Source organism: Oncorhynchus mykiss, chromosome 7 (assembly GCF_057628025.1).
Source record: "Oncorhynchus mykiss isolate SJ-2025 chromosome 7, ASM5762802v1, whole genome shotgun sequence".
In the NCBI taxonomy this organism is placed as follows: domain Eukaryota; kingdom Metazoa; phylum Chordata; class Actinopteri; order Salmoniformes; family Salmonidae; genus Oncorhynchus; species Oncorhynchus mykiss.
The window spans coordinates 57,904,403-57,970,321 of NC_143028.1; the positions used below are offsets into that span (position 1 = coordinate 57,904,403).

The 65,919-nt window shown below is 38.6% G+C and overlaps 5 protein-coding genes, 1 long non-coding RNA gene and 1 pseudogene across 7 annotated transcripts in view; 6 read left to right on the forward strand and 1 right to left on the reverse strand.

Annotated features, from left to right (window-relative positions):
• The window catches only part of LOC110528199 (homeobox protein Hox-C12a-like), a 4,287-nt gene extending 3,908 nt beyond the window's left edge, over positions 1-379 (forward strand). The window contains exon 2 of the mRNA XM_021610059.3: positions 1-379. This exon is cut by the window's left edge and continues 2,312 nt beyond it. The gene's annotated coding sequence lies outside the window, so the exon portion shown is untranslated.
• Positions 380-11,942: 11,563 nt separating this feature from the next.
• Positions 11,943-15,128, forward strand: LOC110528202 (homeobox protein Hox-C11a-like). The gene is made up of 2 exons (XM_021610060.3): positions 11,943-12,744; positions 14,052-15,128. The coding sequence occupies exons 1-2, from the start codon at positions 12,039-12,041 to the stop codon at positions 14,282-14,284; spliced, it is 939 nt and encodes a 312-aa protein (XP_021465735.3). The 5' UTR covers positions 11,943-12,038; the 3' UTR covers positions 14,285-15,128.
• Positions 15,129-16,603: 1,475 nt separating this feature from the next.
• Positions 16,604-36,244, reverse strand: LOC149982613 (uncharacterized). Its single transcript, XR_016497345.1, has 2 exons — positions 36,062-36,244; positions 16,604-17,606 (listed from the first exon to the last, which is right to left on the reverse strand). It is a non-coding gene; the product is annotated as an uncharacterized LOC149982613 (long non-coding RNA).
• On the forward strand, positions 24,544-28,814 carry LOC110528201 (homeobox protein Hox-C10-like; annotated as a pseudogene). Its single transcript, XR_016497344.1, has 2 exons — positions 24,544-25,298; positions 28,019-28,814. The product of XR_016497344.1 is annotated as a homeobox protein Hox-C10-like (transcript).
• An 859-nt stretch (positions 36,245-37,103) lies between the features above and the next one.
• On the forward strand, positions 37,104-44,844 carry LOC110528203 (homeobox protein Hox-C9a). The gene is made up of 2 exons (XM_021610061.3): positions 37,104-39,431; positions 40,683-44,844. The coding sequence occupies exons 1-2, from the start codon at positions 38,897-38,899 to the stop codon at positions 40,925-40,927; spliced, it is 780 nt and encodes a 259-aa protein (XP_021465736.2). The 5' UTR covers positions 37,104-38,896; the 3' UTR covers positions 40,928-44,844.
• Positions 44,845-45,465: 621 nt separating this feature from the next.
• LOC110528204 (homeobox protein Hox-C8a) lies at positions 45,466-48,443 on the forward strand. The gene is given in 3 exon segments (XM_021610063.3): positions 45,466-45,798; positions 45,800-46,067; positions 46,702-48,443. Coding segments are annotated over 3 exon segments (801 nt in total). The 5' UTR covers positions 45,466-45,615; the 3' UTR covers positions 47,052-48,443.
• Positions 48,444-62,207: 13,764 nt separating this feature from the next.
• On the forward strand, positions 62,208-64,648 carry LOC110528206 (homeobox protein Hox-C6). Its single transcript, XM_021610065.3, has 2 exons — positions 62,208-62,826; positions 63,338-64,648. Exons 1-2 carry the CDS (start codon positions 62,334-62,336, stop codon positions 63,634-63,636), a joined length of 792 nt encoding a protein of 263 aa, XP_021465740.3. The 5' UTR covers positions 62,208-62,333; the 3' UTR covers positions 63,637-64,648.
• Positions 64,649-65,919: the final 1,271 nt, after the last annotated feature.

Genomic DNA, 65,919 nt, shown 5'->3' on the forward strand with positions numbered 1-65,919 from the left:
ACAGTATAGATGTCCTGAATTGTTTGTGCTGCGCTCTCTCTCTCTCTCTCTCTCTCTCTGTCTCTCTCTCTCTCTCTATCTCATCTCATCTCATCTCATCTCAGTATTATTCAATATGTTACCCGTTTGTTGTCTCCACGTAACCAACTCACTTGCGAGTAGGCATATGCTATATTGTAAAAATTAGAATGTAGATAACTGCATTTTAGAATGTCCCATGTGATAAGATTTTGTTTTGTCTGTGTTGTTATGTAACATCATATCCAGTGTATAGAATACATTGGCGATTGTGTGCCCTGCCCTATACCAATATGAATTACATGAATGTTTCAATGTATGTGTAAGATTTATTATGTCTATTAAAATATGTTAACTTTTATATTATTATCATATTGTTAAGGTAATTATCCAGATTTTTCTGAGTTACAGTTCATATAAGGAAATCAGTCAGTTGAAATAAATGAGTTGCGCATAACCTATTGATTTCACATGAATGCGAAAACAGATATGCATCTATTGGTCATAGATACCTTTAAAAAAATGGGCCTCACAATGGGTCTCAGGATCTCGTCGCGGTATTTCTGTTAATTCAAATTGCCATAGATTAACTGCAATTTTGCTCGTTGTCCGTAGCTCATGCCTGTCCATACCGTAATTCACAAGGTTGACGTCACCAAATTCTGAAATTCACTTACCTTCTATGCATTGATGATTACAGCTTGTTGTCTTCTACATATTTTATATTATCCTTATAGTCATTATCATATTGAAAGTTATAAGTAGGCTGTAGGCTATGTTATAAAAAGTGGTCAATATGACGCCATACACGGTCTGCGGTTGTGAGGCCAGTTGGACATGCTGCCAAATGCTTTAAAATGACATGGTAAAGAAATTAATGTTACATTATCTGTCAAAAGCTCTGGTGGACATTCCTGCAGTCAGCATGCCAATTGCAGCTCCCTCAAACCTTGAGACGTCTGTGGCATTGTGTTGTGTGACAAAACTGCACACATTTTAGAGTGGCCTTTTATTGTCCACAGCACCTGTGTAATGATTATGCTGTTTAATCAACTTCTTGATATGCCACACCTGTCAGGTGGATGGATTATCTTGACAAATGATAAATGCTCACGAACAGCGATGTAAACAGATTTGTGCACAAAAGTTGAGAGAAATAATTTTTTGTGCTTATGGATGTCTGGGATCTTTTATTTCAGCTCATGAAACACGGGACAAGCACTTTACAAGTTGCGTTTATATTTTTGTTCTGTGTAATTGGAGTTATGATTAACATCAATATTGCTACAAGTGGAGGGGTTATAGACGTGTCTGTGTGCATGTAGGCTAAACATGAAGCACATGTAGAGTACACGCCATTCTGTGCATCCTAACAACCAACATAATACTGCAAACGCATTCACCTTACCCGAGGCGCACTAACAGAGGTAGCCTAACGCCTTTTTGATTCTCAGCCACTCATTTCAAGCAAATCATTTTATAAGGTATGTGGTACGAGAGCTGATAGCAATGCATCCAGTTATGTTTCCTTTTATAAACAAGCTGGACGTAGCAAGCTATGCTTTTACAAGGCTGCGAAGAGGATGCAATACAATAATATATTTGCTGTGTAACACTTTTCCTGCTGCTTGCACATCCGCATAACAGTATGGTTAAGCAATATAGGCCGATTATCGGAAATTGCAACATGACGATATTTTTTTTGGAACGCATCAGTCTTTGTTTTGCTTTGCTCTTGAAATTTGTCATTTATCTTCAACCATACACGTTGCTAAATAGATGTAGTTTTATGAGAGGAACTTTAAATTGTGAAAACGTTTGTTTCTCAGCGCAGGTTTAGCACCATTGACCGGGCCTTGTTACAGCTCCAGAGACCAAAAACATCAATAGCAACTACCACCTTGTATTCAGAATAAAAAAGCTTATTCCATCATATTCATGCTTTTGCATAACTGGATTTGTCGCACTGAACTTGAGTTAACTTAATGCTTTATTTATAGAAATGCTTTCAGATTCCCACATTTACACGTAGGCCTGCCTCTGATCACGCATAGCCTACCTCTATTCAACTTGACATTGGGTTTAGCGAAAACATAGTATAGTGTTAATTTCGACCACTTTTAAATTTAAAGGCCATCCATAGGCTCTCTAGCCTAAATTAATTTTACAAATAATTTAAGCATTATCCAAATGTCTTGTCTTGACCTGCGTTAAAAAAAAAAAAACATGTATTTAAAAGCCTTTTTGAGATTTAGCTAATTATTTGGATTTTAGCCTATCGTAATCGGTTCTTAAATCTAACCTAGATATTGTATGTCTGCGAAAAAGAAACGAGAAGTGAATTAGGCTGCACTTAAAGGTAAAATTCACTAGTTTTGGCCATGCATGTTTAGTGGGGGGGGACAAGAGTCACAAATGTTAGGCATTACTCTTTATACAGAGCTATGTGTCTGCACTGATTATACTCCTGTTCTTGCTGTCAAACAACAAGTCGTGTGAAATTTAGATTTAGTCTCAGGGTTACATTTGATCAGGTTGGCTAGTCACAATGTCTTATTCTAATTATTAATGCAGTTAAAGTATATCTTCCCATATGCACGGAGACGCTGAATGCGTTTTTCACCTAAACCTTTTGGTCAAATGTGTCTGTATAGACTTAACCTCCCTTTGCATCTGGTACGTCCAAGTGGAGCTGCTGAATGTATCATGTATATTGAAAATACAGATGCAAGTGTATGACATATATCAAATTGGATAACCAACAGCTAGTTTTGACTTTGAGACGGTCTGCAGGCTCTTTTATGGCGGCTTGTCTGTGAAGCTCAAAGGTCAGAGCTGTCTACGTTGACGCAGACCTTGAATGTGAGACCAAGGCCTCCCTCTGCGGTGAGAGACCGGCTGGGAGATTCTGTCTCTGCGCTCCATAGAGTTGTGTCACGTCACGGACCTAAATCGGACCTAAATCGCAATTTGGCCTCAAGAACGTTGTCTGCATTTTAGTTTTAGAGTTGAGTGTACTGTTTTAATAATTATATATATTTACAGAAGATAGGATAGAAAAGGCCAAGATAGCCTTCTTCCGATATTAATTATGCCACGAATGAGAACTTAATAAATGTTTTCCATATTTTCGGATGGTTTTACCAGATTTGTATGACATTTTACGTGACCATTTATGACATTGTTTTTCCTTACTTTAGTATATTGAGAGTAAAATGTATATTTCAAGGAGATTTTTTCTATTTTCCATGTAAATGTCATAATTGATTGATTAGGTGAAGCGTAGGCCTAACATAAATATTAAATTGACCTCGGTCCAGGGATAAACAAAGAGAAAAGTTATAGGCTAGTTACAAAAAGTGAATATCCCTGTTTTACGCGTGAGGTTTGTGTGTAAAACCAAAATACATAATTTTTGCCGTTTTCTGTTATGCCTTTTGAACTGTGCTGTAAGCGAAAACAATTATAGGTTTCCCAAAAAGTGTTATTGTGTTCATACAGCATCTTGATCGAAAAACTACGGGATGTAACATTTGAGCGCTTCAGTATTAGCCTATAGTCAGATCACTAGTTTTTAGACGAGTTATTAAGGCCTACATGTCTGGAACTTCAGGATGAAAAAGCAATTAACGTGAAGAAATTGTGTTTATTTTTTTGCTGGTACGTTTCCTAACGGATAACGACTATTTAATAGGCTATCAATGCGCAAACATGTTTAGTTTCTAATGAAACACAATAGTTTTATCAAACCAAGTAGAGAAAAATAGCCTGCTCCTGGATTTTTTAACAAACACGAGGACTGATTATAGGTCCATGTGCCTTTATTTTGCTGACAATAATGTATATTTATATCCACTAACCTGTGGGTCTAGATTAATCACTGGAAAATGCTTCTGGATACATTGTATTCTTAAAGAGGAAGTTTCCTTCATTCTTGCCCCTTCTTCCACCATTTGCTTTTCACTTCCAAAGCCAATTGCCAAGTTCAGTCACCATTGTTTGTTTGTTTGTTTGCGCGTGCGTGCGTGTGTGCGTGTGCGCGTAAGGGGGAAATAAAGAGAGAAGAGAGAAGAAAGAGAGAGAAGAAAGAGAGGCCTACACAATTTAGCCTGGCGTATTCACTGTCTTTTATTGTCATAGCACTATTTAACGAGTTTCAAACCTTAGTTGTAGCCAACTAAAGTAAAGATTTGTCCCACTAAATTCGGTAAATCGGTGTCAAGGTCATATTTTGAGCATGTGCTGCTTATTTACAGACACCGTATCACAATTCTCTATCAAGCAACCGATAGATCTTCAAATATGGCTTTGTGAACAATATATCAGTGATATCTGAACAACGAATCTAACGTAATATTGAATTACACTTCATATCCAAACCTCAGACGAAGGTGTTGTTATCCCACCTTCTTCAGTGACAACATTAATTGAGGTTTTGTTTCAAAATCTATATGGGCGATGCCATTTTTTAAATTGTTTGAACACAAGTAAAACAAACAAACTAATCTAAAACTATTTTAGTTGTATCCGTTTGTATAAACTATTAAATTGCAGTTGGGCAATTTGTTCAACTCGGCAGATGTTGGTGTCTGTTATTAAGACTCTTCCAATGGAAGGAATTTAAATGTTCACATTTTCCGAGATGGCCTATGCCTTATTCTTCTTCATTTAAAAAAAGTGTATTTTCACATATATAATGTAAACAACAACTGAATTGGAATAGGCATGTGAATTTATACGCCCCAATATAATATGGGAGCAGGGTAAAACAAAAAGGTGGCCTATGCCAAATTAAGATTAGACCCTACATTCTTTACAAATGGTTTTAAAAAATGTATTCTGCTTAGATTCTAAGTAAGTTTGATGCACGCCCTTTGTCTTTTATTTTTGCGATACTGCTGTGCGTCTCCTCCTCATAGAATTTCGACCTTTACGCACGCTACGCATTTTGACTTTATACACACTTATCAGATAGGTTTAAGTTTTACGCACACATTTAGTCTATTCTTATATTCAAAGTAGGCCTGTTATTAAATTGCCTAATTAATCGCCATAATGTCTTGATAACTAAAACGCATCACCTGCGTGTTTTTTAGAGTCATTGTCATCACTATACTGTATTTGGAATCTTGTTGGGCTGTTCAGTATGCATGTGCTAGGCCTTTCGACATAATCCTTCGTCATATTTGCCTTTGGGCTATAGGCCTACCTACTGTATGAAGACCTACATGCTTACTGAAAAATGCCATGCGCAAAACTATTTCAGAGGTGGATATCAAAGAAACATTTGTTTCCACATGAGTGCATCATACAAATGGCAGTGTTTTGATGTTCAAGGTTTCCACACGTCTGCCCCAGAGGACGGTGCGGCACATCGTCCCAGTGTTTCCTGCCGTCTATGTGGGCGGGAACCCACATACAAATTGAAGGTCAAGTTAGTAAGCTCCTTATATGGGTCTCCACTGTCCATCGCAAATGTTTTGGGAAAAGGGCAAGAAAGACCGGTTAAAAAAAGAGGGGGAAAACTGTTCTTTAAAGTCGTAGCTATATGGTGGTTGTATTTTATTTTAAAGTTCTCGTTGAGTATAAAGAAAGACTTACAACTTAGGTGGATAGAGAGAGACAGGAGAGGAAAGGTTCCAGGGCTCGTTTTGAAAGAATAAATTGTTTCTCAACAAGAATAGAAGATGTAATATATCCAAAGTGATCGGGATGCCAACTTCAAAAGCGGCAGTCTCCGCTAGATCTGAAGGCAGTAGTGTCTTGAGTTGGAAAGGAAATTAAACATCATAAAGAGAGAGGCTCAATTAGGGGCCCAATGCTTAAGCGCTACCGAATCCTGTAGGAAACAAAGACGGATATTCGGTAAGAAAATACAGATTCTATTTCCTCTCTCATAAATCTACTTTACCTTTCAGATACTTAAGAAAAACGTTTTACCGCGTTTTTTTTTGTTTGGTCTTAGATAGTCAAATGCCAAATGTCTCAAGTCAGCGAAAGTTCATCGTGTATTTTGGACATGTTGTGATTTTTAACCCAGGCTATTACTAAGCAATGTTATCCCATTTATTAATACTATAGAATCGGAAAAAGACTACCTTTTGGTTTGCGCTAGCATAGTAGCACGCATAATCTGAGCAACGCTATTTTCCCTTTTTTATGAATAAATTCACACATTTGTGGTTACTTACGTTCATGTTTATTTTCACAAAGGTAGCACGGGATTTTATACGTTTTGTCAGAACATTATCAAAGTCAATGATGCATTACAATGTAGGCTTCCTTGTTGATTCGTGCATTGGTACGAACTGATATTGTCATTCTATCAGTTGATTTTAGAGTATGTCTATGCAAAATGGAGACATTGGCTGGTCCTGGGATATCGACCACATGACTTGTTATCCAAACTCCATACAAATATATGAAGGATAATTCTCAATTCATGAAGTTTATGACGCCTCTCGTCAAATAGCCAATGGGACGAACAAATAGACACGATTTGGGTTCAATTCCATTGAAACTCGGGCAGTTCAGTAAATTAATACAAATTAAATTAGCGTTTTTGATGGAAACTATCATTCAAAATATAATAAATAGTACGGTAGGCTAAGTATGTTGGCCATGCGGGAATCAAATATAGGCCTACCCAATCATGATCTTGCAGGAATCATGTTCAAACCAACTGGGTCGTCATAACCCTAAAATTGGACAATTCCCAGTTGAATCTCAGCTAATTAACGGAATTGACTGATGAGGCCTTGGTGCAGCCATCGCTTGCATGCCCATAGTGGGTTTGAGAGCTCCACGGGACAGGGCACATGTAGTCTGAACGATAAAGACATGTGGGCCTCATTGGCTTATTATTGTTTGTCGTAGTGACAATATAGTGGTGGTATATAGTACTTTTATAGCTATTTAGGTTATAGGTTGTTGTTTTGAGGGGGTATGCTTTCCACTGGATGTCCGTTTAATATTCCATTTGATCAATATTTGTTTGTTGTTGGCTCAATGCTTAATTACCATGTGACAGACACTACTGCATGTCGGTGTATTTTGGTTTGAACCAAGACAAGTGTGTTTTGTTAGTTCGTTTTTAATAATCTATTTGGATTTCAACGTTGATGAGACCTAATCACCTTGACTAGTTTTGTCTGAAGTATTACTGTTTTTGACAAGTTGATTATTATCATTAGGCCAACTGCAAAAACGTTGCATTTGTTCCTGCACATGGAGGTACAAACGAAATCTAGACACTTGGATGAATGTTGAGTCCTTTCCAAATACGGTGACGTAGGCTAATGGTTATTTGGGCTATATTAGGATTGAAAATATTGCCACAATTCGGCGTATTCATGCTCCAACGTATGTTATTTGAATAATGGATCAGATATATTGCTAATCTATACAATGCAGATATTGCAAATGTATATACAGTATACAAAAAAAATCGGCTTTATGATTGGCTTTAATCGTCAACTTTTGATAGGCCTATCATGGCTAACTCGAACATTGCTTATCGCTTATGGACCCACTTTATAAGTATTTTATGTTTTTGTTGTTGTTTTTTTAAAGAAATAAGCTGTGCCTACTCAAATGTTTTCATGAATTTGTATGTAGCTTATTTAAGACACAGGAAACGCAATTAACCACAGCTTTGGTAATAGTAGGCTATATTAACTTGTTGCTGCTTTTGGGATCGTAATAAAATTTGTATTTGGTAATGACTGACTGACTATACGTCAGATGCCCATTTCCATATTTAAAAAACAGTGTAAAAGTCGCACACTAGGGAAGACAGGCAACCGACCTTAAGTTTAATTATAACGTTTTCAGTGTTTGTTGATACTAGTTTTTCCTGACAGCATCTAGACACATTGCTGTGCACAAGGTTTTCTCATTATTTTTGCCCATTTCCTATTTGTCCTAAGAGGCTTGTCCACGCCAGTCGTGCAGATTCAACCGACAAATGACAGACAATTCTCACAAATACATCTGCAAATTGCAGCCTATTCTGTTTTTTCTTCTTCGTATGATGCAAAAATGCAGTCATTGAAATAACACTAAATTCTAAATCATACGCCCACAAATTACTCTGCCACAAGGTGGAGAAAATTGTCCACTAAAATCAATCCACATCCCGTAATTGTTATATTAGACCCTATTGGAAGTGACAGACGTGCTGTGAATAAACAATGAATGAAGAAAAAAATCGTTATTATATATTTTCGCGGTTTTGGTGTTTATTGCGCACACAAGCATATAATAAATATATTTCGTTCGAGGAGCGATATTCTTTCAACGCTGACTCTCCCTGGGTTAGACCATACCTCAGCTAACCCTCCAAAATATTTTTTCATAGTACATTTTGGTTTGTTATATCCATGAGTGGGCTACCCTCTACATAAATTATCCCACCAATAACGAGACAGAAAAATCCACACATTTAACGTTGGGTACTTTATCGTACAGTATTTTATTCATTGTTTATCATTGTTTTAGGCTATATATTGTAGCCTATGTTTATAGTCTATCATCTATATGGCTAATTTCCATAATCAATAGGCTATCACATGATAAATCCTCTCTTCTTCAATTATGGTTCGCCAAACAACTTGCACAACCAAGGCCTACTGTTGTGTGCTTCGGCCTACTGCACAGTTAACTTATGGTATCTTCACGTAAGGGCCTATGTGTTAAAAACCTGTTTCCCATTTTCAGTCACTGTGGCTCGTTGCTTTTGCCAGGACCTCAGTGTAACCATGGCCTTTTTTTGTTGATGCTTGAATCTCTTCACAGCTCATACAACCGAATTTAATAGGTTGGCTTACATCCAATTAAAATTATCTGGGCCATGAGGGGACAATAATGTTATTTCACACGCTTGCCACATCGAGCGCTTGTTTCAGCTCGAATTTATGTAGGTATATACATTTGATGAAGCTAACTTGACCACTGTCTTGAGAGAAAATATAGCCTATCCTCTTCTCCCTTTTGTCTCTATGTTCATGATTTCTCTTTGGATTAAAAATGCTCAAGGTCTATAGTTGTTGGTTTACAATAATGGGTGGTGTTGCCTTACGTGGATTTCGCGGACAGACACTTTGTCAAGTCTTCTCCACAACAGTGTTATTTTCAAGCAGCCAATGGCAAATATTTACAAAAAAGATCGAGTTCAAGTCTCATGACGCTAGAGACAATTGACGCTTTTAGGGATATTAGGATACCCTCATCGAGATTATATTTGTTACACACAATATTAAACGGTTGAAGAGAGACAGACAGTTTTAGGAGAAATATCTTAATTCAAGTCGAAGGAATATCTCGATTTGTTTTATATCAGTGTACTACTGCGAACAGGCTTGAGCTAACCTAGCTTTCCAAGTGCACGCAGGCCTTCATGAAAGCAATGTAGCCACTCATATTCAGATGCTATAGGCTACATGCTAATCTGTATTGAGAAATAATCTGTAGAAAGAATTTGTATTGTGCCTAAAAGAAACAGTATAGCCAGTATGTTCAAATGAACACTGTATTGTGCACTTGGCATCCCTGCAGTTTGGAAGAGAGCACTTAATGGCCATACACGGCCGACTGTCCCAGGAAGAGAATACCATTTTTATGGCAGGCTATTTTTTTATTAGTTCTACTGCTCTCCGGGTGCAGTTTATGCATACCGAGATTCAATCTTATCTTTTGCTGAATGTGACAAGAGATGTACAGATTTATTTCAAAGCACACGCTATTGCTAACATTATATTGTGCACACATCGCACCTCTCTTTTCTTGAATTTCAACAGCTTTAGAATGCATGCATGTAGCCTATGAAATATTTAACACAGTAAGTAAACACAATGATGTATAGTCTTCTTGTAAGTGTCTGTTTCGGGTATGCTACATTTTGTGATTGTGGTCGAGATGTAAGGAATTAAAATGGCACAAATCTTTGTAAACTTCGCTCCTTTCAACAAAAGCCTACTAGCCAAATAGGTGAAGAAAAGTCAATTTAGTGCAGCTCTTCCGCCTTTTATGGTGGTTGCTTGCAGGATTTTGGTGGTCAAATTCAAGTGCTGTGTCTGGACAGCTGTCGGATTTCTTTGTACTTGATTGCAGGCTTCTTGCGCCTCGACCTCAGGTCCTGAACATGTTCCTGCTTTTTTTTTACTTTTATTTAACTAGGCAAGTCAGTTAAGAACGAATTCTTATCTTCAATGACGGCCTAGGAACTGTGGGTTATCTGCCTTGTTTAGGGGTAGAATGACAGGTTTTTACCTTGTCAACTCGGGGATTCGATCTTAAAAACTTTTGTTTACTAGTCCAACGCTCTAACCACTAGGCTACTTGCTGCCTGCCGCATGAAACTCAAACGATGCGGTATTTATTTGTCCGCACAGCATAACGCTGAAGCTTTAGCACTTTCTGTAAGAAGTCTGGCATTATATATTGAACACTATTATATATTAACATTATTTATTGAGCGCTTTTCCTAATTTCTAGTTCAATGAAACTCTTTGGTCTTTGTTAGTGATGGAAAACTTATGTTTTCGAATATGCATAATGGCTTGTCATCCCGGGTTCTGGTTGATGCAAAAATGCATGGAAGAAATCTAATGTGCTATAGAGAGCTTGCATTCCTTTTATGCCTTCTCCCTTTTTAGCCTATTCCCAACGTGCAAAGTGCAAACGTAGGGACATCCGAACACGTGTAGGGAAATGTTATGGTAAAGCCATATTTATATTTGGATTTATCTGAAATATAAATTAAATAATAAATTAAAATGAGTAAAATGTCACAGACCGAGCATTTATCCCATAAATAGATGGCCAATATACAAATACAATGATATTAAGTGGTTTGTATAATTTGTCGAACGTATATAAATCTCGACGTGTAGGCACATAAGCTAAAATCTACATATGTAAAGCCGGGTTAATGTCTAAACATATTCATACAGGGAAAAGCATGGGTGCGTGCGCGCGCACACACACACACACACGCACACACACACACACACAAACACAGGTTATAAACTCAAGAACTATGTTTTTGTTCTCTGACTTCCTTGTTTCCATCACGTCGTCAAACACTGGCCTAACAAAAAAATATATTCAGAATTTCGATGCAAATGTACATTCATGTTTCTTTCCGTGATCTTGGTTATGGGGGTAGAGCCGCGTTAAAATTGGGTTCTTAACGAGATCTTTAATAAACCAGTTATCACAACAGGTTTACTTGGAATTCATAACATATAAACTAAACCATCCGACTAGATGATAATAAACATTTGATCTACATTTTATTTGCTGAAATATCAGGCTATATGGAAATTGGGCCTTCATGCAAATTCATTCACAAAAGACGACTGTAAGAAATTCTAAGTGTTATCATCATTTATTTGTAATAATTCAAGAGTTTGTAGAATATGTTCAATATTCACTTCAAGTTTTTTTGATAGGATAGAGGATTAATAGAGGTCTTTCATTGGTAGGAAAATAAATTGGGGAAAGGGGTAATCTCAATCACTGCACGCTCACGTGGTCGAAATTCACTAAGGGCAGCAAAATAACCATTATAGCTGACATTTGCATGGCCTCATAATAATAATAACCATAATAATAGTAATAATAATAACATTAATAATCATTATTATTATAATCAAAAACCCGTACCTGTAAGTTATTTACTATGCATTGCATTGCGCGAGTACTATACGGTACAAGAGTTTGTATTATGATTATATCATCCAGAGACTAAAGCAAAACATTTTAAGATACCTGATATTGATTTTTATAATACTCATGCGGTGTTGGAAAACCAATCGTTTGAACCTTCTATATTTTACCTAAGTGAACCACTCCTACACATGTAAGTGTTCCAAATTGATATATGACAATATCTACTTTCAATCACGTGTCTTGGGGCGACTTAGACGGATAGCACGTCATCTCGCCTTCCCAAATGTTCTCCTTCTGCAGTTCGAATCCAAAACATCTATCTATAGTGCAAGAGAACGGGGAGAAAGATGTTTAACTCGGTTAATCTGGGAAACTTCTGCTCACAGACGCGAAAAGACAGGACTTCCGAGTTCGGAGACAGAGCGAGCTGTGCGTCCAACCTTTACCTCCCCAGCTGCACATATTACGTCCCCGAATTTTCTGCTGTCTCTTCGTTCCTGCCACAGGCCCCATCTCGGCAAATCACCTACCCGTACTCCACGAACCTCTCCCAAGTGCAACCGGTTCGGGACGTTTCTTACGGTTTGGACCCCTCAACTAAGTGGCACCATAGAGGGAACTATGCGTCCTGCTACTCTGGGGAGGAACTGGTACATAGAGACTGCCTTCCGCCATCGTCCACCATGACAGACATGCTGATGAAAAACGAAAGTGTATACAGTCATCACCATCATCACCACAACCACCCAAGCTCCAACCACCTATCCACGGGCTTTTATTCGGGTGTGGGGAAAAACCACGTTCTACCGCAGGGCTTTGATCGCTTTTTCGAAAGCACACACAATGGGACCGAAAACAGCTCGACAGAGAACTGTGCCCAGAACGGCGAATCCAGTAAGCTGGATTCGGCGTCTCAGCCGCCTGCCGCCCTCCTCCATAGCGCCACAGGCCCTGAGAAAGACCCAGAGGATGAAGAGGAAAACGTTAATTCTGGTTCTTGTGCTTCTTCATCGGGCAAGAAAGACGACAGCGCCAACAAAACAAGCCACTTGAGTAGGTACCGAAGCTGTAAAAAAAGGTTAAAGGACTAGCCCGGTATTTTTGTCGGTCAGATTTTATGTGGAGTTTTATAAGCATTCAACGGATTTTATTATAACCTACAAAGCTCTTTCTTCCAACAAGAAAACATTTTACGATGGGAAAGCGCTTTGAAAAAAACGATACGTTACACACAGGCAGCAGGCAGCAGCTCTCCCAGTCTGTGAAATGTTAATAGCCCGCTATTGTGACAAACGGTAACTTTGGTCATGAACTTGCGCTGGGCGATGTTTCACCAAGTTGTCGAGGGTAAAAAGCAATTGAGCAGAACACTGCTTTTGGGTGTCCTTTGATTTCCCCCCCCTTCTCAGCAGCCTCCTGTAAAATGCAGAAATGCTACTGTGTTGCTACTCTGGACAGGTTGCTTTACGCATTAACAGCAGCTAGCATATTTGTTCGATCGAGATTGCATGTAAAAAATAATAGCCAAATAATAGTTGTGATAATCATATTGTTTTGTTTCTTTGGGACCTATGCTCTTCTCAAAACGGGCATATGTATTGGTAACCGTGCAAGTAGGCTAGCCCAGTATTTTAGTTTTTAGGGTAATCAATTATTTAAAACTTCCAAGCGTTGAGATCTTACTCTAGGCTATTCTGTAAATCACCAACAAACTCGTTCGGTTTTGTTATAGTCCATGTAGAATATGATAAACCAATAAGCAAATAGCCTAGATATAATTCACTCATATTAATTTGAGACTAATAAACAGTGGCTCCCAGTCCGTAGGCCCAAGCGCCCCCATAGAGGCATGGAAGAATTTGTTTCTAGCCTATAATTATATCCCACCTATTTGATTGGCAGTAATGCTATCTAGGTATCCAGTGTTCATTCGCTATAGATGATCGCATTATGATATGAAAGGAAGGTTAATTTTTTCCATGATAGCCATATATTCCCATTTATTATGGCAGTGTTGAGTGGGGAATGTAAGGCAGGTAGTGAGGTGATGAAGTGCAATGTCTTTGTCGTTTCGTGAATAGCGTTACAAAACTCGTCAAGAGATTTTATAGAGATGGTTGATTATCGTTGTATGTTACAAGAGGATGGCACTGGGGGCCATGGATTTAAGGATACAGAGAAAGAAATGAATGTGCAGGCTTGAGGGTAGGCTACGTGTTTAGGACACTTGCATTTTATCAAACTTAACATACCTACGTTCTGAATCCCCATACGTTTCAGCGTGTATCGTAATGCTTGTTTTATTTGAAAAAACACTCGACCTTACATTCTCCTGATGATTTGTTTTATATTGCTCTAAGGTACACCACGCACCAGGAAGAAGAGGTGTCCTTACACGAAGTTCCAGATTCGGGAACTGGAAAGAGAGTTCTTCTTTAATGTTTATATCAACAAGGAGAAACGGTTGCAGCTCTCCAGAATGCTAAACCTCACTGACCGTCAAGTCAAAATCTGGTTCCAGAACCGCCGAATGAAAGAAAAGAAATTAAGCCGAGATCGGCTGCAGTATTTTTCTGGAAATCCCTTATTGTGAACTAAACTCTAAACTGGTAGCTTTGGTGAGAAATAATCATCAATATTATAATCTCTAAAACTGAATTGCCTTTGGAGGACAAGGCCGGACTCGACTGGCCAAAAACAAGTGTTAGGTCATTCATGGAAACGCTGAGACTGGAAAGAAAATAAGTTATCAATATGTTTTACGTTTCCTTGTTTTGTTGAACCAATAACATGAACCAGCATAAAACAAGACATTAGAGAAATGTATCTCTGACAATAGCAGAGCAATGAAGGTAAACTATTCCATTTTTTTCCAATGAAAGATTTATATTTACCGTTTGTCACATTCGGCCAAACATTTGAAACATTGTAATGGCAAGTACAACATCAGTATTTATTTTTGTTTGATTATATCCTATTTCGATTCACTTGTGAAATTCTGTCTTCCCAGTGACATTTCTCTCTTTATCTCTGTATTACATCATTATCCTTTCTTTGTGAAAATGATTTTGCTACAAACTGAACCGACTTGAGGACAGCCGCACAGACACTTCTTCATAGATATGCAGATATATAAACATTTTTGCAGCAACCAAGAACTTCGACACGAATCATCGGTCCCAAATGAATCTCCTTTGACTATATGACTGTGTATATATTTCATTTGTTTATAAAATGTTATCACTTAACCTAATTATTATATTTTCAAGAATTCTGAAAATAACTTAGCTCTAGGGCTACAAGCTCTTTGACTAGCGAGCTTTTTGTTGATTGCTTTCCATTTACATGTAATGCAGTATTAAGATATGACATTGCATAAGCCTATATGCATCAAGTGAAAGAATGTAACATAAAAATAAACGAATATATGTATATTATTATTTTTACTGGGTCTAGGTCTGTATTTCAACGATCAACTACCAAGAACGTAATATTATACTTTGTGCATTCATGCAGAATGCTTGGTCTTTTGCAGAATCAGTTGGGCTAGTCCTCAATGCTTGTAGAAGATCATTGCAAGTTACGTTCTACTTGACTTCTTAAGTAGGCCCTTAATAGCACAGTATACAAATAAAACGCTGTGAAACCCTATACATGTCCCTGACAAGTCGTTGAGATTTCATGTTAAGATTCATGGAAAATAAGTATAGGCTCTTTCTCAGAACTCAACTAGGTAGGCTAATTGATACAAATCAAAAATCATTGTCTACACACAAATCAATAGGCTAAAACTAGGTAAAATGTCAGATTAAAATATTAGGAGTGCTTGTAACATTGTTAAACTATTTGTCATGAACATGAGGGTGCTACATTTGTCTTAATTGCCCACTTCTCTTATTTTCACGGAAAACTCTGTAAATAATTAGAGGTGCTATAATGTTGAATTTGTTTTCGTCCATGTATGACCTATAGGCTATATGTAAAGTAAACACAGTTGCGTGTGCGTGCATGTGTGCGCGTGTTAGTGATGTTGTTGAGTGAATGTGTCAATGAGCTGGCCTGGTCTAGACACTGTCATAAAGACAGGGGCACTAAATAGCTACTTTTCTCTTAATTACACCGTCTGCCCAGTGGAGAGATTCCTTCCATCGTAAATAGAGAGGTCGAGTAGGCTGGCTATAGGTGGCCGTTTACGTAAAAACATATAAACATCCTATTTGAAACATGTCTGATTTAGATAACATCCCGAGCGCACTATCTTCACGTCATCCACTAGGCCTATATCTTTATCCATTTGCGCTTGGGACAACAAAACGAGGACAACTTGGATATCCGTTTCCGGAGAGAAAAAAACTCAAGTTTATCGACCATTTGGTATAGGCCTTTACCTCACCACTGATGTCCTGCGGCTGTGACATGTTTTTTACTCTGTGGCTGCCGACGCATTTACGCATAGACTATATCTAATGTTATTCACACCGATGCGCAACAATTTACAGATATGGAGGACTTTGAACGTTTAGGTGTATTTTGATGTATTGCGAGAAAGCAAGAGATATTGTCTTTGAACTTTCGTGAAGTCAAGGCCATCACCTTTAACCCTACGCAATAAAGTTGAATCCGAGACTGGCTTTGCTCTCGAAAATGCGGGTACCAACTGGTGAGCCAGCCAATGAGGGTTGCAAACGAAAGAGTGTCGGGGGGAATGGGGGATGGGGTTTGAAGGGGGATGTTTAGAGAACCTACCATTGACCTCTTGAAAACTGACCACATAATGGGCTAATGTTTTTTTTTTCAACCTGTTATGAATGTGTTAGATTTTTGAAAAACAATTTGGCATGTTTTGTTTGCTATTATGTAATATCTGTTTAATTTTAGGTATTTGTGAACCCAAAATAAGCAAAACAGTTAGTCTGTATTGGATACGCTTTATATGCATGATCATACTGTTATAATTCATTTGCTGTAAGCTAATTGAAATGGAAAAGCAGCCCCAATTTGACATCTGGAGTGCAGCAATTTGACATCCTCAAGCAATTGAATAGTGTAACATGTATTTTGTTAAAACCAGATTGAGGTCTAAGTGTATAACACTGTCCAACACTCCAAATAACCTAAACGTTTTGCATTTTCCATATCATGTGGCCTCATATGGGCTACTTCAAAAGTCTCATACATACAGGATGAAATAATAGTTAGATATAGGCCTACATATACTGAGTGTACAAAATATTAGGAATAGCCTCTATTTCCATGACATAGACTGACCATGTGATTCCAGGTGAAAGTTATGATCCCTTATTGTTGTCACTTGTTAAATCCACTAGAATCAGTGTAGATGAAGGGAAGAATGATTTTTAAGCCTTGAGACAATTGAGACATCAAATCAATCAAATGTATTTATAAAGCCTTTCTTACGTCAGCTGATGTCACAAAGTGCTGTACATAAACCCAGCCTAAAACCCCAAACAGCATGCAATGCAGGTGTAGAAGCACCGTGGCTAGGAAAAACTCCCTAGAAAGGCCAGAACCTAGGAAGAAACCTAGAGACGAACCAGGCTATGAGGGGTAGCCAGTCCTCTTCTGGTTGTGCCAGGTGGAGATTATAACAGAACATGGCCAAGATGTTCAAATGTTCATAGATGACCAGCTGGGTCAAATAATAAGAATCACAGTGGTTGTAGAGGGCGCAATGGGTCAGCACCTTAGGAATAAATGTCAGTTGGCTTTTCATAGTCGATCATTCAGAGTATCTCTACCACTCCTGCAGTCTCTAGAGAGTTGAAAACAACAGGTCTGGGACAGGTAGCACATCCGATGAACAAGTCAGGGTTCCATAGCCGCAGGCAGAACAGTTGAAACTGGAGCAGCAGCAAGACCAGGTGGATTGGGGACATGGTCCTAGGGCTCAGGTCCTACAAAACAGAAAGAAAGAAAGAAAGAAAGAAAGAAAGAAAGAAAGAAAGAAAGAAAGAACGAAAGAAAGAAAGAAAGAAAGAAGAAAAGAAAGAAAGAAAAAAGAGAGAGAGAGAATTAGAGAGCATACTTAAATTCACACAGGAACCCTGATAAGACAGGATAAATTCTCCAGATATAACAGACTGACACTAGCCCCCCAACACATAAACTATTGCAGCATAAACTATTGCAGACATGGATTGTGTATGTGTGCCATTCAGAGGGTGAATGGTTAAGACAACAAATTTAAGTGTCTTTGAGTCGGGTATGGTAGTATGTGTCAGGCGCATTGGCTTGAGTGTATCAATAATTGGAACAGGTGGGTTGTTGACGCTCAACAGTGTTCGGTGTGTATCAAGAATGGTCCCCACAAAGGACAGACATCCAGCCAACTTGACACAACTGTGGGAAGCATTGGAGTCAACATGGGGCAGCACCTCTGTGTAATGCTTTCCACACCTTGTAGAGTCTATGCCCTGACAAATTGAGGCTGTTCTGAGGGCTAACGTGTGTGCAACTCAATATTAGGTAGGTACTCCTAATGTTTTCTACACTCAGTGTATTTCAAATATGCCTTTTCCATTTAGTTCCAAATACAAAATGGATTGGCTGATGACCAAACATATAATTTTGGCTTATAGCTCAAGTAACCCCCCCCTCAAACTAATTTAGCATAATATGCCTACCGGGTGATAAAATACATATGGCTGAGGGAAGAGGAGTAGGTTCTGGATCAATGATGGCGATCAAGACTCTCACACTACTGCTCTCACACCCCGCTGAGGGACCTTGGGCCTGAACTGGAGTTTTTCACAACTCAGGGTCCCTCTCACGGCATCAGATTGCCTGCTCTTCTTGGCTCTCGCCTCTCCCTCATTTTACTCTTGTGTGCATGTGCCTATGAGACCAGCGGCCTCTGGAGTGTGTCTGGTGGTGTCCAACGTCACTCAAAGGTGTGTCAGATCTCTGTTTACAATATTGACATAATCAATACATGCTCTCCTAATGGACCTCTTGACATTATTAATCGGGTAGGAGTTGTGGCTGTGGTAGAATCAAATAAATCCAGACCCCCACACAAATCCAGGGCCCCACAAAAAACTGCGTTTTATTTGGTGTTACGTCAATTTTGTTATGACCACGAGGCGACGCTTCCGCACCAGATAGACAATTGTTGAACAAGGCCCTAATGGTACGATTGAGAAGAGAACCACAGGGAGGAGAAAGAAGAATAGCTACTTTGATTATAGCCTACATTGCTTGTAAGCTACAGGCACAACTGCGATACCAGCGTGCTCTTTTGAAGGCTTTGTTAGTATGGGTCTTAAAAAATAATATTTAGCCTATAAGCTAGCTAGGCTTATGGTATGAAGGCATGCAATTGGACGAGAGGATGCAGTGATGAACATCTTTAGGAAATCAAGGTCAGGTTTCCAAAAAGCAATTGTTTGTGCGTAAAGGTCTTTCTGGTGTATGGTGTGCATAATGGTGGGTGGGTGACAGAGAGATAGACTGTGTGTGTGAGTGCGCATTATTTCAGAGAACGAGATTTCGCTTAACCCAGCAAGACGATGACAAGCCTATGTGCAGTTTGGTAAATTGTTTAAGATTTTTTACGACTTTTTTTAACGATTTTTTACGATGTTCAAATGTAATATTATGCTGACTTATCTTGTGGGCCTATCTATATCACACACGATTTATAATTTGATTTAAGGCAGAGAACCTGCGTCGAGCGTAAATGTTCCATTCGTATTTTGCAATTGAAGCCAAATTGCAAAATAGCTCGACGTTGTTTCAAATGTAATATTATTTTACTGTTACGGCATGAAGGCGGACTCCATTTTAGTGTGTGTTGTGGAGGATTAGCTGCGTGTTACACCATCAAGGATTTAGGTTTTTATTTTACTAGGCAAGTCAGTTAAGAACAAATTCTTATTTTCAATGAAGGCCTAGTGGGTTAACTGCCTGTTCAGGGGTAGAACGGCAGATTTGTACCTTGTCAGCTCGGTGGTTTGAATTTGCAACCTTCCGGTTACTAGTCCAACGCTCTAACCACTAGGCTACCCTGCCGCCCGTTTTCGGGAATGATTTTGACTCTTATATTGTTACGTTATGCTTCGAGAAAAGTAATTCACATTCCCTTCAAGAAAAGTACCGTGAAGCATGAAATAGTAATATGTAGCCTAAAACACATATATAATTAGCCCGTATAGTAGTCTAATCATATTAAGCTAAAATGAATTACTAATATAGGAATGTGAATGTGAAAAATAAGAACATGGATATAAATAATAATAGTCCGTTTAATGTTGGCAACGGGTGTTTAACCATTAAAACGTTTCCATTGATGCAACTTCTTATCAGTAAGATTGCAATTTTCAGAAAATGTGCATGCTATTTTTCAATTCAGACTGGTATTTTATGTGCTCGTGTTTATATTCTAACTTGTAAACTTTCTATGCAGGTCTAGACCAGGGCCCGTTCAGCGTACCCGCGCAGGTAAGCTATCTGTGTGCATGGGTGTGCATATGTTAAGGTCGTTCACCCTGGGGTATTGGAATGTCACAGGATTTGAGCACGAGTGTGTGTTTTGTGTAATAAGATTCTATATTTTAAGGCTTTGGGGTGTAGTGAGTCGGCAGTAAGGTGACCACACCTGGCTCATACCTTCTTCTTTAAGCAATGTTTTTTCAGATGTGTTGAATTCCATCGCGATACCCAATAAAACCAATAGATTTAGAAATATTTTAAGGCTACTTTATTAATCGAAAACCCTTTATAGAAAGCCCAGATGTTCATATTTTTTGCCTTCTGAAAACATCTGACTGATCCGATGTTTTTCTACGGATCTTATTTATGAAATATACACTTATATTATGTTATAGTGCTATTAATATGTTATACAAATTATGAAATCATGGTAATCATGGTACGTTTCATATACAAATTAAGATAGTTGCACATTCTGTCCTCCAAATAATAAAATGGGTATAAAACACTAACATTTCAGCACACTGTGCCTACTTCAAGGCTTTTTGGAATTATAACGCTGATTTTACTGAAAGCTGACGGGTCTATTCATTTATTTAATTATACAAGAGCCAACAAGCAATCACAATGCCTTGGATCAGTTCTGTCTAAACACACCCTTATAAAAAATATTTGTTTTGTTCCTAATGATATAGGCCTACTAACAATATCTTGTTGATATTCACAAATGTGTGGAAGACGGGTAGACCAGGTGCTACGGACAACACTCAGTCACATAACTTATCTTGCTCCTCACCGTCAGCCCATCCTCTTTAAACACGTCATTGATATCAAGTAGGCCTATGCTCCAGAAATGGGCTACATACCCTTTTTTGTGATCTTAAGAACCAACCTCTGAATGTAATCCAGTTCCTGCCATGTATTAAACTCACATAGCCTCTAAGCCAACTCACCACACTGAACGAGGCGGGGTCTCTTAACAATCCTTTTTAAGATTGTAAATGAAGCCTCTGTGCCCTATAGGCAGGCCAGCTATAGGCCTAGCTGTTTTGTTTTATTTCATACAAACATAAGGACGCGATATTATCAATTGTAACATGGACAGCCACATCACCATTTTGTATTGCTTTGAAATCAAGCTCATTCTCAAAGGGCTGAATTCTTATTTTAGAAATGGCCAAGTACGGGATGTTTCGCACAAATCATGTAAGCTATTGATATAAATGGGCGATTTAAGATGCGTGCAGATATAGCCTAGCCCTACCGTTATAGGATTCGGCCAGCATAGCCTACATTCACTTTCTATCCCCCTGATCCGTGTTTACATCGTTAGGCTACACCATAACATGCTGTGAAAAGGCTGGATCATTGTCAGTGACCTCCCCGTCGGCGCCATTGAGGGCAAAAGTCGCAGCAAAACAAACCAGTTTTTCAATAATTCTTAGATGGTAGGCTATAGTTCACTAATTTGTGGATTACATTTATTTTGAATTGCAAGGCTCTCTGTCAGATTATGACAGCGACACGTTAACTGAGAAGTTAGATCAAATATAGGCTTATATGCATATCTGTTATTCCAGTAAAGGAGAATGTAATGTTATGTTGTATTTTCTAAATCACCATGGATTATGTAGGCTAGGTCAACAGGAAGATAACTTAACTAAGTAAAATATGATCGATTCGGATGCACATCTAGTATAGTTCACCATATATAATAATGCATGCCACTAGCAAACTACATTTTGTTTCTGTAAGTGATCTTTGCGGGAATTAAACCCACGATCATAGCATTTCTAGCAGTGTGTTCTGTAGGCTACTTACTGAGTCACACAACACAATTAACACTTACATGATTGAATCCAATGATTAAGGATCAGCGAAGAAAACTCAACATTCAATTGTCACTATATTATTATTTTCTCTTCTGTAGGTTTTCTCATGCTATGGGGAAACAGATGACTCTCTATGAAATTGCCTCTCAAACAATTTGTTTTACCAATATATTGGCATAGAAGCCTCAAACAAGTAATGGCAGTAAGTTTTACAAGAAAATAGATGGAAATAGATGAACCATGATAAAATGGGTGTATTTAAAGCAACAAGGCCCGATGGGGTGTGGTATATGGCCAATATACCATGGCAAAGGGCTGTTCTTATGCAGGATGCAACGCAGAGTGCCTGGACACAGCCCGTAGATGTGGTATATTGTCCATATCCCACAAACCCCCGAGGTGCCTTATTGCTATTATAAACTGATTACCAACTTAATTAGAGCTGTAAAAATAAATGTGTTGGCATACCTGTGGTATACGGTCTGATATACCACGTCTGTCAGCCAATCAGCATTCAGGGCTCGAACCACCCAGTTTATAATTAAACTGTATAATGAACATTACGTTGGTAGCCAGTTTCTAATAGCAATAGGGAACCTTGGGGGGGTTGTTGCCAATTTACCACGGCATCCAGGCACTCCGCATTGCGTTGTGCGTAAGAACAGCCCTTAAACTTAGTATATTGGCCATATACCACACCCCCTCGAGCCTTATTGCTTAATTACATCATGGCATTGATGAAAAATCTTTCTGATTGGCTTGAAGAGCATTCTAGAGAGCTCTTTATTTCCTTGTAAAGCACGGTATATCAGTTAAATGGTTATAGTTCATTCTTACATGTTCTATTCAGCTGCTTTTGAAAGCTAAAGTCGAATTGAAAACATTTTCTGGTATTGAATTCGATTTTCATAATAGCAAGCTAGGGCGGATAGTAAACTTGCTAGCTGCTTCAGTGGATGTTGACCACATTTCTACCTGTAAACAGTGCTTGAAGTGGGCAGGCGCTCACTGAAGCTGAGTACAGGCACCTCGAGGTGTCTACTGCTTGAGCTCCTGTTTCTCTTATAGAATCTTAGCTCAAAAGTATTGTGGAGCTCCCGCCCCTTAATATAAACAGTACCGGTACCCAAAATGAGTACTGGAACCTATTTCAGTCCAAGTCAAGCACTGCTTGAAAATGAACACATTTCTAGTGGCAAATGTGTTAAATTATAGCCATTATAGCCAAATTATAGCATCTGGAAAATGTTGAAACTCCGTGGAAGGTGAGTTTAATTCCCGTAGCGCATCGTGGAACACACCTTCCACGTCGTTCATTATTTTCCAGAGAACGCAGTTGATTTTCCTTTACATAATTAAATAATATCATTATGCAAATGTTTGCATCACTATTATAGCCACTATTGTAGCCTATAGCCTATATGTGGTTCAACTATATTGATCTATGATTAATGCAAGAAAATGGACAGTAAAATGATTTTTTTTTAAACATAAACAATTAAATGGTTTAAATAATTGTAATTAAAAAAAAGGAAAACAAAAGGGGTAGTAGCCTTTTGCTTACTTTTGAATTACTTGTCAGACAACGACTGTCTAAGTGTATAAAAACAAATGTAAAGGTTTGCACACAAAAAAAAGGACAGGCTTTTGATAACAGGTATAGTATAGTAATGAGTAATGAGAGAAATTCTCTAAAACACATTCATTACCTTTTGGCTATCGATAATAGTGTTTATAAACCTGACATCCCTGATACACTTTCTCATTCCACTCCTTTCTTTCTCACTCTGGCACAGCCTATAAACAAAGCTACTGCGTTCGTCAATTGTATTGTTCTTTCTCTTTTATTATACCCTACTATTATATGCCATTTATAGAACTCTATGAAAGAGACCTTAAGTTCTGCCATGTCCAGTTTTAACGAACTATAAGAAATATAAACAACAGATAATGTTTCGTTATTAGCTTTAGAAAACATAGTCATAATAAGATCAAATCATACAACTACTGGGCAGTTGATGTTTCAAGAATCATTGTCAAAACGTTTGTTTTTGCTCTTGATGCATTTAAATGAAATAAATAGCATGAAATAACAATAATCTTATTTGTTGGAGTGCATACCCTCTACACAAGAATCAAAGACAGCACTTATCATGATGTAATGTCAGCCTACATGTTGTGCAATTTACATAACATATCTTCTTTAGGTTTATCCTCTTCTTTTTTGCCAGCTCCTTGCTCACTTTTGTTTTCTAGAACACATATTTCAATAGAACACTATTTTAATTAGTCTCTACTACTGTATGTTCAGGAACTTGCGTCTGTACCCTATCTGTATCTGTCCTGCTAGATGGCGCCCTTACTCTGTCATAGAGCTAAAAACTCAACAACTTGACCCTGGTGTCGTCATGGCAGTCTGGTGCATCAAGGCCACTTTCAAACACCTATTGGTCTGAAAGTCACGTGGCATGGTACGTCCATAATTATGTTGATGAAGTTTTTTGATGCTCCACGTCCCCGACTCGAATATGTCAGCTTCCTACCCGACTATAATCCTTTACGAGGGCTCTGAACAGTGGTATCAACATAAGAAAGATAACAATACAATGGAATTTCCAAATAGAATCCCAGCTTCTAAATTCCATGTGGAATTGTTGGTAGGAGGATTCTCTGTGTGCAGAGATAAGGGCTATTTTGGCAGTTCCGGGATGTAGGTTCTTAGAGGTTTCGACCGAGTATGACTGTTCGACGGTGAGAAATGATGGAATCGCGTCTTCGTCTCTTTCCAAAGGACCAGGTGCGCCATCTCTGACAAAGATGGCTCTCACCACTTACCATCACCAACATTACCTAACGCAGCTAAATTGGCTGAAGATAAAAATGCATCCCAGGTAACACAGCCTGTTATCCGACCACTGTTTCCATGTTCTTTCCCATCACAAAGTGTGACGGAGGACTCAATGTGCTTCCTATATAGCGGGGATCCAAACTGACGCACGGAGACTGTTTGTCCTTGTTCCTACAAGAGGATGGCTGACAGACGCCATCACAGTCAAATGCACGAACATTCTCGTCCGGAATCGCCTACAGCCAGTCAACCGTACCCGAGAAAGGAGAATGTGCATGGCTTCGGCCTATATAGTATCTTCTCTGTGGTCGAAACTGGGACAGAGAATCCAGAATCATTTAACTACACCTGCGAAACCAATCAGGAGGCGTATCTGGCAGACAGTAAACTTGAGGAAAATTACAGCTCAACGAAACAACTGTCTGAGAAAGAGATTGTCCTCAAAACGGACGGAAGCACAGACAATGAGGTTAAAGGTAACACACACACGGATTATATCACATAAATAAGCATTATCATTCCACGCTGATGAAGTAGACATTTCCCCTGAAGTGAGTAGCCTACGCCATACACTTCCCTCCCTATGTAACAGTACAAATTTAGACCGTCCCCTCGCCCATACCCGGGCGCGAACTAGGGACCTTCTGCACACATCAACAGTCACCCTCGAAGCATCGTTACCCATCGCTCCACAAAAGCCGCGGCCCTTGCAGAGCAAGGGGAACTACTACTTCAAGGTCTCAGAGCAAGTGACGTCACTGATTGAAACGCTATTTAGCGCCCACGCTAACTAAGCTAGCCGTTTCACATCCGTTACACCTACGCCATCTTTATAATTATAGAATCTCCGTTCCTTATCTCTTTCCTAAACATCTCCAAATTACATTCACACAATACCGGTTAACGCACAGGCCTGCTTGTAGGCTACTTTTCGTTGTTTATTTCACTGGACTACGAGGGTGATCTGGAAAGGTAGACTGCGTATGCTCTTGACATAGCCCATATTTGCCAGTGCCAATTTTCTCGGAGGAACATAATCCGTCAACCATTGAACTACATTTTTGATTTTGAGAAATGAAATTGCACACTGCACAGCCTCAGATACTTTGCAGTTGAGATGGAGCTCATTCATTCTTATTTTGAGAAGGTTTAACAAATGAGATTTGTTATGTCTAATTGGTGGTCATGATAATAATAATAATCCGATTGGATAGACCTACTATAGTCCCGATGTCTCGCTTGAATTTTTTATAATAAAGTAATAGGCTACTAGTAAAATGGGAGGCCTATCCAAATGAATACATAGTAATTATATAGTTACGGCAATTAATAAAATAAAGCATCATTCACGTTGTTATGTGCTTCTAATGTAGCCTGGTTTATATCTCATTGGATTTAAACAGATGATGCTAGTTTCCGAGACACAGATTCCTAGACTAAAAAGCATGTTAAATGGAGACTCACTGTTTAAGCTGTATTTAATCTGTACCCGGGAAACCGAGCCGAGAAGACATAGCCTACAGACAAACTGCGCAGACAAAAAAAAAAAAAGAAAAAAAAGAAGGCTTTTGCTTATAAAAGTTTCCTGGAAGGTGAAGGGTAACGGAATGGGTGTTTGTATGATTGCTTATGTTTTTGCAGCTTGTTCGCTTTCGAAACAAAATGTTGTCGGTAAATACTTTTTCGAAGTATAAAACAACAAATCTAAAACACATACAACCTCAAGTTATGACGTTTTCCTTAGTAAGTTCAGGAAAGACAAATAGTTATAAAAACAATTGTAGGACCAACTGGTGAACTTTAGGCTGATGGGGATTCGTTTATTATTATTATTAGGACTATTATTATTATTATCATTATTTATGTATTCTTCTTAGGCCTGGTATTGAGCATATGTGAACACGGCATTTGCATCCGAAATTCACGCCAATGCTTACACAATTAATGCTTTAATTATTTAACTCTTTATTTATTTAAACCCGGCAGATATGAGGCTTCTATTTCCATGTAATTAAAAACAACGTATGATTTAGGGCGAAATATTAAAAGTTGCTTCAGTCCCTAATTTCTCTCTTCCTTAAATCTGACAAATTCGTTACAATAGGCCCTACTAATAACTTGCTATTAAAATATAAGACTTTTATCCCACATTCTAAAACAGTAATTCATCAGTAAATCACTGAAAAATGATCAAAACACTGCGCCGTTGAATACTAGCCTTTATGATTTCCGGATTGTTTCCCCATGTGAACAGTGTGATTAGCTGTATTATTCGTGCCCGCTGCACCATGTAGGCCTAATCAAGACAGAAACTCCTCCGGACTCCTTTATGGATAGACTCGACTATACACCCCGGACATCGTCCGTGGTATCCATCCCTCTTACCAAGACCTGTATTGCGGCATTAACTAATATCTACATTTAATGTATATCTTATGCTATTTATGAGGGGATTGAAAGATCATAATGTAATTCTTATCGCCAAAAAATACACAAGTTACTCATATGAATTAACAATGCATTTTTATTAGCCTATTTGCCTGATGAGATCAACTCACATTTTTCGTAGACTCTGTGTTTCTATATAGTTAATTGTTTCAATTGGCCTTGATTGAGCGTAGGCTTCTCCAGATACGCAAATAATGCAGCATTAGTTAAGCTATATTCTCTAAGAAGAGGTAATTTATCATCTCACTAAAGACTATGGTTAGGCTATACCTCCGTGCATTAAGGCATCATAGACAACGACATGTTATGACCTTTATATAACCTTGAAAGAAAACAATTGGAGTTAAAATTATATATTAGCATCGATTAGCAACTCCATTAAGCTATGGGCCTACAGTGCAAAGTGAAATTCTACTATAGGCCTACAGTGCAAAGTGCAATTCTACTATAGGTCTACAGTGCTGATTTCCTGCTATTCTACACATTTTGCAGAGGCTGAGAGAACATTTTGAAAATGTAAAGCTAGTTTCCTGTTATTCTACACATTTGCCATGAGACTGTGAGAACATTTTGCACTTTTACAGCTAATTTCCTATAATTTGGGGGGCTACCTCCAGGGGGCCCCAACCCTAAAAGCTGCGAAGGTGTGTTACATATGCCAGTGATTATTATGTTCTATCACAAATTAGGATACGTTTAGGCTATAAACGAATAATTATGTTAATTCAACTAATTCCTTTTTTTACAGGGGACACCAGATTGGAGAATTGCATTGGAAACTGGATCATAGCTAAAAGTGGACGGAAAAAGCGTTGTCCTTACACCAAACATCAGACTCTGGAACTGGAAAAATAGTTATTGTTCAACATGTATCTGACGCGAGAGCGCCGCCTGGAGATGAACAAGAGTATTGACTTATCTGACAGACGCATGAAAGTCAAGAAATTCCGCAGGGAGATTCGAGTGAGAGCGCTAACCTCTGCTTATGACTACACCTTATTTGAAGAGAAACTTCACAAAAACTACACTTAGGCTACACATTAGCTAGCAGACTAAACTCCACTCCATTGTTAATGAAGTTTGCTACACATAGGCAAACAAGGTCCAGCTTTGCACACGCTACAAGCATGCAGGAGAAATCATCTAGAGCAGGTTATAAATTGAGTTCATGCATGGTTTTGTCAAACGTTTCAGTTTTTAGGACTTGACAGTGAAATGCTATGAACCTCTCCAGATGCACATTGTTTTAAAACGCTGGACATGAATTATTTAGAAAAATGTCTTAAAGTGACAGTAGTGCGTTTGAATTGTTTTCCATACACTTTTGATGAATTTTGATGTATTTACTTGGTCTCTGACTTTCTTTCGTTTATGTTGTTTTGTTTTTTGTTGTTTTTTGTTCATCTGAACTTGATGTCCTGTGCATTACAGCATCATAAAGTCAATGCTCTTCCAAATAATTATCGCAAACAGTATGTCTGGACGTTTTGTAAAGATATAAAATAAGCCTATACAAAAATAAATAAAATGTGTATGGAGCATAATTTCCCCTTGCTGTCCTTCTCCTTCGTTTCCTTTGAGAAAGAGAGGTGAGAGAGAAGGGGCGCAATAGTGGGAGTTTTAATGTGAGTGGAAAGACCGACCATATAGTGGTGATTTAAATAGCCAGGTGACCACAATAATTCAAGGTCATAAAATAGTAACGTCATGATGGTCGGAGTACAGCGCTAGAGGTGGTTTTTATGATCTGCAAGTATAATGTGCACCGCAGCAGTAAAGATGCGTTTAAAGGTGAGAAGAAGGAGGTCTATACCCACGGAGCCGGGGTAAAATGGGGTTGGTTAAACGGGCGCACGCCACTTCTTTCACCAGATGAGGGAAATGTGACCTTCTCCAACGGATGATGGAGCAAATGATGGAGCAAAAAGAGACCGGGTGATAACTTTAATGGAATGGATATGATGGAACAGAGTCAGAAACTACACGACTGCAGGAGCATGGCAACGGATCCCCGCATGCAACCTGCGTTGAAGGTAGGACTAGCCGCTGGCATTTCCCTTCTTTGCTTTGGACTAGATCTCTGTTCATTTGTCATATTTGCATCAGGCAGCATATTCATTTCCATAACACCGAAGGTATCTCGTGTTTTTCTGTTGCTGTATTTTAACCTCATGCAGACATTCCAGATCCGACCAGTGATGGTTGTGGGGGTTTTCTATGTTGATGAGTGGCTCGAGATTTGCAAGTGGATTTTGGATTACGATGTGTGCTGTGACAGTTTTGTTCAATTTACCTCTGCCTTGGATGGACAACGATGTTTTGTCATAGAATGAACAGACGACTGTGAACCTGAATGTGTTCATGGAGCATGCTATCCTATCAACAAAACATAGAATATTACAAAGAATCTTACAAAATGTGATCACTCCTTGCTGGACATGCATTCAAGTCGTGGACATCATAATATTAGGCCTATCTTTCTATTTTCAAATATGACTAAAATGCGAAACGATATCAAGCATATCAAAGGAGTCATTAGTCCAGTATCCTATTGTCGAAGTTTAACTGGTAGGCTCTAATTTATGATAATGGAAACGCAGCATAGCCTAGGATTGTTAGTCCTTGTCTACATATGCAGCATTTTTGTTATTATTTTATTTTCTATAGATTTTTTCCCCCATCGGTATATAGAAAAACATTTGACTATGAGATACGTTTGATATTGTCTCTAATCCTCAATGGATTGACCTTTCACGTTCAGCTGTTGCGTGGTTTAGGTAGTTTCATGTTGTTGGGATTGACTTCCTGGCTCGGCAACAAGAAACTGCCTTGATTACGTCAGTTAGCCTTCATCAAGGGCGTCCATTTCTGCAAGATTACACACTCGGCTCAGGAGTCGCCGCAAATGGCATCAATATCCACGACGAGCCCATTTTTCTTAGCTCTTTGGCTTTATGTGGTGGACACTAAAAGGTCTATTGCTGCAGTGGGAGAATTTGGGTTGTAAACATCACGGGGTAAAAAATCCTTTTCAACTTTGTGTTGTTGCGCAGAGACTTTAGAGGTCTAACCTTGTAAACGGGATTATTGACCGGAGGTATTTTAGGGATTTACTCAGCATTCCAAGAGAGTCTCCAGGTGCCATGGGACATCTGCCAAGTAGTAAAAATCCCAGTCTCATCTCTGGACTCATGCTTTTGTTGTAATATACATATTTTATTATATTACTTGTATGATCACTGAAATATAATCAAAGAACATCGAAATGACCATTTGAGATTATAATGGTTTGTTTTAGGCCTATATTGTTCGTCATTATGGTGGCTCGCTTTCTCTTTTGCACTTTATCTCGGCTCAAATATAGCCTACACAAAATGTTGAAATTTTACATGGATTGCAATATAAACCATTTTGAAACATTACATTCAGTCGACATCACAAAACAGTATACCGAGTTTAGCTACCTATCTTCGTTGAATATGCCAGTAAATTGAGGAGAAGCTAGAAAACAATATGACTCATTGGAATATTATTAGGCCTTAACTTAATCCGCCGTGTATGGTGGCCATCTCCGATGTCAAATATTTTTTAGCAAATGTATAGTCTACAAATTTTAACCCTCGTAAGAGAATGTATAGGCCTAGGCAATACTGCTGTCGTAATATGAATGCCTTTACGACCAGAGCTTTTATCAATCGTTTCCAGTCAGTAAGGCCTTTAAGTGGTCTTTAAATGTGTTTACGAGTTCGCAATGTTACTCCAGTCCACTCCACGAAATTAACGTCTGTAATAAACAGCATTCTTCCAATCCGACTACTCTTAATTTTTAATCCCAAGGTATGTTATGCCCTCTATTGCTAGCAACATTTTATTTAACTAGGCAAGTCAGTTAAGAACAAATTCTTATATTACAATGACGGCCTTCCCCGGTCAAACCATCCCCTAACCCAGACGACGCTAGGTAACTGTGCGCCACCCTATGGGACTCCCGATCACGGCCAGTTGTGATTCAGCTGGGATCAAACCAGGGTCTGTAGTGACGCCTCTGGCACTGAGATACAGTTTCTTCGACGAAATAAGTCAGTTAATACAATGATGGCCTACCCCGGCCAAACCCTAACGACTTTGGGCCAATTGTGCCCCGCCCTATGGGACTCCCAATAACGGTCGGTTGTAATACAGCCTGGAATCGAACCAGGGTCTGTAGTGACGCCTGGGATGCAGTGCCTTAGACCGCAGCACCACTCGGGAGCCACTTTTTCTTATTTTTACGTCCATTCTCACACACGTAAATCACTTTCAAGATTAATTTTAAAACCACCTGCTTGCACACACTGAGCTGTCAGTCTCTTAGCTAATTTGTATTCATGTTCTTAATGTTATTATTAATGGAATATATGTTTTTTATTGGCAATAACAAGAGTATTGATGATGTTATAAACATAAACAGCATTTTTTCAATTCTCTTACACCGATAAAGGTTTTGTGGGCGGAAACTTCTATATTTTTTTAGTTTAAAAAAACCCATTAACTTTTAATTATCTAATGAACGATAGTCCCGCCTATCTTTGCAAATAGGCAGGAACCTAGGAAGAAACCTAGAGAGGAACCAGGATCTGAGGGGTGGCCAGTCTTGCTGTGCCGGGTGGAGATTATAACAGTACATGGCCATTTAAGACCAGTATGTTTTTTTATGTTTTCAGTAACGTTTTCAAATGGCTAATGTTTTTTTTATTCATTAGGACCATTATTCAGTGATCAGTCAGTGTAGCCTATACTTTACAGCTTAGCTGAAATACAAGTAGGCCTATACCTCACATTAGCCTACTGCTGGCAGTGATGATGTCACCTTAAACTAGGCCTACTAGGCAAATGAGCTTAGATTGCCTAAACTTGGATTGACTAAATAATAAAGCCAATATAGCTGTAACATTGAATAGAAGTCAAGGCCTCATGTTTACATGTCTTGCACTAGACTGTGGAACAGTGATGTCACCGGAGTTGACCAACGTTGCATGCAGTGTGGCTGTGTGTCATTTCCATTTTCTTAGCAACCGCATGGTGCTCAAATGCGCTTGAAGTGGGTGATTAATCAAAGTAAAGCCTCCTATGTATTTTAAGTATATTGTTGTTATGTAAGTCATAAAAAACGTTGTAAAAAATAAATACAAAAATATCTTAATGGAATCAATCAGTTGCAACTGGTCTACATTGTGCGTGTGTGTGCGTGTCTCTGCGTGTCTGTGCGTGTCTGTGTGTGTCTGTGTGTGTCTGTGTGTGTCTGTGTGTGTCTGTGTGTGTTGGTTCAATTGGATCTTCCCAATATTATGTCAGGGTTGTTTATGTCAATTTAATTTCAGATCCAGATATTTTATTTATTAAATCAACTGAAATGTTAAATATCCATCCCTGACACGTATATTTTAGAGGATCTAGGATCTTTTATAATGTGAGTTGTTTGAAATGGAGTTAACACCTATTTTGATTTATTTCAAGAAATTACAATGGAAACAAATGGTCAATCATCATTGTTTATTTGTTCAGTTTAAAGGTAAAACAAAGAAAAAAAGCCGGCATGGAAATGTGACAACAATCATTTGAAGGCTTACAATGATGTAGATTCGTCCAAAACTAGAATATGGATGATGTTATATGAGTGCAAAACAAGTCCTACACCGTTACAACTCAATAAAGCCGTAACTAGAACACGGTACCCAAATCTCTCCAAATACGCCCAGGAGCAGAACGTGTAAATGTGGGATAGGCCTATGTACAAACATCTGTAATTCTATATCCTAAGTAGCATTCTCAAATTGTACACACATGTTGATTGGCCAATTTAGAGAACATACAATTATAAAGGTTGAATCATGATCATGTTTATATGTAAACTACTGTACACTTACCAATGAGATGGTAATCACGCTGATTCCTAAGAAAGATTGTTCGATTTGGCTGTACCGAAATTAGAGATGGAATTTATGGATTTCTACGGAAGTGCTTTGCTATAGTTGGCTCTAAAATAACAAAACAAAAAAACGATATAGAAAAGGATTGCCACTACAATAGAAACAACTAATCAAAGAGAATGGAAAGATAAGCATGCAAAAAAACGTATAATGTATCCTGTATACTTTGGCCTAGTTTGAAGTTGTAATGTGTAACGTCAATGTGTAACCAAATTAGTAGACACAAAAACATACAGGTCGCAGTCTGGGATATATTTTCATAATTTTGTTGCATATTGCTGATGCAGAGGAACGTATGGATAATTTTCAGTATATATTTGTTTACCACCTATTTATAATTTGACAAGTATATGTTTATAGAATATCTGAAATATCCCTACCACCAAGATCATGAGATAATGAATATCATGATAATATAGTCAAAGCTTAGGCCTATAGGAAATGCAAATAGCCTAGTATACTTTTACGCATGACATATAGATTTTGCGCACACGAATAGTAGCACAATTCAAAACCAACGCTCATGTAAAATGTTTGGCTTTGAAATACATTCTTGTTTATCTATAAATTAACAGTTAATCTAGATATTTTGATGTTGTAAAAATAAATTCTCAAAACGAGCAATTTAATTATCGATAATAATATAAAATTGAATATAGGTCTATCAAAAGTTGCATTTTGATTGACTATGGACGGTCGCATTGAGAATACTTTTGAGATGATCTCATTCATAAAAATATACGTAGTAATTTCTTGTCTGTGTTAGTGGTTGGTTGTGTAGGCATACTGGATGTCTGCTGGCATTAATATTGGTTCTCAGACGCCAGCAAAAGATAGCAAGAAAAACGATTATCAAGGCTATACAACAGACAAACCCTATCGCCTCTTGTTATAAACATTTCCATACTTATCCATTTGCAGATAAAGTCATGGGCACCCCATTCCGTGACCTATATATTCGAGCCCATGTATACGTGCAATTTGGATAAGAATCTAAACCAAATTCTAATGTGTAGGCAGGCCTACATGTTATTGTGATTGATAGGTTCACCAAATTAACATAGCCTACAGCCTAGACCTACTTTTTCCAACGTTTTGTGTTTTACATACCAGTTAACATCGCTTTTTGATGTTCAGCATGGCACAAGGCTACATCATTTCCAACAAATTATATTTTAATAACATGGATCTTAGGCTGATCATTTAACAAAGGAGTTTGATTCAGTTTTGGATTGGAGAAGGCGCAACAAGCAGTCTATTTGTTTTCTCAACAACAGGCAGAGTCATGTACCTAGTCTGTAGTTGTTAAATGTATTGAATCGATTAATCGAAGTAGCTTAATTCAGTCAGACATCTTTTCCATTACGTTTCAAAAGACAGCATTGTAAAATCTTAAAATATAGGTGTTATTGCATTTTTTGTATATTGCATTTGTGAATAGAAAGTGATTTGAGCCTTGGCACCCTATTCTCAGCGAAAAGAGAAAAACGCAGGTTGAAGTGTTGTGGCAAAGGGCTTAACCTAGACTGAACGACAGAGGCTGCGTCGAGACAGGCAGCCGAATTCTGATATTTCCCACGAATTGGTATTTTTATCAATCAGATCAGCTCTGAAAAAGATGTGATGTTATATATAGGCTATACTTATCCCAATGGATCATCATGTTACTAACTTTCCAGATTTAGGCTACCCATACCAAACATTTCTTAAAAGAGATAATGTGGCTATTGTAGGTTTATTATTTTGGTAAGATTATTTAATTTACTCTTGTAAATTGTTTTTGTGCTTGTTTTTTATATGAGACGATTTTACGAGTTTCCCTGATGACCACAATTGAAAGTTTGAGGTTGGGAGATGGATAGAGCATGCACAGATTTGTGGGGAGGTTGTTCTTCTAAGCTCACATGTTGTTTTAAGGTGGTCATACTATGGATCATTTCGCTATTTGATTTTAGGACACCTGTAGGTATCCCCAAAAATATAAAAACATTATTTGATAAAATATTTAATTTGTGCTTTACTACTATAGCCCATATAAACGCATTGAATAACACATAAATAAATGGGAAAACAGCCAGGAAAAAAAAAATCATAAGGAATGAGCTCAGGAAATATTTTCATTTTTTGTACACATATGTAACCCTTTTTTTGTTGACGCAAAACTACCTCCATAATTCCATTCAGTTTTTAAACCAGTACATGGTTACCGTCAGACGAGTCCCGGGAGAGTTTTTGGGGGTCGTAGAGCAACACAGACCAGACAGACCAGACAGACAGATCATGTTCGTGTTCATAGTGGGGTCGCATTAGTTTGTAACCCAAATGGTTCAGACGCTACAGAGAGAAGTTGGCATGCTTTTTAAAAATATATTTAACTAGGCAAGTTAGTTAAGAACACATTCTTTATTTACAATGATGGCCAACCCAGGCCAAACCCTAACCTGGACAGAGCTGGGTCAATTGTGAGCTGCACTATTGAACTCCTAATCACGTCTGATTGTGATATAGCCTGGAATCGAACCAGGGTCTGTAGTGAAGCCTCTAGCACTGAGATGCAGTGCCTAACACCATACCCAGACCGGACGCGCACTTGCGCCATCGTGCGCCATCGTGCGCAAGTGGATTTTGTCCCCACACACCAAACACGATCACGACAGCAGGTTGAAATATCAAAACAAACTCTGAACCAATTATACTAATTTGGGGACAGGTCGAAAAGCATTAAACATTTATGGCAGTTGCTAGCTAATTTGTCATCTTTAGCTAACTTGCATTTGCTAGCTAATTTGCCCTGGGATATAAATGTTGAGTTGTTATTTTACCTGAAATGCAGAAGGTCCACTACTCCAACAATTAATCCACACACAAAACGGTCAACGAAATCGTTTCTAGTCATCTCTCCTCCTTCCAGGCTTTTTCTTGTTTGGACTTTATATGGCGATTGGTATCTAACTTTCATAGTATTATCACAACGACCACAACATCAGTTCATCTTTCAATCACGCACGTGGGTATAACCAATGAGGAGATGGCACATGGGGTATCTGCTTCTGTTAACCAATGAGGAGATGGGAGAGGCAGGACTAGCATCCATTCAGCGTCACAAATATAACTGACTTCTATTTTAGTGCTTGGCAACGCAGGCGCTCCATGGCAGTGTGGGTACAATGATTGAATAACATGTATGTCTACATTTATTTTGCAACGCCAGTGGTGTGGTCAGCATGTTAGACCTGCTGCGCCACTCGGGAGCCATGTGTTCTCAGTCCGACTTCAGACAAACGCCATTGTGTTCCTGAGAGTCTCATAATATTAGTTTTTAGGCTGGTTCAGAGTCTCCAGGCCGATTTTCAGGATGTCTCCTGGTCTGACAAACAGTGCTGTAGCTCTGACACTTTTCCACTGCAGATGCGGAAGGCCAACATAAGCGGGACCAAAAAAAACATATACTGTATCTCTAGCTTAAACGATTATGTTAATTAGTTTGACGCGCGGGTGCATCAATAGACTCTTAAGGATTTGTGCACACCAGATAGGCCGCAATATTACCACTTAAATCCAAACTAAACTGGGTTTACTCCACATGGCAGTTTGTCATATTATTACTAGTGCAGAAGCACGAGACTGGACCATTAGACTGCACATTCCTCACCCAGTAGATGCGCAATTAAAGGGGAATTCAAATAGTTTTTTTTCTGGTCTTCTGATGTGATTTAAGTATTAACATGGACTCAGAACATCCAATCTCGTTGTTTCTCTACGAACAATTGTAATTTTGAGAGTGAAAAACCAACAAAAATCTAAAACCAGGAAAAATAAAACTGAGAAAACACAATTTTGGAAAAAATAAAACAGAATTTGGGAAAGACATCACAGATTTTATTGGGCCCCCCTTAGAGTTGTTTATTAACAATTATTTCACCAGGTATATTGACAGAAAATATAGTGCACTACTTTATCTTGTACACTAAGGACCCAGGAAGAGTTAAAGGTGAGAGAGAGGAGAAGAGAAGAATATGCCTATTTGAATACTAGAAAAAAATTGTAGCTCGGATAAGTTACATTTTTCTAAATGTAGCACTCATGCTAGATAAGGTTGTAGACTCCTGGCCTATATGATCAAAAACACATTGTATTGTGGTAGGCCTATAGGCTACTTGCTGTTATCACAACAAGCTCTCAAAGCCTCGAGTCAGAATTAGACGTTCATCCATGTTCCTCAAACATAACATTTTGAAGTTGTTCCAAATATCAAATTTCGAAGTATTTAAGGTTAAGTTTAGGCATTAAGTCCACAATTTTTAGGTTACAGTTAAGTTTAGGCATTAACTCCGAATCCTATGGTGAGGCATTAACTATGAACGGTTAAGGTAAGGGTTCAAGTTTGGGATAGGCTTAAAACAACATGTGAACATGCAACCTTTTGAACCAGAGGTAGATGCTAAAGCCCATCCGACATGCCCATCCACAACGCCCTAGCAAAACAGCGCTCACTGTTGCCTCTAGTGGGCCGTTTCCACGTCATCTCCCGACATTCTGAGACATGGATGGACGTCGAATACTGACTTGAATCATGGGTGACCTGCCTGGTTATAAAGAGCTTTATCCTTTAAAAAAATATATTCACCCACAACTATCCAACCAACTTTTCATTGTAGGATATGTTTATAGGCCCTTTTCTACTTTTGACTGTCGCTCAGACCAGTGATGCCCAATTCCATTCTGCAAAATAGGTTAAGCATGTTTGTTTTTTCCTGCATAACATTTTTGTTGAATGTTGTTTTTATATAACTCCTGCCATAGTTGTATTTCGCATCTTGTTATTTTGGTAATATGTTCGTTTTATGTTTATGTGATATGAATAACTCGGTAGAGTTTTTTTTTATTAACCACACGTTTATGAACAATCAAATGGTTCTCGTAAACATTTATTGAGGGACATAAAACATGAGCAGCCTCTCTCCGAATTTAGCTGCAGTGGTGAGCAAGTGTTCCGAATCTCTACACAGTCACAAAGTTTTACAATATGTGTTATGTGTTTCTTCAATATAAAAGCCTCATATGAATCACACATTTGTGGTATATTATTATATTATTCGATCATTAATCTATTGTTGCTATTATGCATGTTACAACAATGTTATACCCATCAAAGTCTATACAATGCATTAAGATTGGATAAAAACTCTAAAGGAAAAAGGAATTCTTATTTTCCAAACTGTTTTATCTCAATAATTATTCAAATTGTCGACAAAGACAAATTACATCGATAAAAAGTGCTTAATGCACTGTGATCAACGTACCTCATGCTCCAATACGAGGAGATAATCAGTTTTCCATGCTTTTATGACAACAAGGAAAAACGAAAACATTGTAGGTGGTGAATCCTTCTTAATGATTGATCATAGAATATCATTCTTGTACATAAATAGCATTCAAAGGTCTGAGGTACACACACCCCAGACCTGTTACTGCTTGCGCATTAATCGAATGTCAAATTTTGTGGTAAACATAATCACGTGTTCAACCGTGGCCAATGAGAGTAAAGAACCTCGGGATAAATAATTACCTGCCTTGATTGTTCTAGGGGTGAGATAAAAGTACACATATACTCCATATAATAATCTGATGCATGTAAAAGAGACCAGAACATCGCCATGTCGACCACGGGTCCCATACGCAATTATTATGTGGATTCTTTGATAAATCATGAGAGCGAGGACGTGCTGGCGTCGCGGTTCTCAGAGCTTCCCCCCACCCGCTCGCGTCAGACGACAGTAGTACCAGAGTGCTCCGATTATCCCTCCTGCAGTTTTGCGCCGAAACCTTCTGTCTTTTCCTCCTCCTGGGGCCCAGTTCACTCCCAATCCTCAGTGGTCTACCACCCATACACCCACCAACCTCACGTTGGAATGGACTCGAGGTATGTTCGCTCATGGCTGGAGCCCATATCTGGAACAGTATCCTTTCCAGGCTACCCGGCTAACTGCAGACACTACGGACTCAAACCCGATGGTTTCCCTCAGCCCAGTACCGGAGACTGCATCACCTCCAACAGTCGCGGATACCCAGACTATTTCTACAACACCTGCGTGGACATCCGAGACAAGGCCCAGCAGATAGTCCCTTCTCCAGAGTCGGAGGTTTTGGCTTCCGGGAAGCACAAAGACGAAAAGACAGAATTCGACCCAAGTAAGTGGAAGCCATGCCAGTCTACAAACGGGTATAGGAGCGGTGTGTGTGTGAGGTGGCGGTGTTCGTAATCCATGGGGTTTTTGCTCGTGGTTGTTGTCCCGCTATAAAACGAAATGGTCGTCTCTTTTCTCTTCCCTTTGAACGAGAAGGGAACTGGAGGGGCTGTTAGACAGTGTTAGGCAGAACAAACGCCAATCCCCTTAAGGTTGTAAAATATGAATTAGCTATAAAACAGCTATACAATGGGGAAACTGGAAGCAAGCTTTTCATTGGCGAGATCAGAATCTTCTTACATGGCCAAAACTTGTGCCTAAAATAATGTTTTGTGCGTAAAAGCATATTTTATTTTACTTCTCGAGACATTTGATGTTGTTTCATTTATACACACGATGTGTGGCCTTATATAGGCTTTGTGTTATAGTGGATTATTGTTATTGTATTATTTGTTATTATAGCATTCGATTGAAATGCACATCCAGAAGCCTAAAATCAACCAACAAGCTAATTCGGATGATCCATGTTTACAGAAAAGTTTGCAGAAACCACCAAGAGTCACCATGGTTTTTATCTGCAGTATGATTATAATAGATCATTTCATTTCATTCAATGTAAACCTATACTTGTTTATTTCCCCGTATTATTTAGTCAACAATGGCTGATTTTTCACGTGATTATTCAACTTTCTGGTACAACCGAAACCGAGCAAATCACAAAACATAATTTTGCTCAAATACAGCCTATTCAGCAAGGACCAAAACCATTGATATGGAAGTTTCTTCATATCAGTACTTATAAAAACATGACAACACCGAGCAAACGCCCTACAATAAACACAGAACAGAATATTTTAGGCCATGGTGAAATGCATCTAGCTGGCTCGGTTGTAGACCTGCCGAGACTTGAAGTTAAAGGCTTTTAAAATATTTTATGGGCCAATAAAGCAAACGGGTGCACTCACAATTTTATGACTCGGTCCTTTTCTAGCACTGTTGAAGATGAATCATGTCTATAAGAGAGATTATTGTTTATAATTATTAAGGAAAACATTGATGACACATTTGACAATGCACATGGATTATATTGAACCATAGACTTATTCCCCCAAAATAATGTATAAGAGAGTAGGCCTGCTCTCCGTCTGGTCTATTGTTTGTCGAAGTGTTTATGATAATGATTTGGGTTATACACTGGAAAAGGTCAGCAAAAGTGATCAATGTATTCACTTTTTTCTGATGAATCATTTTACAGGCAACCCGGTGGCGAATTGGATACACGCTCGTTCAACGAGGAAGAAACGGTGTCCTTATACTAAATATCAGACTCTCGAACTCGAAAAAGAGTTTTTGTTCAATATGTACCTTACCAGGGACCGTCGATATGAGGTCGCTCGGGTTCTTAATTTGACCGAGAGACAGGTCAAAATTTGGTTCCAAAATCGGCGAATGAAGATGAAGAAAATGAATAAAGAGAAGACAGAAAGCAATGAGCAGTAACGTGCTGTATGGACAAATTGACTTGTACACGTTCAGAAAAATGTCACTCTTGTTCTCTCCTCTCCAATGGTCTCTCCTCTTGAGAGCTACTGTTTTCCCTTTTGATCTGATATAATTGGGATCTATAGGCCTATTCTTGACAAAGTAGCACATTGTAAATTGGGGCCACGTCTCTCTGTGACAGTGTGCAGCTTGTTTTGACTATTTATCCTTTATTACGGCTTCATAGTCAAGACACGAATAGGACATTAGTAAAGAAATGTATAGGGTCAAGTTGGATAACTGTGTATAACAAAACCTGTGTATTTTTGTAGATATTGCATCTTTGGCCTATTCAAGTTTAAATTAATGTTTTGTACACGAAGTACATGGAACGTGTGTCTTGTGTTTCGTCTAGACCTATGTGGATATAGATTTTGTTGTATGGTTTTTATATTATTTTCTCTCGGCGCTACACGTTTACGTTATACTGCAGATTGTGCTCATCTTTCTATCCGAAATAATCTAATTTCCTGTCTTTGTTGGGTCATTATTAAAACGTTAAAACCTTACCTTTATCATAAATATTAACACTTGCAAAAATGACATTCTGAGATTGCTAGATAAGACAGTATGGTACAAAAATATAATTCGCAGATGTTGGGATATAAGTAATTCAACAATTCCAATAGGCTACAGTCTAGCATTAGATACGGACTACTCCTTATTGAAAGCAGATGTGTCTTTTAACTCATTATTCTTCCTTTTCTATTTCCTTTTATAAAGCACGTTTCCTGACCAGTTCCAGCCGCTGTGTTTTCTGAATTGTGAATGGTTCTGGGGGGAAAATAACGTGACATTTAAGGCCTTGTGTAAACGCATTGCATCGCGTTGTTTCCTTTATACGTGTTATCCAACCATAATCATTTAAGATTATTGTAACTATTTCAAGGAAAAGCTTTAGCGTGTTATTCTGGCGATTCAGGTATAACGGAGGTGGGCATTGAGAGTGCATTTCGTGTAACAATGTAGCATAGGCCTATCTCAATATAGGCCTATCCGTGCATAGTTTAAAACAACGTAGGCTAGTTTACAACGTGAGGTGTTTTATAGTTTTTACTTCGCCTTCTTGTAGCCTAGAGACTCCACTATTTTATAATACAAATGTAGTCTATATGAGTGTTAACACTGGGCACACACTGGTTGAATCAACGTTATTTCCACGGCATTTCAATGAAATTACGTCGAACCAACGTGGAATCGACTTTGAATTGATGTCTTTGCCCAGTGGGTTGTTTCCATAGCATAAATCGCGAATATGGGGCCTAGGCTACAGATTGTTGATGTTACGAAATAATTTGTAATAGACTAATGCAATCTTTCGGTCACTGATTTGAGGCTATTGTGAGCCGAGCAGTGCGCTATATTATTTTGGTCTAGCTGAGTTGGTGCTCTATGTTGTATTTTAGATGGGTCATGCTGGCCATGTGTCGTGGGTATGTAAGCCACAGCAAACGGTGATACAAGTGTTCCCCCTGTGTCATGGTGCTATTTTTGGACACCCTCTGGACGCCACACTAATTTGCCGCGTAATCATTTGCATCTTTTAGCCGATCAGTTCATTTGAGGTGTGTGAAGTATCTTTTCTGGCGTTTATTTTTCTATCTTGGTCGCTGGACTAAATTGGCTTTCCCCTTAAGTGTCAAAAACAATACTGACAGGATGCAGAGATTTTAGAGCCCAATATAGTTAAACATTTCCGTTGTGGTGCACAGAGAAATGTGGGGTTTTATGACCCTGCTTCGGGCAGCGCTGTTCGTCTTGAATGCAATCTAACAAAGCAAACCTAGCAGAACTGGCTAGACGTCTAGGCTAAATTACTTTATTGTTCTTATTTCAAGGTATGGTGTGCTGGTTTCAAAGGAGGCTTATTGCACTTGTTTTTGTCTGTTGCAAACGTGACTCCATCCTCCTTTATTTACCCACTTTGAATTGTGTGGCAGAAGGGGAAATAGGAACACATGAAAGGCCCCAAATTGAACTTCCTTTATTCCAAATCTATATGAACAAAAATATAAACGTAACATGCAACAATTTCAAAGATTTTGCTGAGTTACAGTTCATATAAGGAAATCGACCAATTGAAATCCATAAATTAGTTCATAATCTATGGATTTCACATGACTGGGCAGGGGCACAGCCTGGGTGGGACCTGGGAGGAAATAGGCCCACCCACTTGGGAGCCAGGCCAAAGCCAATCAGAATTAGTTATTCCCCGCAAAGGGGCTTTATTACAGACATAAATACTCCTCAGAACCCCCCCCCCACCCCCATCCCGGATGATCCCCAGGTGAAAAAGCCGGATGTGGAGACATACTGCCAAATTCTCTTATGGTAGAGAAATTAACATTTGATTCTCTGGCAACAGCTCTGGTGGGTATTCCTGCCATCAGCATGCTAATTGCGCGCTCCCTAAACTCTTGCAACATCTATGGCATTGTGTTGTGTGACAAAACTGCACGTTTTAGAGTGGCCTTTTATTGTCCTCAGCACAAGGTGCACCTGTGTAACGATCATGCTATTTAATCATCTTCTTGATATGCCACACCTGTCAGGTGGATGGATTATCTTGAAAAAGGATAACATGCTCACTAACAGGGATGTAAACTGATTTGTGCACAAAATTGGAGCGAAATACACTTTTTGTGTGTATGGAAAATTGCTGGGATCTTTTATTTCAGCACATTGTAGCACAGTGCAACAATATTCTCTTGGAACACTGGCACTTCCCCTGTCGAATGGCAATCTCCATTACTCTAAAATAGCCTCGATTCAATCCAACCCATACCCCCATGTGTCTTTATGACTTTGTCTTAGGCTACATATGACTACTGTATACATGTCCGTCATTTCAAGTTTTTTACTATTGGGGCCATATGGCAAAAATGAGTAGGACCCCTGCGATTTATAGAGATTTTATTAGTTGTAACAGACGTTTGAATTATTGGCTACTAATTAGGCCTATGGTTTAAAATCTATCGCCGATCCAATCTTCCACTATCACGATATACCATATGTGTAGGCCTAGCATATATCTCACGAAATAATAGCCTCTGATGGTTATGTGAAAGTACTGTAGGTCTAGAACAAGTCCAATTAGTGCAGTACAAATCACACAAAAAGGCCACTGGATGTCGCTGTTGACTAAGTATTTAACATTTTCGATCCCATGTAGCCTGTTTACCTTTTGTATGGGAACCTTTGGGGGACTGGAGGGAGAAAATGTTCTTAAAGGCTGTTCTAGGGTTACTAGTCACAAATGTAGGGATGAACAACTCATGCGTAGAGCTGAACAACCAACAACGTCCGTTTTCTCCAAAACCTATAATTAATCGTCTGCATATAACTTTTACGGATAATAATTATCTGTCTTCTCTAGCCTACACTATAGGCAGTAGTATTTCTGTAATATGGCAATATTGTATTATTTTTTTTTAAGTATCGATATTCCAATTGATTTAGCCTATGTCTATCTACAACCATTTATTTTGTCAGTGGGTCTCTATCTCTGTCTTGGTGTTGTTATGAAGAACAATTATTTTAGTTATAACTGATCAATTATATTTTACCGTTGTGTTAATCGATAGCCTATGTTTAGTGTTAAGTAGCATAAGGTTGGCTACATTTACTATGGGCTCAAAAGAACATCAGAACATGTAGGCCTAACTTAATGTCAAAATGTATAGTCTGTAATTGTGAAACATATTTTCATATTTTTTATTATGTTTGCTCTAAGTAAAGACCAAAAATTCAACCAAACACCTTTATTTCACTTTTATTTTCATTAATAATCATGTACAATAATTAATCAATGTCATCAACGACTATTAAGCATTACAAAATAATTCTGGTAACATAAAAAAACATATGAAACCAAATGTCTAGGCTGTATTATTAGCAAATACAATTTTGCTGCATGTAAACATTTTCGATTAAAATATTTTAATTGAAATAGGCTAGGCTACAAAACATTTCACAACCACTGGGTGTGCGCGTACATGTGTGCGTGAATGGAAATCATTGACGTAATGCCTTCACATAGTCAGGGGTCGAGGTTTTTGTCACTTTCTTAAGGGCAATAAACGGTAGGCCTATTAACTAGGGAGGAAGGTGTAGACAATGTGTATAAGACTAAACAAAATGATAGTTGACACAGAGTCTAAGCTACATAAAATATTCAAAATGTTATTGTATTGTAAAGCAAAATGCACAGTCCCTTCCCGCTTGCCTGTTTCATGGTTTTAGACGTCCGAGTTCTCAATGAGAATGGGAGGGGGTTGAAGGTTGGTGGTGAGAGAGGAGGGGGTCGATGTCGTGAAGGGGGGGTGGGGTAAAAACGAAACGCTAGTGACTGTGTGTCGGAGGGGCTAGCCGCTTTAGCATCAACCATGCACGTCATAAGAAGCTGATTTGAAGCTCCAAAAGGAAAAAGCCAATAAAAACCAAAGGACTTCCTTTGGTAGCAGGGCAGTGTTTTAACAAGAGAGAGGTGGATAAGGAAAAAGGCTTTATTATCTTATTCCTTAAACCTGTCTCTATGATTTCGTGGTTTCGTTCGTTGTATGTGTGGGGTTTGGAACAAAACTAAGGCAATACTTGGAATTGTCGTAAACTAAGTTATTCCACTGTAACATTGTAAACCGTAAAACATGAGCTCCTATTTCGTGAACCCTCTCTTTTCCAAGTGCAAAGGCAGTGAAACGTTGGGACCAACTTACTACGACTGCAGGTTTCCTCAAGGCGTCACCCGGAGACACACGCTGGTGTACGGTGCGGGAGCGGCGGCGACGGGATTTCAGCACCCGCCCGCCCGATCACAGCACCCGCCCGATCACGGCCTTCTTTCACCATAGGACGCCGGCGATCTCCACATCAGGCTACCAGCAGAATCAATGCGCCTTGGCTTGTCATGGAGATGGCACTACATTGTATGGATACGAAGCCCTTCCAAAACAAACGCTTTATGGTACCCAACAAGAGGCAAGCGTGGCGCTATACCCATACTGTAAATCGTCAAATGGCACTAACCTCGGAGAAGGACAAGGCCACCTAAATCAAAACCAGTCTCCTAGTCTCATGTTTCCATGGATGAGACCGCACGGTTAGTAGGCTACTTGTTTACATGTGCATTAGTGCAATTATATAGGCTGTAACATTATAAGAGTAGGCTACAGTTAGGCTTCTAGTGTGGTTATTTTTGTTGTAGTTTCATGGCATGTAGCCTACATCCGGTAACATATGATAACGTTTTCGGAGCTTCACTTATCACTCAATAGAACTTCGTCACTTAACCGTGGCACAATGATTCGCTCTCATCAGATCTTAGCTACTTTGATTACAGGCGTATAAATACCAGTAGATCTGCGTCAGTGCTGTGCCATTAATGGCGGCTCAGTTGATCGCTAGTAGATGAGAAAATAAGCAGAGATTAATAACAACGGTAAAAACGAATTCAGTGAAAGTTCACCAGAAGCACTTGGCATGGCGTTTATCTTCACACACATCCGGACAGCTATCCAAGGGTAGAGGGTATGTATAGTCGAACACACACACACACACACACACACACACACACACACACACACACACACACACACACACACACACACACACACACACACACACACACACACACAATCTCAAACTATTTATCTTATATTTCAAAAACAATAGTGAACCAGACACAGTCTTGCAACAATTCCTGCTTAATTGTATGTTCTGTTTCCATTCTATAGCCCCCGGAAGACGGAGTGGCCGACAGACCTACAGTCGATACCAAACACTGGAGTTGGAGAAGGAATTTCTATTCAACCCTTACCTCACCCGTAAACGTCGGATCGAGGTGTCTCACGCTTTAGGGCTGACGGAGCGGCAGGTGAAGATTTGGTTCCAAAACCGACGGATGAAGTGGAAAAAGGAGAACATCAAGGACCAATTTCCGTGTCAAAGAGTAGAGACAGAGAACGAGGGTAATGGTGATGGTGAGGGAGAGGGAGAGGGCAAGGGCGATGATGAAGGCAATGATGATGGTGAAGGAGAAGAGGGAGACAAAAAGGAAACGGGAGTGGAAGAGGACAAAGAGTGATTTTTATTGATCTTTATTTTTATGGTTAAATGGCTTAAAAGTTGAAAGATGGTCCCGGGAGAAGGAGATCACATTTTATCACAACCGTTTTACTGAGTCAACAAGATGAGAGAAAAATAACTGTTCTGGATTACAGCAAATGGCTCTCTCTATGAGGATAATAACTACTAATAATGTTTAACTTATACAGTCTCCAAACGCTGCAAAGGTTCTCATAACATAAAGACCTGAAGCACTTGCAAATCATATTGTTACGCATATGTCCATATCACAGAATGCACAAGAGGATAGGATGGCTGGAAATGTTTAAATGTTCCATCAATGTTGTCATTCGAGGAGAAGGGTTCATTATTAATACAAATTCTTTGTACTTTTTTTTCCTAGAGTATTTTTTATGTGGATTTGTGTGTGTGTATTGGGATGATCGAAGTTTTATTTTATTCATAACTGCCAATTCCAAAGGTGGGGAAAAAGGGTGGCAGTTGACCCAGTGGTTAAGATCGTTCTGCCAGTAAGGGATATTTCATGTTGTTGTGTCTCAAATTTCAATCTATACGCCTATTATTTTCACAAATATAGGCCTACTATTGTGTATTGTAATGTAGCCTATATTTTGTAAACATTGTGAGCGCTGTCTGTTCGTTTGATCGCAAATGGTCCCGGGCCTATTCAATCCGATATCAAAACAAAACAAATCGGAAATTCGACATATGTAGAATATTTCTTGATTCTTGACCTAATTCTGGAAAATGTAAGATTCTAGAAGGCAGCAATAAGTTATTTTTATGTGATTATTAGCCTATATTCGTTTTAATAGACCGGGAACTCTTTACTACCTAAGTAGATCTAGATGCACTTAGAGGTGATGTTGAAATCTACCAAGAAAACGGTTTTGTCATTAGCAATGTTGATCTATACATTCTCACTGAAGGGACAAGCCAGTGCAATGATAGGCCTATAACACATTATATTGCATTTGATTGCACGATACTTATGGTGCTGATTTTGTGGCGGTATAGTAGGACCTATATTGATCTTCCAAACAAATGTCTCTGCGCCATACTACCTAGTCAGCTAAAGAACGGTGTAACAAGAAATTGGTGTCCCAACAACTTAAACTGCCTTAAGTAATGCACATTTATTTAACCAATATGTTATAATTGAACAAAGAATTGTACTTCAGCGTTTAAATATCATTAGCCTACAACATTGTGCTGATGCAATAGACTCGTTTTTTATTGCACTGAATATGACCTCTGTATGTCTTCGTATTTCTTGTTGTATAAATCAGCTTGATTTCTTATGTTTAAAGTTAAAGGAGGGTATGTTGGTTGCGAGTGCACACACACTTGATTGGCATGAACATGTTCAAATAAATGGAAAAAATCTGAATTTCCCTTCCTCATTCATGACTGCAATAGACCAACACACACACACAAACACACACACACACACACACACACAAATTAGGTAGACAATCTAAACAGCTAATTATGGCTTTGTAATTTTATGATGTTTACCTAATAACATCAATGAATTCTGAGAACATTTAATCACAATATCTTACACCCAAACAAAATTACATTATAGAAAATATTTGTTATCATGACTTGTTTTCAGTCAGACCAATGGATGAGGGAATGGATACGCCTGTATTGATAGTGGTTCATAAACATTTTTAGTTTTGAGACACAAACGCTTGCAACGTAGTTTATATTCGATCCCAGCCCAGTATCATGTATATAAGGAGTTATTTTACCAATAAGCAGAGTGGTTTTATGATGTAGAAGATCCCCCTTACCTAAACTATTTCGTAGGCCTACACTTCGAGTGCACGTAATTATGCGATATCCATTTGAGTACTTAATTTGTTATGTTTATTTTACCTTTATTTAACTAGGCAAGTCAGTTAAGAACAAATTCTTATTTACAATGACGGCCTACCCCGGCCAAATCTTCCCCTAACCTGGACGACGCTGGAACAACTGTGCGCCAACCTATGGGACTCCCGATCATGGCCTGTTGTGAACCAGGGTCTGTAGTGACGCCTCTAGTGACGCCTGTAGTGACGCCTCTAGTGCCTTAGACCGCTGCGCCACTCATACTTCCAAGCTACCTTATAGGTGCCCAAAATACAGTATAAGTGATTGTACATGTTAGTGTGTGTGTGTGTGTGTGCGTGCGTGTGCGCGTGTGTGTGCCGGAGGCAGTTATATTCTTGTTTGAGACCCGACTATACCAGAAGTTACTGACATCCACATTCAACCGCATTGGCGACCTGACTGTATGTTCACAGGACATTTCAAATACCCTCTACCCTTGGGTAGCTGTCTGGATATATGGGAAGATAAACGCCATGCTATGTTTTGTTGGTACATTTTCAACATAGTCTATTATGGACGTCAAAAGTATGCATACTCTACCTCTTCAACACATACTGTATGTGCACCACTATACGGCATAGAGGTATAAAATCACTAAATAGCTTAGTTATATTTGATCAATTATCTCAATTAAGTCGAGTAGTATATTATTTATATTATGCTATTTGGCCCACAAGACGAGATAAATTGTATTGTTGCCAAGTCAGTTGTTACACACTATATTAGTACTGTTTGACGTTATTTTTCTAGTTGTTGTTTGCCCAGTAACAAAAATGCAATCCAATATGTATTTTTTTTATGGAAAGAGAAACAGGTGTGTAGGCTTCTATGTGCATCTTTAATCTCTTGTCGTCAATACGTTATTTTGCAACGATTAGAGTATGCTACAGTGCCTTCAGTATTCACACCCTTGACTTTTTCCACATTTATTTATGTCACAGCCTGAATTTAAAATTGATTAAATATAATTGTTTTACTGGCCTACACACCCCATCATGTCAAAGTGGAATTATGTTTTCGAAATTTTTACAAATGAATTAAAAATACAAAGTTGAAATATCATGAGTCAATACGTTCTCATACTAAGTCTAAGTGAGTTCAGGAGTAAAACATTTCTTAACAAGTCACATAATAAGTTGCATGGACTCACTCGGTGTGCAATACAAGTGTTTAACATGATTTTTTAATGACTACCTCATCTCAGTACCCCACACATACAATTATCTGTTAGGTCCCTCAGTTGAGTAGTGATTTTCAAACTCAGATTTAACCACAAACACCAGGGAGGCTTTCCAATGATTCGCAAACAAGGGCATCTAGTGGTCAATGTGTATAAATAAAATAAATACAGACATTGAATATCCCTTTGAGAATGGTGAAGTTATTGCACTTGGTTTATTAATACAGGTGTTCTTCCGAACTCAGTTGCCAGGGGAAGGAAACCACTCAGGGATTTCACCAGGAGGCCAATGGTGACTTTTAAAAAGTTACAGAGTTTAAGGGCTGTGACAGGAGAAAACTGAGAATGGATCAACAACATTGTAGTTACTCCACGATACTAACCTAACTGACAGAGTGAAAAGAAGAATACAAATACTCCAAAACATCCATCGTATTTGCAGCAAGGCACTAAAGTAATACTGCATAAAATATGGCAAAGTAATACATTTTTTGTCTTGAATAAAAAACATTATGTTTGGGGCAAATCCAATACAACACATTACTGAGTATCACTTTACATATTTTCAAGAATAGTGGTGGCTGCATCATGTTATGGGTATGCTTGTAATTATTAAGGACGGAGAAGTTTTTCCGGTTAAAAAAACAGAATGAAGCAATCACAAATAAAATTGTAGAGAAAAACCTGGTTCAGCCTGCTTTCCACCAGACACTGGGAGATTAATTCACCTTTCAACAGGAAAATAACCTAAAACACAAGGCCAAATCTACACTGGAGTTGCTGACCAAGAAGATAGTGAATATTCTTGAATCACAGTTTTGACTTAATTCTACTGGAATCTTTTAAATATTTATTTTATCTTTATTTAACTAGGCAAGTCAGTTAAGAACAAATTCATATTTTCAATGACGGCCTAGGAACAGTGGGTTAACTGCCTTGTTCAGGGGCAGAACAACAGATTTTTACCTTGTCAGCTCTAATCTATGGCAAGGCCTAGAAATGGTTGTCTAGCAATGATCAACAACCAATTCGACAGAGATTGAAGAACGTTGAAAAGAATAATGAGCAAATGTTACACAATCCAGGTGTGGAAAGCTGGTAGACACTTACTCAAAAAGACTCACAGCTATAATCACTGCCAAATGTACTTCTACAAATTATTGAATCAGGGATGGGAATACTTATATAATGAGATATTTCTGTTTTTCATGTTCAATACATTTGTGACAAAAACATGTTTTCAATTTGTCATTATGGGGTATTGTGTGTGGATGGTTGAGAATTGTATTTATTTAATCCATTTCGAATTCAAGCTGTAACACAACAAAATGTCGAATAAGTCAAGAGGTATGCATACTTTCTGAAGGCACTGTACAAGATGTTTGCGATGTGTTACTCTAGGTTACTTAAATTCAATCAAATCATAGAGTAGGCGATGTTAGAAATCATATGCACATAGGCCTATTGCAGTCTGCAGGTTACAGGAAATAAGAAATGTTCATATTTAAATGTTAAGTCCTTTAAGTCCTATCGGTCTTGTCTAACATTTTCCCGAAACCTTTCAGGCATTTGTTATTTTATGGAGGCTAACCCTTAAAATAAGGTGACCAAATATATTCGTAACCAGCGCAGTGTGGCAATTGGAATATGGCGCATATCCTATGCATATTTAACACCACACGGGCCTAGCCTAGACTCAATATATTATTTTAAACCATCTCTTGGAATAAAATAAAAAAAATGCCACATATAGCCTGCATTAGGTCTACGTAACACGACTACAAACAACTAAAGAACATCTTGTACAATGAGAAATCTATGTTAAATATATCCCGAGTGGCGCAGCGGTCTAAGCCATTGCGTTTCAGTGCTAGAGGCGTCACTACAGACCCTGGTTCGATTGCAGGCTGTATCACAACCGGCCGTGATTGAGAGTCCCATAGGGCAGCGCACAATTGGCCCAGTGTCGTTAGGTTTTGGCCGCGGTAGGCCTTCATTGTAAATAAGAATGTATTCTTAACTGACTTGTCTAGTTAAATCAAGGTAAAATTCAAAAAAATATCCTTAACATGTATATTTACCGAATAAAACTCACCTTGTCAATCAATGCCGCCACAGTCAGATGTTCAGATGCCTTCTTACCTACACTGGGGCCCCCTAGTAAAACTCTCTTGACTTGAATGTCTCCGGCTAGATTTAGCCTATTCTATATGCTGTTTACTGCCGAATTTCCGGAAGTTTTCTGTAGAGTGACATTTGTCTGTGAGCATTGTCTACCCGTCTCCCTTTGTACTTTATATTGTCATGAAGGGAGACCACTTCCGTAATAAGGTCGTAACCACCTGTTAACTTTATGGACGGCAAATAAACTCGACAGTGTTTCTGTGTTCTGACACACTATAGCCCTCAAGCTCAACTTTGGACCCCGAAGCCAGTTCCACTGCATTTTTTCATTGTTCCCCTCTAATCACGGAACGATTTAGACCTGGGACACCAGGTGGGTGAAATTAATTATCAGGTAGAACAGAAAACAAGCAGGCTCCGGACCTCATAGGGTAAGAGTTGAATACCCCTGCACTAGTATACTGGTGCTTTCAGTGTAGGCCTCCACAAACAATACGATTGTCTGGTTTTCTCTTCTTTGGCCAGTTGTTTTTAAAGAGGAAAACCTAATACACAGCCATATGAACAATTAAGTCTCATATTTGTACTTTAAACACTTTGTTTATTAGATAGCCCAACTTTAATGTATTTTACCGACTTATTTAAAGTGTACTGTGTATAGGCTACATATTCAATTGCTAGAAATCTTAAAAGGAAATGTAGTAGGCTTACACGCTACAATGTAAAGAATTCATAGAATTGAAAAATAAATCGAGGCTCAACTCTCTAGGTATAGGCTATTCATTATTGTGTTAAGTATTGTGTTAAGTGTAAACAATGATGGCCAATCTTGAGTTATCCTCCATTGCTAATTAATTGTGCACACCGAGAATGATCTCCATTATGGCGGACATTTCTTCCCAAAAACTAAAATGCAATCCTCAATTATATTTTAGTGGAAAGAGGAATATGCATCATGTGAAGGTGGCATGCACCTTTATTTCGTTGTAGGCAAGTGATCACCCTCATCACATCGCTTAATAATAACAGGTAGCTCTTTCTTGCAGTCAAATGACCTTGTGGCCTCATTTGTGGAATGTTATTAATATTTTTCATAATTTCATAATTAATAAAAAACTAAAATAATTAAACAGACGATGTCAAAAAAGAAATTCCAGTCTTCTGTGATGTATATACAAAAAATATATACATTTCAACTCTATATCTGACATGGTACAGGTGTCTTCTTCTTTTTAAGCCCATAATTATGTGTGTGAGGTGTATACTTTTGTTTCAAAGTAGATTTTTGTTCAAGACTCCAGCCACTCTAGTCATAGACTTTTCACTCTGCTAGCGCACGGCAAACGGTACCGAAAAAAAGGTTTCTTAACAGCTTTTACCCTCAAGCCATAAGACTACTGAACAGCTAATCAAAGGGCTACCCAGACCCCTCTTTTACGCTGCTGCTACTCTCTGTTAATTATCTATGCATAGTCACTTTAACTACCTACATGCACATATTACCTCAATTACCTCGACTAACTGGTGACCCCGCACATTGACTCTGTACCCCTGTATATTGCCTCGCTATTGTTATTTTACTGCTGCTGTTTAATTATTTGTTACTTTTATTTTCTGATTTCTACTTTTTTCTTCTTAAAACTTCTTAAAGCATTGTTGGTTAAGGGTTTGTAAGTATGCATTTCACTGTAAGGTCTACCCACACCTGTTGTATTCAGCGCATGTGACAAATAACATTTGATTTGATTTGTTGAAGACTACCAAGAAACACTCTGTGTGACCCTGATATAGCCCACTACAGTAAAATGCTAACAATATGCAGAATAAAACTGTTAATTTGTATAGTGGATGAGTTTATTTTTTAATCCATGGTGCAACATGATCCTCCCTCACAGTGCAGTCAAAAACATGATTTTCCTGTTTTATAAATATAGGATTGTTAAACATTTATCTGACAACAGTACTTAGCACCTCTGAACAGAGTGTTAGCAGTCAATCTCTTTTGTGTTCACACAGCAAAGATCTTGGAAGTCATCAGCCATTTGTTAAAATAGTCCAAACCACAAGGAGGCAGTAGAGTTGTTTGTTAATGCATATCCGTGCGTATTGCTTATGGTCTAGATTCCAAGCTATCTGCTTTAATGTGTCTATTTTTTAGAAAGCCTTTGTTGATACTAGCCAGATGGCCACAGCTAGTTAACTACCTAGCAAGAAGAGAAACAAACAATTTAATTCACTTGCCATAATCCCACACTGCCAGTGCCAGCCCATAGACAAATGTTTAGCTAGCTAGTAAACGTTAGCATGTTCACTAGCACAACATAAGTAGCTAGCTAAGGACACTGCGCTAACTTGGCACCTAACACAGGCAGCTGCTTCATTGAAACTAGCTAATCCATTGTGATTTAATTATAATGTCAATACTAGCTACAGTGGTTCACTAGCTTGTAGGAAGTATTTAGTGTTGTGTACATTCTGTCTGTGCACTTAGTGTGACTGGCTCATCCATGAATGTATGGAGAAAACGCCCTCTTTTATCCTTTTTCTGTAGGGGTTCGGGCTCTCCAATTGGCTGGTGGCCACTGACAAGCATTGTGTTGGTTCATCACTGACGTGTCTGCACGTAGCAAGTACTGCTTTTGTTCTAGCAAGAGAAGGAACAGCCTCCAACTGTTTATCGGAAGTGAGATTCTCGGTGTGTTTCATGTTTTAGAGCTGTTTGAAAAGACCGCCTGAAATTTCAGCCTGTTTTGGTGGGATGGAGTTTTGGCCTTCCATGGTGACATCACCATGCTGTAAATGAGTTAATAGACCAATAAGAAAGATAGTTCCAAACCTCTCTGCCAGTAACAGCAAGTATTAAACAGCTGCATTAGACCATTACGAGCATATCATAGCCTATTACAATGTGCTCACATAGCCAACAACATGTAGAGAATGAAGGCAGGAATGAATACCAGGGCAGTCTCACATTAATAAGTAAACTATGCTGTCATCAGAATTATTTTAAACTGGTATACAGACCATCTGACAATGTACTCAATAGGATTAGAATCAAATCAATTAGGCTATTTCTATTGGCAGAGTTAGACAATCTCATCCTGTCATCTAATCAATTGATAACATGAATGTGTCTCTGTCTTGGAAATATATGTTTTCATGTAAACAAAGGTATAAAACATGTTTTTTAGATATATTTTATAGCTGATCTCCATCATGTACAGAATAAGCTGCTGCTGCTGACCTGGGATGAAGGTACAGCATGCGCGCGCACATGTTTGGTGACGATATGTTTACCCGCATCACTGCGCATGTGGAGGAGTGGTTGGTGCATCTGCAGGATACATCCTCCGTGTAAATGCTGTATTACGCCCTGACTAAAATGTAGGCTATGTGACTGATGTTTTCAGATGCAGAAGCAAAGAAAAACAGAACTATATTTATCGATGGAAATGTAAGTTGGCATATAGGACTCTGCAATTGCGTAAAGGAAGGCACATCAGTATGGAAAGAATAAGAACATTAACTAGACTAGCTTTCATCGACACATACTGAATGAGATGTGAGTTTCTGGAGTTGTTGATGTTATTCCATAGATAGTGAAGAGTCCTTATGCAAAATAAAAGATATAGAGAATGGGTCGGCCAGGCAGGAAGGAGGCGCAACGCATTCCTGATTGTTTAGTGGGAAAGTTACAACTGAGTTATAAAACTTTACGACTGAATCGGAAATTGGATTGTATGTAACTTGACATGTGACTCTCTCTCCGTGAACATGAACTTTATACTGCTGTCATTCCCTGATTACTATCTTTCTCAATCGGTACACGACCTGGCCGTTTAAGCGACAGCATTTTTCGCGTTCTATACAGAAATGTGTTTTCTTTTGCAGCACACCTACATGTTTGCCATTCCATTTGACTGCTACTCCTTCTCCCCTCCCTCTCTCGCTTTGTGTCTCTCCGTCCCTATCCAGTGCTCCCCCTCAATCTCTCTCACTCTCTTTCTCTCTCTCTCTCTCTCTCTCTCTCTCTCTCTCTCTCTCTCTCTCTCTCTTTCTCTCCCTCTCTCTTCCCTTTGCGTAGATTAGATTACTCGGATCCAGGTTGTGGATTGTGATACTTCAGAACCTGAATACCTTTAATTTCGTTTTACAGCGTTGAACAGAATACAAGCGACATATTGGATATTAACAAGTTGGGTTCCTCGGGCTCCTTGGTTTCCCTCCAGCGCTTGTAGCTGCTGGACCAGTACGTCACTGTACTGTACTGTCACTGGATGTACGTCACTGTAGCAGCAAGGAGAACGTAGGTAAGTTTGGGTTTCTGCGTTCCTTATTGGTTTAAAATTAATCGAATGGTCTGTGGCCTTTGGATGTATTTAAATATGGAACATATATTTTTGCTAAATGGGAGGAAAATGCAGTTTACCAAATCATGCATCTAATGTATACTTGTATTGACACTGTATGTCTATGGTCTATGGACATATTGTTTTCCCCTGATATCGGTATAACTATTGTAACGTCATTAGATCTGTTTGTGTAAACATCAAATGCACAAAATAAAGGTATAGTGTATGTAGTATGGTTTAGTAATAAGCTACACACCAAGCTATATATTCTGCAATTCATCTACAAGTGGGTCTGGGGAACTATTCCTGATATTAGTAGTAGCTCGCTGTAACACACGTGAGCAATCATTTTGATTCTGACAGAAATAGGCAAGAGGGCTTGTGTGCATCACCAGGACTAGCTTGTGGCAACGCTTCTTGTACCAGACCATAAAAAATAACTGGTACCTGTGGGGTATAGAGCTTGCTGGTTGGTGCATTGATGTCTGGCATGATTTACTGTAATGGTTCCGATAAAATTTGAGCGATTTCATTTATTTAACTCTTGAATTGTATGTACATTAAATATCCAGTGTGATACATTGTGATACCCTGGTCTGATTCATGAATTGGGTTTTCTCAGTAAGTCTGCAGTCAAGCATTCGATGTTAAAAAAAGGAACATCTATTTCATTACTAACCATACCTTACTACCAGGCCTAGGTTATTGTTTTGGCTTTAATGTTTAGGACCGATGTCTCTGTGTGACAATGTATTTAGTTACACAATGGATAGCCTCAGGCTTCGAACACACCGACAGTGTATTGTGCAAATTAGTATACAGCATCGTCTGGATATGTCTGCCACAAAAGTTAAAAATTCACTTTCTGCTACCATTTCTGTCAAGACGTCTACTCATACAGTTTTGACACATACGTTCGATAAATCCAATGTATACACCGAACGCACTGCAACTTCCTCTGCAACGCAATGCTGCAAGGCAAACGCAGCTTTTCATTGGAAATTCATGTAATTCTGGTGTAACAAAATGCAATATCACTGTCGGTGTGTTCGATTCGTAAGTCAATAACGCATCACAGCAATATAAAATCAAACGTGTGATTGATTGTCATGCACAGCATTTGGCAATAGCCTACCAAATTCAGGCTCAAACTTTGATTACCTCTTTTCCCACACCTAATATGTATTACAGTCAACACTGCCATCTAGTGTTAGATCGCAGCACCTCAAAATCCTGTCACTGCCAATACTAGTGTGTGATCGATAATGCGAGAACATACATACATACACACAGTAGGTCTATGTCAATAGGGTGTGTTCAGTCACCTTGATTTTATCTAATTAAATGTTAGCTTTGACACAATATAGGACAAAATAACAACATTATGTTGTTTGGATAGCCCAGAGTAAGCTGCACGAGGTGTTGATCGTAATGCTCCATATATATTTTGTGTCATAGTATGGTCATATAGCCTACTAGACTACAACATTTCATAAACATAAACATTCTAGCTACTCAAGCTCAATATGAAAAATGAAAATCAAGTACAACAAGAGTATATATTTATTCGAGTCAGCAAATTTCATGCCAGGATAACATTGTGGGCGTCTAGACAGAACCTGTGCGTAATATTTGGTTGAAACTCAAAACGCTGCACCTAAAATGCACGGGCCTACTAGAAAAGCCATTGATTTTCTCTAGGCGCACTCTGTCTATACTGTGGTTGTTTTCATATCAGTTTAATGTTAATTTATTTTGCTGTAAAAGCAGGTAGGGGGTTGCAGGACATTTCAGGACATTTCTAAAAAACTGATGAGGGTTTTAGAGAATGGCATAGGGTAAAGTCACTTTTAAAAGCTTTATACTTACAGAGGTAGGCCTTCGATATGTTGATTTATTTGGTGATACAAATCTTTGAAACTACAAAAAAAGTGATTCAAATTATTTAGAGATTATTGGGCATATCGCAAATGAAGCTCTGAATCTCTTTGGTAGGCGATTGTCCCTAAAATTCTGAAGGTTATGTTGCACATTCTGCTATTGTGCTTTATTCAAATGTTAGAAATGTTCTATAATAATAATATGAAAGTGCATTGAAACAAAAGCCTTATCGTTATAATGTGAGAGAGACTATTGTAGCCAAGTTATGTGATCATTTTGGACAGCTGCTTTTCTTAATTTATTTTAAAAAGCCTACGTTTAGGGTTGTTTTGCCCATATAAGATAATATTGTAATTTAATGATGGTTTTATATAATATCTCATCTTAAACCAGTAATATTGAATATAACCCATAACCCTGATACCATCATTTGTATTATTAGTGTAGTATAGTTATTTACTAACCTATTCTCTTCGTGCTACTGGCGCATAAGACAGAGTTAGAGTTGCAATAGTTTGTTTTAGAATGCATAATTGTGCTACTCTTGTATGCTTCTAAGGCTTTGTTAGACTTGCTGTGTCTGCCATAGAACACCATTTTAACATTATCAGAACGACATGGTTTTAGTCCGTTTTAGTTGCAGACCTCAAGACCACCAAAGTTGTTTTTGCGTGCAAATGCCAGACTGTCTTCCACAAAGGGTGCAATAAAACACTTCCCCATACACTTCCACTTCCATAGTACAATAAAAAACACTCTCTACCTCTCCCCCAACCCAATTCACGTTTCCTTCACAGATAGCGCATCAGCCTTGCAACAACACATGTTTTACGCGAGGAATAGAGAAGCACTATAAAAGAGATAGATAGATATAGGTTACTCAACGTGTATAGTCTAATATTGTGTGTATGAGGAGGGGGGGCTCAATTAATACATATATTCATTATCTAAAGTTGCATGACAAACTAGGCTTACAGAGATAAAAGGTTCCATGTAAGTTCTCTATTCAATTTACAGAAAGGCTCACCGATAACACCCCACTGCATTCCAACTGCTGCGTTTGTCATATGGCCCGCATTATAGCAATAGCCTTTAAAGGCGTTCGGATTTAGAGATCAAAGGCTGTTTGGGGAACACCACGTTTGTATCCGACAACTTTTGCCAGACCCGTGAGCTCATTAGTTCGATTAAACTGAGTGCTGAACTTTTATTTGGAAGGCAAATCAAATCAAATGTATTTATATAGCCCTACGTACATCAGCTGATATCTCAAAGTGCTGTACAGAAACCCAGCCTAAAAGCCCAAACAGCAAGCAATGCAGGTGTAGAAGCACGGTGGCTAGGAAAAACTCCCTAGAAAGGCCAAAACCTAGGAAGAAACCTAGAGAGGAACCAGGCTATGTGGGGTGGCCAGTCCTCTTCTGGCAGAGTAGGATTGATTAGGCTATGTGGATATCAATCGAAATCATCAAACTTGTCATAAAAGTCGGGTTTATCTTTCCCATGTTACTCCAAAAAGAATAGTCTACCAATGTCTTGTCTTACAAATAACGTTACGTTGTTTGTGTGGAAGTCTAATATTTTGAGTTTGATACCGAGGCCAAGACAAAACGCAACAGACACATTTGAAACACATATTAAATATGTTTAGTGGATATTTGAAAATCAAGATGTTAGCTATATTCGTTTTTCATTCTTTATTTTGTATTGCATTGTCCTACAATAGACCTATTCCGACAATGATTCATATTTTCCATCTCCACACTGGCTTAGCTATTTCATCAACAAATTATCAACATATTACAGTTACAACCCTCTAATGTTGCACTGCAATACTGTAACTTAGCCTATCAATAAATGTTGCTATCTTGCTGTTGCATTTTATGCTGTAAGGTTTAGGCCTGTAGCCTTCTTTGTAGTAATACACGTTTTTTAAAGGCACCACTAAATGTCTTTAATTAAAGTGTATTTTCTTTCCATGCTCTAACGCTAAAGCCTTCCATTCACTAGTGCATTTAATTTATTTGTATGGGCGAGGATTTCCCACACGCGGATACACACAGCGCATGCAGGAGAATAGTATAGACTAGAATCGGTCATTTGTCTGGTTATATGACTTCTGCGGCTTACACAGGCGTTAAGACATTCTTTCGCTCTAAAACTGCCATAAACCCCCCTCTTTCTGCCGAAAGAATAATTACTAAATAAAGGGGTAACGCAGCTAAAAGCCTCTTGTCCCAATATAATACTTTTCTTACCTCTTCGAATAGGTTTCTCGAATTTTGTGCACCAGGTCTAATCTAATTCTTATAAAACGTTGCCTATATCGGGCAACCTCACACGCTATCAACTGTAGCCTAGACCTGTTCGCTTTTTGATGGAGAAGCCCCAAAAGACATGCCACAACAATATATACATAACTTATTTTTATGGCTAGCATTAGCAATAGGAGGAGGCCTCTCTTGCCGTAAGCAATAGTGAACCCTTTCCATGTTCGTGTCATTCCAACTCTAATGAGAAAATAGGTGTGCGTGTGTGTGTGTGTGTGTGTGTGTGTGTGTGTGTGTGTGTGTGTGTGTGTGTGTGTGTGTGTGTGTGTGTGTGTGTGTGTGTGTGTGTGTGGCACACTCCTGTGTTCAGTTATCCTGCCAGCCTGTAGCCTTCAAACAAAGCCTGTGTTAGGACTTATTTTATGTCAAACTGGATTAACGCGATACTTACTATGTGGAAGTATTAGATCATTGTGTTATGGGCCTTCAAATTATCAGTACATCAACATTCAGTCCATTCATATTAGGCTAAAGCATTCCCTATCTATCTATTTGTTGTTATTGTAAATAATATAATTAAAAGTCACCCAAACACGTTTTCTTGACTCTATTTTAACAATTGGATTAGGCCCGCCTAATCCTCTTTTTTCAACATAAATCATGTTTTTTAATCCGTTTAGAAACTATGTAACCCACACCGAATAAAAACATATTAATCGATTTAAGAGGGCAATATTGTTCGAACTGAATCACACTGTATTGCGGTTATAAACCCTAATCATATTTTCTCAACCGCGAGAGGTATAGAAACATAACTCCCGTTCTTCTTTAAGGTCCAATCTTTTTTTAAATTACAAGAGACTGGACTCAAGTCAAATAATTTAAATAGAGCATGCTTGTCTAGCGATGGCATCTATTTCTCTCAATAATTAAATTCCACATTTAGGCTAATTCATTATTGTGAATGTTTATTGCTAAAGGCCTATCTGATTTAATTCATCCACACACTGAATCTTCTTTATACCTTTGTGAACAGGAGTGTTATTATGTTGCTATGGGACTGTACAACAAAGAATATGCGTTGCAGGAGCAGATTGGCAAGAGGAGACGTGTGTGTGTGTGTGTGTGTGTGTGTGTGTGTGTGTGTGTGTGTGTGTGTGTGTGTGTGTGTGTGTGTGTGTGTGTGTGTGTGTGTGTGTGTGTGTGTGTGTGTGCGTGTGCGTGTGTGTACGTGCGTGCGCGTAAATGCTCCCTATGTATCTATTCCTTATGCGTGTGTGTGCACGCGCCTGTGTGCACGTGTTAGATTACGATGGCGTGTGTGTGCGCGCGCATATGCGAGAGTAGTTTTGACTGAGAATTTTTAAAAATTAAGTTACTTTTTCTCCCTCAGTCCCTCTACTCCCTGCTTTTTATTGGAGGAAATTTGGTCAGCTGACATTGTCATCTTGTCCATCCTAGAGTGAGGCTTTAGCGACAACATTCGGCGGTGTCTTGTGTCTTTATTGGCGTCCAGAAATACATTATAAAGAAATCATACAGCGTGCCTGTATTAAAAGATAGGCTGACAGTGAAAAAAAGAGAGTGACTTAATGAGTGTGAGAGAGGGAGAGAATAAAAAGAGAGCTGATATTGAAAGGGAGGGAGGGAAAGGGAAAGAGAGGGAGCAAGGGAGAGAGGGAGGTATGAATTCTTATTTCGCAAACCCGTCGCTCTCATGCCATTTAGCTGGTGGTCAAGAGGTTTTACCAAACGTGGCCCTAAACTCAACTACCTATGACCCAGTTCGACACTTCTCCTCCTACGGAACCGCTGTAGCCCAAAACCGGATATATTCCTCGCCTTTCTATTCTCCCCAAGACAACGTTGTATTCGGCTCGACCAGGGGACCGTACGAGTATGGATCCAACGTGTTTTACCAAGACAAGGACGTGCTACCCAGCTGTAGGCAGAGCAGTTTGGGACAAGGTTCACAAAGCTCGCTCGCGCAGGATTACCAGTCTGATCAAGGCAGGAACGGCTCACAGGAACAAAAGGGGAACATTCAGATCTACCCGTGGATGCAACGGATGAACTCTCATAGCGGTGAGTAGGCCTATTACAAACTCCTAGAGATGAATTAAACGAGCTGGTCCGTTTTACGACTGGGGAAGCTACTTTTTATCACCCCATAAACCATTACTACAGCAGCACCCTGTCGCATGCAATAAAGGCCTTTTATCTTCGTAGGAAAAAGTCTCAGTCACAGTTCATCCCCATGTCCCTCAAAACAAAATAGTTTATATATTTTAAACTAATCCCTTTGTCACCCATATTAAAGAGTTCAAGGTATTGTAAGACGAATAACCTATAATCTCTTCAAATATCACTCAGTGGACTGGGTGCACCACCACTGTTGTTGATTATTTAGATAATTGCAAAACATAGGCTAGCATGTAAGAACTGACACAATTAGGCTATATCCTAGACATCGATTATTTCCGTGTTTTTTTTGTAATTATGTGTGCGCGTGTGTTCGGCTAGTGACATTGCATATCCTACGTAAAAATATTGATTATGCCAGATTATGATAATTCAAAATTGTGTTTCCATTCAGGAGTTGGATACGGTTCTGACAGGCGAAGAGGACGCCAAATTTACTCCCGATACCAAACTCTAGAACTCGAAAAGGAATTCCATTTCAACCGCTACTTGACGAGACGCAGACGTATCGAAATCGCCAACGCACTATGTCTATCGGAACGTCAGATAAAAATCTGGTTCCAGAATCGCCGGATGAAATGGAAAAAGGAAAGCAATCTAACGTCCACTCTCGCCGAAAGTGGTTCGGCAGGGGCAAGTCAAGACACAGGAAAAGAGGACACAGAAGAGGCGACAGAAGAGAAGAAAGAATGAACGACTTCATATCCTAGCCTACTATATGCATCAATCCGCCGTGATGTGAGAATAACTTAACTACCTAGCAAGTACCTATCAACTATTTTTTAGCACAATAAAAAACACTAGTGTATTCAAAGATATGGCTGCGTTAAATGCAACGTGGATGCAATATATCTTCAGACGTCAATGTTTGCCTTTTTTTTTAAATTCTGTATTGATATGAACTTTTCACGGTGACCACATAATTTCTTTCCTTTACTTGACATTCCCTCATATAGCCTACAAAGACTGTGTGTAACAAGAAGACGTTCATTATTGTATTTTCATAAATGTTGTTTGACAAAGATGCAAAACACATGGTTCTCAGATGTCTGTACACCTATGACGAATACGTTTTTCCAAATATGATTGTCAAAAGAATATGTGAATTAAACTACAAGCGTTACATCCACTTGTGTAACTTATTGATGTTTTTTTGGTTTTGCTGTTCTGTTGTACGAAAAAAAAACTACCTAAATCGTTTATACGTTTGTATATATATATATATATATATATATATATATATGTATGTGTGTATCTGTTATACATGCCTTAGCCCTGTGAGAGCATTTGTGTGCAACCCGCAACTTTTTTTGTAGTAAGTAGGCCTACTTTATTTATGTTTAGATACGTACCAGTAGCCTACATTGAGTATGTGGTCAAATAATAACTGACCGATGTGGCTTAGATTGTAGCGTTAGATGAAAATCTAAAATGAAACAATAACAGTGATGTATGACATTTACGTCAAGTCATATTTAATAAAACTGTTAATAAAAAAGTTGTCCATGTCTTTGCGCCCACCATACCAAGTTAGTCTCGTTCTCAAACAGCAGCATTATAGCCCTCCAGGTTAAATGTGTACACATGTCATTGTTCAAGTTTTTTATTCGTCATATAATAGACCTAAAACTAAATGTTTTTTTTGCCTTTCTTTTTTTAATTCAAAGCTTTGTCACTTAAAATAAATGAATGTTCTGTGGCTCTCTGATATTTGTCTGTGGCTCTCTGTGGTAGGGCTCATTGAGATGTTAAAGCAATTAAATGTACCCAAATTTATTCAAAGCCATGCAGTGAAATCTTTGAATAGACTAGTCATTTCAAATAGCTACAGAAATATTGGAAAATGTGGATGGGGAGAGGAGAGGAAAAGCAAAAAATCACACACAATTCGATAGAACATCACTGTCTGTGAGTCCTGTCTAATTTTCTAGTCTGAATAGACTTCCATTTCATCTTACATTGTATGGTTTAAGGTTGTAATTCGTGTTATTAGGTAGGCCTATATGTAACGTAATACCAAGCATAATAAATACTAAAAGGCCTTCTTAGTCACACACAAGCCATTTAAAACCATTGCCAGGCGATGTTACCGTTGTTTACGGAGGACACTCTGTTTGCCTTTGTCTTTTCAGATAAACCAGTGATGCAACATCAATAAAGAGAACTTTGGGTTTCATTTACTCTTATGAGAATTATTATGTTGGCATTATCATAATATTGGCATTATCATTCTAAGAGTCGTTGTAGGCTATACAATTACTCAAACTTATGCACGACTATTTCGATTTCTGCCAAATCGAGAAACGTGTTGCTATGATCAGTCAAGCCATTTAGAAAACAATTCTAGATACAATTCAATATAAAACATATAGCCACAGTGAAAAAAATGCGAACTTACAGTATAGCGACCCAAAAAAGTAAGCTCAAGTATTGCTAGTACGGTGACTGCATAACAGAAGGCCAAAGTCATATGCCATAGCAATTGATTGTTTAGCCTTCTATTATTATCATTATTATTATTAGCAGTTTATGGTGGAAAAACAATTAAAGAACCCTACTGACAACTGCGTAAAACTGTGGTCAGACATTATGTAGCCTGACAATTATATTATAAAGGAGGTTGAAAATTGACCTTGTATTGTTTGGAGACCGATTACCTGGTATTGTTTGGAGAGCGATTACCTGCTCTACGCTACACTTTTAAGGCTACACTTTTATAGAGCAATTTTACTATTGTTGATTATGGTGGTAATCAATTAGCCATCAATACAGTTCTATCCTACGAAATAACAATATTCCATGTGCGCGAATGCCTCGATGCGCATAACTGTGTGGTTGTTGCCAGGTAGATCAAGACATAGTGTGGCAGAGAGGAGAAGGAGAGGGTGCCATATGCCCTTGTGTGTTTTATGCTCTTATCCGTCCCTGGCACCAGGTGACGCTCTCGGCCTTCCGTCCAGCCCTGCTCCGCCAGTG

What these genes read in the sequence shown, in the direction of transcription:
- LOC110528202 (XM_021610060.3), top strand. Translation starts at nt 12,039, where the DNA reads ATGTTTAACTCGGTTAATCTGGGAAACTTCTGCTCACAGACGCGAAAA. An exon ending in CAACAAAACAAGCCACTTGA is followed by an intron (nt 12,745 to 14,051) that starts GTAGGTACCGAA and finishes TATTGCTCTAAG; the next exon opens with GTACACCACGCACCAGGAAG.
- LOC110528203 (XM_021610061.3), top strand. Translation starts at nt 38,897, where the DNA reads ATGTCGACCACGGGTCCCATACGCAATTATTATGTGGATTCTTTGATA. An exon ending in AAAGACAGAATTCGACCCAA is followed by an intron (nt 39,432 to 40,682) that starts GTAAGTGGAAGC and finishes ATCATTTTACAG; the next exon opens with GCAACCCGGTGGCGAATTGG.
- LOC110528206 (XM_021610065.3), top strand. Translation starts at nt 62,334, where the DNA reads ATGAGTGTGAGAGAGGGAGAGAATAAAAAGAGAGCTGATATTGAAAGG. An exon ending in ACGGATGAACTCTCATAGCG is followed by an intron (nt 62,827 to 63,337) that starts GTGAGTAGGCCT and finishes GTTTCCATTCAG; the next exon opens with GAGTTGGATACGGTTCTGAC.